Consider the following 70,837-nt stretch of genomic DNA (forward strand, 5'->3'; position numbering starts at 1 on the left):
TTCAAATACAATGAAAACAGGGGTTATAGCGTGCGGGAGGAACATATACAGAAACAAAAAAAATCATATTGCACATCATAAGTACATTAGAAACAATAACAAGAAAGAAAAAACATACTTGTGTCCCTGTCTTTGGGTTCATTTCCCTTAATATCATCTTATCTGCTCATATGCACATAGCTTTTGAATTATTCTGCTTATCCCAGACATATATTAGTTATTGAAAATAAGGGAAACCACGGGACCTATGTTTCTTTGGACTTGGCTTACTTCACTTAATAAAATTTTTCCAAGACTTTCCAATTCCTAACAAATTGGGTGATACCATTCTTTCTGATGGAGGCATAGAATTCTGTTGTGTATGTACACCCATATTTTCTTGATCCATTCATCTACTGAGGGGCATCAGGGTTGGCTCTATATCAGCTATTGTAAATAATGCTGCAGTAAACATAGCTGTGCTGGTAGTTTTAGTATGGTCTTGTTTGTGATCATTTGGGTAAATGCCCAAAAGTGGGATTGCTGGGTCATAGGAAAGCTTTATATGGAGTCTTTTGAAGAGCCTCCATACTGCTTTCCAAAGTGGTTGAACAAGTTTACATACCCACCAAGAATGCAGTAGAGTTCCCTGTGGCCACATACTCTCCAGCATCTGTTGTTGCAAAAATATGGAACATTTCACTAATTTGCATGTCAACCTTGCTCAGGGGCCATGCTAATCTTCTCTGTATTGTTCCAATTTTAGCGTATTTGCTGCCTAATTGAGCACAGAACATTTTTTATATATAAAGTGTAATTGATTTTCTTAAACTAGACAATTCAAAAAAAAAGTAAGTTCAAAAGAATTCTTGTGAAATTTTAGAACCATGTATTTCTTCTTCTTCTTCTTCTTCTTCTTCTTCTTCTTCTTCTTCTTCTTCTTCTTCTTCTTCTTCTTCTTCTTCTTCTTCTTCTTCTTCTTCTTCTTCTTCTTCTTTTTTAGCAATACAACAAACTGTTAAAACCATGTATTTCTTACATAAGCACACATTTAAGAATAAAGTCAAGATTGGCATGTCAAAAACAAAATAATTCCAGATATTTGTTGTTCAAGAGATGTATAAGAGGAGAAATTCATTTATTCTATACAAGGCACCTGTCATAATGAACACTGCAGCAAGTGTTAAGGTTTGTTAAGTTTTAAATGTATTTAATTTTGGGAATTTGCATATATATGCCAAAATTAGGACTGTTTGGCTGGTCATAAACTTTTCTATAAAGTATTTAAGGCTTATGGTAGCAGACATATGGTACTAATTATGTACCTTTCAGAGTTTATACAAACATTACCAATAAGAAATTGCAAAGTCTTTGAGTAAAGAAGCAGAGTGAAGAGTTAAGACTTTGTTAACCATATAGTTTCTTTAAATTTTTAGGGCTTCCTTACTTAACATGTTAGTGAGGAACAAATGATGATATAAGCCATATATAAATGATGAGATGAGCCATAAAAAGTAATCTTAGTGGTAATTTTAAAGACTACTCATAGCCTATAAAACTCTTTTTGAGGGGCTGGGAAGGTGGCTCAGTGGTAAAGCGCTTGCCTTGCATGCTTGAGGCCCTGGGTTCGATTCCTCAGCACCCATAAGCAAACAACAAGCCGGAAGTGGTGATGTGGCTCAAGTGGTAGAGCGCTAGCCTTGAGCTGAAGAGCTGAGGGGCAGCGCCCAGGCTCAGAGTTCAGGCCCACGACTGGACCCAAAATAAAAACCAAAACAAAATCCTCTTTTTGAACATCATAATCTTAGCCAGTTTTAAATGCACAGGAATATGAGAAAATAGTACACTGGTAATTGTTTGGTTTTTTATTTTATTAATCATTAATATTTAACTTTTGGTTTTCTTTATTTGTTGCATTGTTTCCCTTTTTGTAATATAATACAACTTTTTATAAGTCGTCATCAGGAGGTACTTTGAGAAGCTTACTGGGATGGCCAAAGATTTTTTATAGGTGCATGTGAGTTTACAAAGAAGAAAATTAAGAACAAAATATTTATTAAATAAATCATCAAGTACAGTCTGAATCAGGAGGGATGATAAATGTCCACACCCAAAATCTTAGCCCTCGTCGGAAGCGGCGGTATTACAGAGTTGAGACCACAAAAGTGAGAGACTGTTTTTGTGTTTTTTGTTTTTGTCAGTCGTGAGGCTTTAACTCTGGGCCGGAGTGCTGTCCCTGCACTCTTCAGCTCTAGGGTGGCACTCTAGACCTTGAGCCATGGCACCACTTCTGGTTTTCTAGTGGTTTATTAGAGATAAAGTCTCACGGACTTTCCTGCCCGGACTGGCTTTCAACTGTGATTCTCAGAACTCAGCCTCCTGCATAGCTAGGATTACAGTCGAGCCACCGGCACCCAGCATTGTTTTGTTGATTTTTATTTTGTTGGTCATGGGGCATGAATTCTGGGGTCTGGGTGCTGTCCCTCAGCTCAAGGCTAGCACTACCATTTGAGCCTTCATCTTTTTCTACTTCTGTAGTGCTGAGGAACCAAACCCAGGGCCTCATGCATGCAAGACAAACACTCTACCATTGAGCCACCTTCCCAGCTCCTGAAAGACTGTGTTTTAAAAAATCATCTAAACAACATTTGCTTTCTGCTTTGAGTTATATAATGAAATATATGAATATCTTTTTATATTTTTGTGAATTGTCATACTTCTAAATTTATACTAACTTCAGCCACTTTATCCTCTTCAAAATCATGAGAGATTTCTCAAAGTCTCTGAGAGATTTCTTCTGGGAAGATTGTATTTGCACTTATAATTTCTTCTGAGTCATTTTTATTTTCATTTATTTTTTATTTTTTTATTGTGAAAAAACTGTACAGAGGGGTTACAGTTACATGGGCAAGATAATGAGTACATTTCTTATCAAGCATTGTAGCCTCCTCCTTTATTTCCCCTTCCCATCCCTTCCAAGCCTCCCCCCCATCGAATCCTCCCCCCCACCCCCCCCATCAAAGTTGTAAAGTTCGTTTTCAACATGACAACTTGTACTTCTCATTGTTGCAATGGGTCCACCTGTATCCTTATTTAAATGACTTGTTTTTCCCCTTCCCCTCCACAAATTATACCAACATCAAATACAGTGAAAGCATGGGTTATACTGTGGGGGAGGGACATACAAAGCAACAAAGAAATAATCATATAAATGAGTTAGAAACAAATGTATGAAAGAAAAAAAAACATTTAAATACATATCTTAGGGTTCATTTTCCTAACATCACCTTATCTGACCTTTTCTGCTTGACTTATACATTACATATACTAACTATTGCAAATGAGGGAAACCATGGGTCCTATGTTTCTTTGGGCTTGGCTTACTTCACTTAATATAATTTTTTCCAAGTCTTTCCAGGCCCATATCAAGCATTGAAAATAGAAACAGCAATAAGAGACCTCTCATCTAAGAAAAGTCTAGGACCAGATGGTTTTACAGCAGAATTCTACAAGGCCTTCAAAGCAGAGCTCACACCAATACTCCTCCAACTGTTCAATGAAATTGAAAGAGAAAGTTCACTACCGAACACATTCTATGAAGCCATCATAACCCTCATCCTAAAACCAGGCAGGGACTCATCATTTTTATTTTTTATCAAAATCATTTTATATTTTATGTTGATTGGTTATCATACATCAAATACTTTCAAATGTACATGTAAAGTCTAAAGATAGCAGTATCAATATTCTCATACAGCACTTGTTTATCTGTTATGTACTTTCAGTATTATTGTACTTCTCTCGTTCACCCTTTCCATTCATGGTCTTTCTCTTTCATGCTCCATGTCTGCTACTTAGAATTTCTGCTGGTCTATTATCCTTCAGAATTCACTGGTTTTGTGGGAACATGATAGGGACCAACAGTTTCCCTTGCATTTTTTAAGAATTATAAGAGTGATGTGATTTTATTCTTTGCCATTCTAAATGGCAAAACAACAGATCTAGGAATTCCTTTTTACTTTTCTTCTATTATAAATTTTATCTCATAGGAATCATTGGGATAGATAAGATATTTTAACTTGTGACGTAAAAGTTCTTTTTCTTTTACAAACAACCTTTTTCTTTGATTATCAGTAAGTAACTACATGTAATGAAAACAAAGCTATCCTATGGTAAGTAGACCGAAGTTGTTCACAGGGATGAAAAACAAGGTAATGGGGCAAGTGAGAACAAAGGATACCCATCATAGAGCACAGCTCCTCAGAGCAGTTTATCATGTATACTTTGAGAGAATGACAATGTGCTGGGAACTATTGATTAAATCACTGAACACTGATTTATATATATGTACATATATTTGCATATGTATATTTATTTATATATGCATATATGTGTGTATATGCCCTTATATATGTACACATGTATGTTACTATACACACAAATTCACACATACATATACACATGTATACATGCACACATGGAGAAAGACACATATTTACAGCCAACGCAAGTTTCACTAGTTGTTGACTATGCCTTAGATGGAATGCTTGGAACAAAATATGTTGAAAATGTATTTGTCTCCATGAGTTCTTTTACCACTCCTCTTATCTCTTAAAACTGGTAGGTTTTGACAGATTCGACTTGCAAAATGCAGTACAAGTCACTTAGGAATCAGTAAGTAAAGAACATATGGTGTCTCCCAGCTCCCTACAGAATGCTTGCTCTTATAGACACTCTCAACAACCAAAGTAGCAGGAAAATACCCTTGTAAAGAATAAAGTTATATATCTCATTGTTGGAATGGGTCCACCTATATCCCAAGTTAAACGATTTGTTTTTTCCCTTCCCCTCCACAAATTATACCTACATCAATACAGTGAAAGCAGGGGTTATACCGTGGGGGAGGAACATACAAAGCAACATAGAAATCATCTTATAAAAATGTTAAAAACAATTTCATGAAAGGCAAAAAAACATTTGAATACTTATCTTGGGATTCATTCCCCTAACATCAACTTATCTGACCTTTTCTGCTTGACTCAGACATATACTAGTTATTGCAAATAAGGGAAACCATGGGACCTATGTTTCTTTGGGCCTGGCTTACTTCACTTAATATAATTTTTTTCCAAGTCTTACCATTTCCTAACAAATGGGGCGATGCCATTCTTTCTGATGGAGGCATAGAATTCCATTGTGTATATATACCATATTTTCTTGATCCATTCATCTACTGAGGGGTATCTGGGTTGGTTCCCTATCTTAGCTATGGTAAATAATGCTGCAATAAACATAGTTGTGCTGGTAGTTTTAGTATGGTCTTGTTTGTGATCATTTGGGTAAATGCTCAAAAGTGGGATTGCTGGGTCATAGGGGAGCTCTATGTGGAGTCTTTTGAGGAACCTCCATACTGCTTTCCAAAGTGTTTGAACAAGTTTACACTCCCACCAACAATGTAGAAAGATTCACTTCTGTCCACATCCCCTCCAGCATCTGTTGTTATTAGAGTTCTTTATTATAACCATTCTAACTGGGGTGAGGTGGAATCTCAATGTTGTTTTGTCGAAAAATGAACTTTACAACTTTGGTGGGTCGAGGGATGACCGGGTGTAGGAGGAAGATGGGAAGGGATGGGAAGGGGAAAGAAAGAGGAGCCAACAATGCTTGATAAGAAATGTACTCGTTATATTGCCCATGTAATTGTAACTCCTCTGTACAGTATTCTCACAATAAAAAAATAAAGTTATAAGGCTCTAAATGGCATCCTTCCTTGAGCTCTTTTCCAACAGACAGCATCAATTCCTAAGCAGATGAGTGAGTCCTCAGAAGACTGGACCTCAGATCAACATTTAACCAACCCATGTGAAAAGTCCTATGAGAGAAATGCTGACTGAGGTCTGGCTGATTTCCTGGCCAAGAAAATAAGAAAAGAAGAAAGTATTTTTAATGTATTAAAGTTTGAGAATAATTTGTAACCTGTCAATAAATGTGTAGAACACAACTATACCAACTGACAAAAAATGATGTGCTCTTGGACTTGGTGAGTGATTTTACATGTGTCTACACAAGTAGAATCAGCATAAATCAAGCCAGCATTTCTTCATTTAAGATGTGAGGAAAGGATACAGGTTGACCCATTGTAACAATGATATGTACAAGACACTCTATCAAAGAGGGGGTGGAGGGATACGTTGGGGAGGTGTGAAGAGAAGGGATGGTAGGGGGAAAACAAAGGAGAGGGTGCTCAATAAGAAATGTACTCATGCTGGGCACAGGTGGCTCAGGCCTCTAATCCTAGCTACTCAGGAGGCTGAGATCTGAGGATCGGGATTTAAAACCAGACCGGGCAGGAAATCCGAGAAATTCTGGCTTTTTTCTTTTTGCTTATGTGGTGCTGAGGAATCGAACCCAGGGCCTCATGCATGCAAGGCAAGCACTCTACCACTGAGCCACCTTCCCAGTCCCTGAGAAATTCTTATCTCCAATAAACCACCAAAAAAACAGGAAGTGGCATTGTAGCTCAAGTGGTAGAGTGCTATCCTTGAGCTGAAGAGCTGAGGACAGCGTTCTGGCCCAGAGTTCAAGCCCCATGAACGACAATAGAGGAAAAATAAAGAAATGTACTCATTACCTTACTAATGTAACTGTATCCCCTCCATACAGTATCTTTACAATAAAAATATATATTAAAAAGATACAATGAAAACTTCTATACTTATAGGAAGTTGTATTTGTCACTCAATATCAGTAGGGTATTGGTTTTAGGACCACAGGCATATTAAAATTTGGATAGTCAAATTCTCTACGTGAACACAGCATATTATTTACATTAGAATCTGCCCACAAACTAGTGCAGAGTAATTGCTATGAAAATTTTTACTACATTCTATGTTTGTAATGAAAAATAAAAGTATATGCACTATCAACAGATACAATTTTTTTCAGATAATTTTTGTCCACATTTTGTGGATGGAATAGGGAGAGCAATTTTGAAAAGCACAAATTTTATCACCAAGACCGGTCTGCAAAACAAGGAGCTCATACAGCATCATTGAATAGTATGGAACTCCAAGGAGAAGTACTTGAATTGAGACAGTATCAGAAAGTGTAAGCACACAAGGACTTTTTAGAAATGCAGCTGCTAGATTTCTCATGGAGAGCTTTCATAACACTTTGTGAAACACAAGTCAGAACCTCACTGAAGTGTAGATGGTTTTCCCTCACCTTTCTCTCATGCTCAGTCATTATCAATCAACATATAGCTAATCATGAATAATCCTCTAATAACAAAATGTTGATGGAGTATTTATATGCAGAAAACCTGGGAAGGCTAACTTTTTTCAATTAGGACAGTTTGTATTCTATGATCCAGCAGAGAGGAAACTAGGTAAGCATCCATTTACAGTCTTCTGAATAATTCTGCTTCTGACCACATCAGTTCTTTATCCATACCTGTGCCGGAGTGAGAGGCTTTTAAAAGACTTTAATGATTTTAAATTTAAATTTAAATGTGGAATGAAATTAGTTCCAATAGTGCATTACATTAAGATATTTAGAAACAACTGAGAAACGTAAAGATCTATAAGATTTTTTTGGAAGTGAAGGGATATTGGAATTTGGTTCTTTATATTTTAAGCAATTTGCAAAAAGAATTGGCAAATAAAATTTACATTTGCAGCAGACTTGACACTTATTAAATTTTGTATTGAAAAGAGCACATCCTCACCAATATGTCAATGCTATCCTCTTATTTATCTTTAAAGGTTTATGCTTCTGGTCTGTTAATATTAAAACAAAACATTTTTAATCTTCAGCTAGTAGTCCAAAAGGGTTTTGCTTCATCATGTCAGTGTTGAATAGAGTGTATGTATGTATGTATGTATGTATGTTGAATAGAGTGTATGTACACTTCAATGTACAACACATCTGGATCATTGTCAAACTTTCCACTTTTCTTCCTTCCCTTACGCCAACCCCACCTATCCCTTCAAGTTTTCTACTTTTATTCTCACATATATACTGAAGTATGCCCTGAGAGGAGACTCGAGCTGGTACAGCTTCTTTCCTGGCTTTGCCTTTGTTTTAGGGATTTTAGAGAAAAAAAACCCTCTAAACAAGGTTAACTTGACCTTGGCTCCAACTAGCCCAGTTCTTGGAATGGAAAGAATGCCTCTAGGTCCCTCTCCCCTTAACAACCTAACCCACCTTGATTGTTCAGTTAAGGACTGACCCATAAAACAGATAGGTTACAATCTGGCATCAACTGGTGACACCACATGCTTTATGGTAAACCCTGCCTTTTGCACATGCTTACAGTAAACTCGACCTATTACCCAACTGTGTGTGGTCTGGTATGACCATATAATCCTTTGTGTGTGTTACGATACCATTGGTCACCTGTGCTTGACCAGGCTTGACCTTAGGGATTTTGTCTTTAAAAACCAAAGAATGGGGGCCCCTCGGGGTCACAGTATCAGCTCCTGAGCCTGTGCTGAGGCCCTGGCTGGTCAGTGTAGGAATGTAGGAACCTCAATAAAGTTTCTTCCTTATTAACAACTTTGTTGTGGTGGAGTCTGTCACTCCGGAAGATTAGGTGGGCTTGCCTGCCCTGAGTAGTGGGTCTTCCTACTACATTTAATGGGGGCTTGTCCAGTATAGAGCTCTTAGCCACTCCAACCTGAGGGGGATTGAAGTCCTTGACTGGTAGGACAGTGTGTGAGCACTTGGATGTTGGAGAGAAGTTCCGAGAAAAGCCTCGAGGTAAATGCGGGCAACCTAGGTAGAGAAGGCGCCAGAGTGAGGCCAAAAGTAGGGTGAGGCTGGACTCAGCAGAGTCCGCTACGGCTGAGGAGGTCCAGGGACGCCTGGACCCCTCAATTCCACCAGTCCTAGCAGTCCTAGTTGGATGGGAGCTTGCTTAAAAAGTAACTTTTGGTTTGGGTATCCCTCCTCATTCTGTGTATAATCATGTCTGTCTGTGTCTCATTGTGCTTTTGCTTTTGCTTGCCATATTTGTAATTGGATTTATTTTACAGGAAAAATATGGGGCAAAGTGAGTCTACTCCTGAGACACCCCTAGACTTTGTCCTACTTCGTTTAAAACAAAAACAAAAACTGCTGGTTCTGCTTTGGTAACTTGCTTTTTTGTCAATGATGAAACTGCCACTGACCACCTGCAAGTGGCCCCAGTTAGATCTCAGCCTCAGGCCTTGGCTCAGGGGGTCTGAGCATGGGGGAGAATCTGTCAGTCTTAGGGGACCACTGCTAGGGACATTTTTCCCTTGCCCCAAGATGACTGGGAATTCTCCTCCACTTTGGAAGGCCCCTAGGTCAATGTTTGCAAGAATCTAAAAAAAATCCTCCAGAGGTGAGTGGAGGGGAGTGGGGTTCAAGTCCCCTGGTAAGTGAATGGTGGTGGGATGTCGTCTCATTCACTGAGAATTGATTTTGTCTTTGTGGCCACTTGTCTGTCTAGTTTACTTTGGTGTGTTTTCTGTTCTATGTTTTCTGAGGTTGGGAAGTTCTGGGTGAGCATGGCAGGCTCATTCAGCAGACTCTGGATTCAGCTTGCTGAATGAGAACAGCACAGAGTTCTGGTAGGGATGTACTGGGGACCCGTTAGTCCCCAACTCAGCCTTTGGTTGTTGTCTAGTTTTGTTTTAAAATTGGTACCAGTTTTAAGTGTGGATCCTTCATTTTTGTGTTTATTTGTGCTTTTGTTATTATGTGAAGAAGAATGGCCAATAGACAAATGAAGAAATGCTCAACCTCTCTAGCCATAAAAGAAATGCATATCAAAATAACATTGAGATACCACCTCACCCCAGTTGGAATGGCTATAATCAAGAACTCTAATAACAACTGATGCTGGAGGAGATGTGGCCAAAAGGGAACCCTACTGTATTGTTGGTGGGAGTATAAACTTGTTCAATCACTTTGGAAAATAGTATGGAGGTTCCTCAAAAGACTGCACATAGATCTCCCCTATGACCCAGAAATCTCAATTTTGGGCATTTACCCAAATGATCACAAACAACACCATACTAAATCTACCAGCACTACTGTTTATTACAGCATTATTTACCATGGCTAAGATATGGAACCTACCCAGATGCCCCTCAGTAAATAAATGGATCAAGAAAATGTGATACACAAACACACACAATATACATATATGTATGTATATATATGCATATATATGCATATATATATACATATATAAGGGAATTCTATACCTAAATCAGAACGAATGGCATTGCCCCATTTTTTAGGAAATGGAAAGACAGAAAAAATTATAATAAGTGAAGTATGCCAGACCCAAAGAAACATAGGTCCCACGGTTTACCTAGTTATTTGCAATAACTAGTATATGTCTGGGACATGTAGAAAAGGTCAAAAGCTATATACATATTACCAGTTAAGATGATGTTAAGCGAAATGAACCCCAAGATAGGGACACAAGTAATTTTTTTCTTTCTTTCTATTTTTTCTAATATATTTATAAGGTACCATCTGATGTTTTTTGTTGCTTTGTATGTCCCTTCCCCACTGTATAACCCCTGTTTTCACTGTGTTTAATGCTGGTATAATTTCAGAATGGGAAGGGAAAAAACAAAATGTTTAAATAGGGATACAGGTTGACCCATTGCAACAATGAGATGTAGAAGACACTGTTGAAATACGAACTTTACAATTTCAGCAGGTGTTTATGGGGTGAGGTGGAGGGGAGTCAGAGGTGGAGTGGTGAGTATAGTTGTGGAAGTGGGAGGGAAAGGATGGTAGGGGGAAAAAAGGAGGAGGCAACAATTCTTGATAAGAAATGTACTCATTAACTTGCTCATGTAACTGTAACCTCTCTGTACAGTATTTTCACAATAGAACTTATTAAAATAATAAAAAAGAACGGCTTTTGCAGAACTCTGCCAGGTCTCCCAATAAATCATCATTCCTTAGTTGACTGGGACTGATGATATACTGACTCTGGGCTCTTCTCCTTGTGATTCTATCTTCTATTCATCTTTTCTCTCTTTTCCTCTCCTGAAGTAGCACATGACATTCTATGTTTCATCTTTTGATTTCTGTCCTTATAAAATGATAAACATTGGATTCTGCTACACCCCAATGTGCAGTATAAATCCTGGCTGTAGCTCATAAATTTGTAGTGGAGACAGACACACCAGCCAATTACACTAATGCAATGTGATGTTTTTGTTTATTCTTGCCAAATTTTGATGATTCTGTTTATTAAATCTTTTTCAGCTATTTAGTCGATTCTGGAATAGGTCTATTGGATTAGAAAGATATGGACCTTGCAGTTCTGAATGGTACACAGGTAGTCACAGGCCTGTGAGGGTGTTGTTCAATGTGCCTTTACACAGGGAGCTGTGTGCTAACATTCATGGACTAGGAGAGAGTGCACTTCATGTGAGAAGCATCTTGCGGACAGAAGACTCACAGCACAAGAGTGAAAGTCACTCTGGAGAGACCATGTGCAGGTAAATTATTAGAGAACCATGGAGAAACAAGAAAACACAGCTTAGGGCTGGGAATTTGCTTTCCCAGACCCTATTCTGTGATTAATAAATGTGTCAAAGCAATTCTCACACAAGTAAGTGAAATATTTGCATAAAATTTCCAGCCAGAAGAAAACCACAAATAACATCAAACCAAATGTGCACAAAAATGTCCAGACAAATTGCAAGTCAAAAACTTCTTCAGCAGGTTGCAGGGCTCACATCTATAATCCTAGCTACTCAAGGGACTGAGATCTGAGGATCATAGTTCAAAATCAACACAAGCAGGATAGTTGGTAAGACTCTTATCTCCAATAAACTACTCAGAAAAAAAACAGAAGTGGCACTTTGGCTTAAGTGGTAGAGTGCTAATCTTGAACAAAAAGAGCTCGGGAACAGTGCCCAGACCCAGAGCTCAAGCCCCATGCCTTACAAAAAACAGAAAAGAAAAAATCCCCACAACTATTCCATTGAACTTCTCATAGAGGTGAGACACTGGAACAATGAAATACTCCGAGATTTAAACAAAGGCATGCACCTTCCAGGAGAAATGGGGATTGAACACCTACTTACCAAATGTGAGACTTGCCAGATACCATTACGAAGAATTGGGTCAAGACTTGTAAATAAATGGGCAAAAACAGAATGTAAGCAAGCAGGGGAGCACAGGGGAACATGAAGATCCTGAAGCTTGCACTAAGTGAGGAATTTATACTTGTTTGCTTCCTGTCACTCTGGTGTCAGCAAGTGACAGAGGTCAGTGCGTGCTGACAGAGTTGTGACTCCAGGCTTAGATCCTTCTCCAGAAAACTTTTCTTTTTGTCGGTTGTGGGGCTTGAACTCTGGGCCTGAGCACTGTCCTTCAGCTCTTCAGCTCAAGGCACAAAAACAAGTACAAGAGAAGAAAGTTAGGAAGTTAGGAAGTTGGAAAGAGGGAAGGAAAACTCTCGAAAGAAGATCAATCATACAGTACCTTAGAATGCTCATACAAAATATTGCAAAAATAGCAGGATACATCACCAAGAGCCGTAAAAAAGTCCTCTCAGTTAATAATTTATTATTCTGTAATTACACAGATTGTGTTTTCAAATAATCCGCTTTTCAAATATAATGCAGCCACAGAGGGCCATGACTTCATTTGTTTAAGACTAAAACGTCTGATTCATGTATAATGTCCCATTCATAAATGAGTGGAATCAAAGTCTCTAGTGCCCCTGATGATGAGGCCCTCCCTTGCCAACCACTGGGAAAAATAAATACTACAAAATTCAGTAGGAAGCCACCTTGTTTGGCCAGCTTCACTCTTCCTAGCTCTAAATTTCCCAGGATTTTCCATTTCATGAATCTCGTATTTTCTCCCATAAGCCCAGCCAGGATGGTTACAGCTTCTCAATTCTTCTTTGCCCACATCCTTATAAAAACAAGTCGTTTAAGGATACAGGTGGACCCGTTGCAACAATGAGAAGTACAAGTGGTCATGTTGAAAACGAACTTTATAACTTTGGTGGGGGGGAGGATTGGGTGGGGGGCAGAGGGAGACTGGGAAGGGATGTGAAGGGTAAACAAAGGAGGAGACTGCAATGCTTGATAAGAAATGTATTCATTATCTTGCCCATGTAATTGTAACTCCTCTGTACAGTGTGTTCACAATTTTAAAAAAAGATTTTTAGAATACGTTTCCCTGAAGTATCTACATCATAGGAAATCTCGTGTGTGTGTGTGTGTGTGTGTGTGTGTGTGTGTGTCTGTGGGTGGGTGGGTGAGAGAGAGAGAGAGAGAGAGAGAGAGAGAGAGAGAGAGAGAGAGAGAGAGAGAGAGAGAGAGAGAGAGAGAGAGAGAGAGAGAGAGAGAGAGAGAGAGAGCACCATTCCAGCATTAAAAATCAGTCATAGATGCTGGGTGCCAAAGGCTCATACCTGTACTCCTAGCTAATCAGGAGGCTGAGATGTGAGGGCCACAGTAAGAAGCCAGCCCAGGCAAGCAAGTCCATGAGGCTCTCCAATAAACTACTCAGAGAAGGCCAGAAGTGGCACTATGGATTAGGTGGTAGAATGCTAGCCTTGAACACAAAGAAACTCAGGGACAGTGCCCAGGCCCTGAGTTCAAACCCCACAACTTGCAAAATATGTCATACAAAAGTCATACAAATTCAGTAGTCATACAAATTCACTGAACACTATGTTGAAAATGAACTATACAATTTGTTGGTGAGATGGGAGAGAAAAACAGAGAAAGTAAGGGAAGGGGAGATATTGTCCAAAAAATGTATTCATTACCTGACTTATACATCTGTAGCTTTTCTGTACATCACCATTATAATGATAATTTTAAAAAGGCATAGACCTAAAGATATAGAAATTATGTCTCAGTTAAATAGAATCAATAACTTCTGGCATCAATGAGAACATATAAAATCCATATTACAGTTTCACAAACTGTTTTTTTAATGGGGGAGAGCCAGACTCCTTGTAGAAATGACTAGGTCTAGGGCTGGGACAAAACACACAAACACACACACACACACACACACACACACACACACACACACGATCTTAGCAAAATAATAGAAAACTCCAGGAAGTCAGTGGGACACAGGACCCAATACACAGACTTGCTACTGACCAATAGACAGAATTTTCTAGTGATAAATAAAAAAGACAGCAATGTCAGGTTATAACCCACAGCATTTCCAATACATAGGTATAAATACAAAGAAATAAGTAATGGAATAGCTAAGTAATGAGGGAGAAAAACCTATCTACATATAGAAGAATCCCTCCTAGCTCTGCACCTTGAGTAGTGGGATTACAGTTATGCCCCACCACGCCGACTCCCTGGGTTCATGATACAATGGATGCTGAAAATAAGTATTGCTGTGACTTTTTTACCCAACACACAAACTCAATCAGATTGTAACAAGAATATTGGATAAATTCTAATTGAGGGCAGTGCTATAAAACCCATGACAAATATGCCTCCGAACTGTCAAAGTTACCAAAAGCAAGGAAAGTCTAGGAGACTGTCAAATCAAGAAAGCACGATGCTGAACATAATGTAGTCACCTAGATGGGTGCTGGAGTGGAAAAGAATCAAGGAAAATGTGAACTATGGAACTTAGTTAATTAATAAAATAGGTTTTCAGCATTCTGGTTCTTCAGCCAAAGACACAGAAGCATTTTCTAACTAAAAACATTTCAAGATACTGTGATATAAATGACCAAGATGGCATGTGTGTGTGTTTTGTACTAATGTCGTTAGGAGAGACAGCCCAAGAGTGCACTGTTAACTTGGAGGGAGATTCAGACACTCACCCTCTCCCAGAAAGCTTCAAAAATCATTTCTCAAGTGATTTGCCTTTGCACTTCTGTGCTTTATTACCTTTTAGTGCAAAGTACCTTTCAAAGTTTGAACATTACATTTCTTAAGAGTTTCTGCACATTGAGATATTTATTTCACCCAAAGTGAGCAAGCTAATTAGTCCCTGTTCCAGCAATGCTATGACTAATGCAGAAACATTAATGCAGCCAACAATGTGCAGGAGACAGCAGGAAAGATTAACTGACAATCTTCAGTTGGAACAACAAACATGTTTGCATATACATCTATGAATATGCATAAATAATGACATGTATGTGAAAACACAGGAATATATAACCGAACCACAATCATGGTGATGCATTCACTCACATGGTATGTATGTGTGCATAATAATAATTTATACACACAAACGCATATAAATACTGACACACAACCATGTATGAACCATGAATGAGCCACACATATACAAATTCATACTCACACACAATGTATACATAGTCCTATGGGTCATGTGTGCATCACTTGTGTCATGTAGGTCTGAAACAGACAAGCCTTGAGGATACTTTGTCAATGTACTAAGCTTGAGTTACTGTATGATTTCACTCACATATGGTAACTAGCATTGAAAAATTCTTAGAAAGTGAAATGGTAACTGTCAAGGGCTGGGGAAAGGGCAGGAGGTATCATTATTTAGTGAATTTTGATTTTCTGTTTAGGGGTAGAGGAGAAGATGGGAAGGGAGGAGAGAGGGAGAAGAAGAAAAAGAAGGGAACAGTAAAGAAAGGGAGTGGAAGGAAGAGAAAGAAAAGGTCAGGGCAGCACAGGGCAGGGGAGGGAAGGGAAGCAGAAAGCCAACATCTGGGAAGTCCACTGGCGCGGATCCCTAGCCTTTCTTCATGGAACATACCAAGTTCCAGACTCCAGACTCATGGCCACATTCTTTGGACATTCAATTAAAAACATGGTGAGCTATGCTACAAGCGAATGACTACTAGGAAGACATAGTTCCCTGGAGAATTGGACAAAGCTCTCCCAAGATCCAGGATCCCAGATTATAGCCAATGCTGAGCCTGCAGTAGGCCTGCTTTGTTAGCTCTTCCTTGCTGGCAGCAGCCTTGCTAAAAGGCTCCACTGTTTCTCTGAAGCTCACTTCATACCAGAGATAGGTGTGATCTATAGATTTGGTCTGCAGAAGGGTAATGCTTGGTGTATCCTGTAGAGGTGGGACCTCGATGGACTGTTAACCATCAGTTCACCTGCACACACCTTGCCAATCACAGGTGGCATAAGTACAAAAATATCTACAAGCAAAGGTAATGTTGAAGGGGATAATGCTGTATAACCTGATGAGTATCCCTGCTGGTAATTAATCAGAAATTTATGTTATAATTAAGGCCCAAACTGACTTGAATAAGCAATCATTACATTATTACGTGAAAAATCATTACATTACACACAATGAAAAACCGCTTCCAGATGATTTGCCTAATTGAGAAATGATTTGCTCTGTGTGTCTATTCCCTATGGATGGCCAATCATCATCCAGTGTGGGGGCTGGTTACACTGAACACAATCCAGGAGTGCCAGCTTTGTGTCTCTGGTGCCTCCTTCATTCCACCTGCCTCATTCAGTCCAGCAGAGGCCTGTAGTGTTCACTGGGTTCCTAGGCAGGCAACATGGAGGGAAATGGTTTCCGTTTTGCGTAGACCAGGCCTTTCCACTTAGTGAGCAGACAGATGGAAAAAGCCTGCCACTGATTGGGCAGAGAGGAATGGCTATCCCCTAGAGGAAAAAGCATGGTTCTCTTTAGAGATAACAAATAATAAAGAAGGCCAGAAAGAATATGCCTGGGATTAGGAGTAGACAAGTAGGAGCTTTAGGCAGAGTAGCGTGAGTCCCTACAGGTCTGAGCCACTCAATTATAATAGGGGCAGAAGAGCAGAGAGAAGTTGGGGCAGGCCTCTTGCCCGTGGTGGAGCACACACTGGGAGCAGATCCCCCAAAACCCAAGGACAGAAGGACACTAGACAATTTAGGAGGTATCCCTTGCCCTATGGGGTCCCACTGGAACCAACCTCAGCTACCCATGTTCGTCTTAACCTCACCTTTAGCTTGCTCCTTTTGCTCCTTCTGTCTGCTTGGAGGCTCTAGCAGAGCTCTTCAGGGATGTGTCTAACACAACGTGGGCAGCCATTGCTCCTCCCATGCCCCTCCCTGCCTGATCCCATCCAGCTTTTCTCCAGTTCCCCCAGGTAACCTATCAGGATCAGGGAGGACAGCAACAAATCCATTTCATTGTTACGTGCATGATGCACCACGTGAACTGAGGCAATAGATTTGTATTTTACCCTAGTTAAGGAAATCAAGTGATTTTCAGCTTTTCAATTCCAGACAACTTGAGTGGGTATGTGAGGTTAGGAGATTGTGGGAGAAGTCAGCCTGTAAATACCCAGAATCCACCAAAGCCAACACCAGGAAATTTTGTACACAAACTTGCAAGAACCTGTGCTAATGTCCACTAAAAATGGCAAAGGAGGGCTTGACCTTTACACAGCATGGTTTCCTGGCAGACAGTTGGCACTGTGCTTCCCAAAGTTCTACATATATATGTATAAAGCGTATATAAAGTATATAAATAAATCTGTATAAAATGTGTATATATTATATATATATGTAAAATATATAGTAGATCTGAAACATTTTAATACATATATTTTATAATATATAACTAGTATAATAAAATATATGTTATATAATATATAAACATATTTTCTACTATTTATTTTTCTAAATTTTTTATTGTAAAAATGTACAGAAGGGTTACAGTTACATGAGTAGGGTACAGAAGGGTTACAGTTACATGAGTAGGGTAATGAGCACTTTTCATAGTAAGCATTGTTACCTCCTCCTTTATTTTCCCCCTACTATTACTTCCCTCCCCGCCTTCCCAACTCATCCAGCCCCCCCACCCTGACCTTGTAATGTTCATTTTCAGTATAGTGTCCTATACATCTCATTGTCACAATGGGTCAGCCTGCATCCCCATTTTAAGCGGTTCTGTAATATCCCTTCCCCTCCCCAAATTACAAAAATGTTTATACAAGGTGCAGAACACCAGCATAAAATCCAGTGGAAACAGAGGTTATACCATCGGGAAAGGACGTACAATAGAAACTAAAGAATCACATAGTGCATTGTAAGTACATTAATAACACTTGCAAGAAAGGAAAACAAACCTCTTGACCCCATCTTAGGGTTCATTTTGCTTAACATTATCTCATGTGGTCTTATGTATATAGCCTTCGATTTTCTCTGCTTGTCCTAGATATGTACTAGTCACTGCAAATAAGGGAAACCTTGGGATGTATATTTCTTTGGGCCTAGCTTACTTCAGTTAATACAATTTTTTTCAAGTCTTTCCATTTCCTAATGAAAGAGGCAATGTTATTCTTTCTGACGGAGACATAGAATAACATTTTATATAATTATATCTATCTATATGTATGTATGTATCTATCTATATATATCTATGTAAATATCTATGTATCTATGTATCTATCTATCTAGATAGATAGATAGATAGATAGATAGATAGAGATAGATAGATCTATATCTATAGATAGATAGATATATAGATAGAGATATATCACATTTTTATTGTGAAAATGCCATACAGAGGTGTTACAATTACTTGGACAAGATAATGAGTACATTTCTTATCAAGCATTGTTGCCTCCTCCTTTGTTTACCCTTCCCATCCCTTCCCATACCCCACCAACCCCCATACCAGATCCTGCCCCCACCCCTGACCGAAATTTTAAAATTCGTTTTTCGACATAATGACTTGTACATCTCATTGTTGCAATGGGTCTACCTGTATCCCTAGTTAAACGATTTATTTTTCCCCTTACCCTCTACAAATTAAACCAACATCAAATACAGTGAAAGCAGGGTTTATAGCGTGAGGGAGGTACATACAAAGCAACAAAGAAATCATCTTATAAATATGTTAGAAACAATCACATTTTAAAAAACATTTGAATACTTATTTTGGGGTTCATTTCCCTAATATCAACTTGTCTGACCTTTTCTTATTGACACAGACATATACTAGATATTGCAAATAAGGGAAACAATGGGACCTATGTTTCTTTGGGCCTGGCTTACTTCACTTAATATAATTTTTCCCAAGTCTTTCTATTTCCTAACAAATGGGGCAATATCATTCTTTTTTTCTTGATCAATTCATCTACTGAAGGGCATCTGTGTTGGTTCCATATCTATGGTGATTAATGCTGCAATAAACATGGCTGTGCTGGTAGCTTTGGTATGACCTTGTCTTTGATCGTTTGGGTTAATGCCCAAAAGTGGGATTACTGGGTCATAAGGGAGCTGTATGTGGAATCTTTTGAGGAACCTCCATACTACTTTCCAGAGTGGTTGAACAAGTTTACACTCCCACCATCAATGCAGTAGGGTTCCCTGTTATTACAAGACTTCTTGATTATAGTCATTCTAGCTGGGGTGGATGGAATCTTAGCGTTGTCTTGATTGGCATTTCTTGAATGGCTAGAGAGGTTGAGTATTTCTTGATGTCTATTGGCCATTCGTATTTCCTCTTCAGAGAAGTCTCTCTTTATGTCTGTAGCCCATTTGTTAATCAGACAGTTGTTTCTTTGAGGATTTGTTGTTGGGGGATTTAGTTTTTTGAGTTCTATGTATATTTCAGATATGAGATCCTTGTCCTTTGTATGGCTAGTGAAAATATTCTCCCAGTCCTTGGGCTTTCTGTTGATCTTGCTAGTTATGTCCTTTGCCTTGCAGAAGCTCTGCAGTTTCATGCTATCCCATTTGTCCAAACTTTTTTTGATTTGTTGTGCTTCTGGATCTCTATTAGGGTTCCTGTGCCAAGGAACCCTAAAGTTTCTCCTATTCCTTTCAGTAATGTTTTCAGGGAGTCTGCTTTTATTTTGAGATATTAGATCCATTTTGGAGTTGATTCTGGTGCGGGTGATATATATGGATCTAGTTTTAGTTTTCTACAAGTGTTTAACCAATTTTGCAAACACCATTTACTGAGAAGGTTATCTTTTTTCCAATATAGTTCTTTAGCTCAATTACTGAAAATTAGGTGGCTATAGGTCGGTGGGATCATTTCTGGGTCTTCAGTCCTATTCCATTGGTCCTCAGGTCGGTTCTTGTGCCAGTACAAGCTGTTTGGATTTCTATGGTAGAGTAGAATTTGAGTAGAGTAGAGTTTGAGTAGAGGAGAGTTTTCTATGGTAGTTGAGTTTGAATTTTGGTATTGATCTTCCTCCAGCACTGCTCTTTCTACTCAGGATTTTTTTTTTGCTATTCGGGGTCTTTTATTCTTTTTTTATATTTTTATTTTTTTATTGTGAAAATACTGTACAGAGGGATTACCATTACATGGGCAAGATAGTGAGTACATTTCTTATCAAGCGTTGTAGCCTCCTCCTTTTTTTACCCTTCCTATCCCTTCCCAGCCTCCCCCGCCCCCCCCCACCCAAACCTCCCCCACCACCAAAGTTGTAAAGTTCGTTTTCGACATGAGAATGTGTACTTCTCATTGTTGCAACGGGTCCACCTGTATCCTTATTTAAATGACTTGTTTTTCCCCTTCCCCTCCACAAATTATACTGACATCGGGGTCTTTTATTGTTCCATATGAATTTTTGGATTGCCTGTTCTATTTCATTGGAGAATGAGGTTGGAATATTCATAGGTATCTCATTTAATTTATACTTAGCCTTTGACAGTATTGTCATTTTCACGATGTTAATCCTCCCAATCCAGGAGCATGGGAGGTTTTTCCCTTTGCTTAGTTCTGCTTTAATTTCCTTTCTCAGGTTTTAAAGATTTTGTCATAGAGTTCCTGTGAAGGTGACTCTTTTGTTAAGTTCACTCCTAGTATTTTATTTTTTGTGGAACTATTACAAAAGGGGGTGCTTTCCTAATTTCAGCCGTGCTCTTCTCTTACTGCTGTAGCTAGGCATTCTAATACTAGTTTAAAGAGGAGTGGGGAGAGTGGACACCCTTGTCTCATTCCTGAATTTAGAGGAAATGGCTTTAACTTTTCACCATTAAGTATAATGCTGGCTGCAGGTTTGTCATATATAGCCTTTATTATATTGATGAATGTTCCATGGATTCCTAGTTTTCGAAAGCCTTCATCATAAAGGGGTGTTGGATCTTGTCAAATGTTTCTTTTTTTGCATCTATTGAGATAACTATGTTGTTCTCATCCTTGCTCTTGTTAATGTGATGAATTATATTGTTTTGCATATATTGAACCAGCTTTGCATCCCTGAAATGAATCCTGTTTGATAATGGTGTATGATTCTTTTCATGACTTGTTGAAGTCGATTGGCCAACATTTTGTTGAGAAGTTTTCTGTCAATAATCATCAAAAAATAGGTCTATAATTCTCTTTTTTGATGAGTCCCTGCCTGGTTTGGGGATGAGGGTTATGCTGGTTTCATAAAAAGAGTGTGATAGTGAATTTTTGCTCTGCATTTCATTAAAGAGATGGAGAAGTATTGGTGTGAGTTTTGCTTTGAAGGCCTTGTAGAATTGAGCTGTAAATCCATCCAGTCCTGGACTTTTCTTGGGTGGGAGGTCTCTTATTGCTGCTCTATTTCGATGCTTCATATGGGTCTGTGGTTTTCAATCATCTTGGTTAAGTTTGGGCATGTCAATATTTGCTAGAAACTAGTCCGTATCTTTTAGATTCTCAAACTTATTAGTATAAAGGTTTGAGAAGTATCCCCTTATATATTATGAATCTTGGCTGTTTCTGTAGTTATATTTCCATTGTACTCTCTTGAGTTTGTTTATGTGGGTGTGTTCTCTTTTTTCCATTCCATAGGATTTGTTAAGGGTCTGTCAATTTTATTTTTTTGAAGAGCCATCTCTTTGTTTTGTTAATTCTTTCTATAGTTTTTTTTTGGACTCTAATTCATTTAATTCGGATTTAATTTTATTTGCTTCCATCTACTGGATTGGGGTTTGGCTTGTTGTTCTTTTTTTCAAAAAGCTTTAGTTGCCTCATTAAATTGTTGGTTTCAGATCTTTCCAATTTGATAATGTGCAAACTCAGAGCTATAAACTTGCCTGTGAGTACTGCCTTTGCTGTGTCCTAGAGGAGCTGGTAATTTGTGTGAACATTTTTGTTGAATATCATGAACATTTGATTTTCCTTTCTAATATCTTCCATGACCCACTGGTGGTTCAAAATTGTGTTGTTCAGCCTCTATGTGTTACAGTATTTACTTTGGTGGCTTTTGGTATTGAATTCTAATTTTTTTCCCTTCTGGTCTGAGAGAATGCAGGGTATAATTTCAATGTTTCTGAATTTAGACAGATTTTCTTTGTGGCCTAGAATATGGTCTAATTTGGAGAATGTTCCATGTGCTACTGAGAAAAAGGTGTAATCTGATGGGGCTGGGTCAAATATTTGGTAGATGTGGGTTAAGACTAGTTGATCTATGCAAATTTTAAGATCCGAAGTTTCTCTGGTGACTTTTTGCTGGGTGGATCTATTTAGTGGGGATAGTAGTGTATTAAAGTCCCCCACAATTAATGTCTTTGGATCTATGTGAGATTTGAGAGAAAGTAGCACTTCTTCTGGTGCTCCATTATTTGGTGAGTAGATGTTTTAAATCATAATATCCACCTGAAGGAGAGTTCCCTTAATTAGAATGCAGTGACCTTCTTTGTCAGTTCTCATTGATTTTAATTTAAAGTCTATTTTATCTGACATTAGTATAGTAACTCCCATCTCTTTATGGCAGCCATTTGCTTGATATATTTTATTCCAGCCTTTCACTTTCAGAATGTTCATTTTTGTGGGTAAGTTGTGTCTTTTGAAGAAAGCAGATAGAAGGATATTGCTTTTTGATCCAACTGGACAATCTATGATGCTTAACTGGAGAGTTAAAACCATTAAAATTGTGAGTTAGAACTGAGAGGTGTTTGTCTGTCCCTGCCTTCTTATACATTTTTTGGGGGAGAAGCTGTGCCTTGGCTGTTCTTGTTGTGATTACGTACGTGTTTTGTACTATTTATAATATGTGTATATCATACATAATGTATGTAATACATACTATATCTATAAATATATAAGATATATATATATATATATATATATATATATATATATGAGGAATTTTGCTGAGTGGCTTCATTCAAATGGAAAAACCGTTAGTGCATTTCATGTGTGCAGCAGCTTGATGAGAGCTGATTTCATTTTACAAATCATTGAGAAGCCAAGGAACCTCCTCTATGCACACAGAATAATAAACAGTAGGGCCAGTTTTCAAGCCCAGAGGCTGGATCCTCAACTACTATACCACCTTGTCAACCAATGCCAATCTAAACAAAGGAGTGGAAAGAAGGGTGCAGCTGTAAGGGATGCAGCTGGTGCTTAATGCAGGTATAAATCAAGGTGTAGACTAAATATGATGCCCTTTTCCACTGTGTTTCTCCTCCTACCAACTCCTACTTTTCAGGAATTAGGTAGTGATTCTTGCATTCAAACCTGCTCTGGAACTGGAGCAAGTGTCAGGCTTGACCACATGCCCAGGAAAAGAATAAAGACTGGACTTTTTTCCCACGCCGCCATCCCCACCCCCTTGCCCTCTGGCTATTACCTTTCATACAGGTAATTTCTGTATGAAAGGTAATTCCTGTATGGATAATTCTCAGCAGCAACGCTAGAGGGTAGTCAAGTTCCTTCTGGCAAACCACCAATGGGCATGTATAGCTTTGAAGCCTCTGACTGGCAAAGAGGTTATGTTTTAGCTTCATGACAAAAATCAGCATGTTAACATTTTGAAGTGTTTGACATTGAGGAAGCACTTACTCCTGCTTAACCCGACGCTTCCCAAAATTATTTGAACACAACACACTCATTTTGTGATTCTTCCTGAATTGGACAGGATTATTCAGGACAGCCTAAGTGGAATGCCCTGAGGAACCCATACTTCCTGCTTCCTGGTGGCCATCCAATGGAATTCCTGGAGTTCTGAAGCAGAGAAGCCTCCATTGTGTAATGGACAAACCCTACAGACCCAGCCCACCTCAAGAAAGCAGGTGATCTCCTTTGGTTGACCCTATATCTAGTAACTGGCTCCAAGATGGGCCTCCCCTCCTTCCACCCCACTCTTCCTTTCTTTTTTTATATTTTAAAAGTGCCAAAATACACAGATTATCAATTCAGAACCCATCCATATCCTCCCATATCTAAAGAAGTTAAAATGCTCCATATTATATAAATGCTTCACAAGTAGTATTTTTATTGTTTAGGAAACCCTGAGAAAAAGAAATGCATGTACAGTTTCCTGACAGATCAAATCACTCTCTTAAATCATTGTGATCAAAAGTGAGTTGAATTCATGGATATAGAACGTGTACATGAAGGAGCTAAATGTTTTATCAGAATATTAACGTTCAGATTTATTTTCTATGTATTTGAAACTTATAATGGGACTGTAAGCTGAGTACATCTGACAAATTATACACACCAGGAAAATAAACAGTCTCACAAGAACTACATGACACTGCAAGAGCTGACACCTGAGATTTGCAGAATCAAAGTCTGCAACTTAAATGGCAAGAAATCTTAAAGTTAATTAATTTTCAAAGGTGAGTCTTAAGGTGAGTTTTAGAAGAGAGATTGGAAATGCTTAGCTATGTCCGAGTTCAATATTGAAAGAAGCAAATTCAAAGAGGCACCACCTCTTTCTCATGAGTCATTCAAAAGAAAAGACATATTCAGTTTACAAAATGCAAAAAAAAATCTATTAAAATGGTATAGAATTGTTTGTAATGTCCAGCACACTTGACAATATAAAGAAAATTATTTTAATTCTATAAAGACAGGAGTTCTTATATTAAGCCTAGTGATAAACTCCTGAACTATTAAAGGACTATGATAACTAAATCCAGAGACATTTAAAATGGGCATAATCATATTGCTATTGCTTTCATCAAGAGGAAAGTAAGTCATCTTGAAAACATACATGTGAATTTCTGAAAATTATTTTCCTTTCACATTTTTACACACTGCCAAATTTCCATAATGTGTGTGTGTGTGTGTGTGTGTGTGTGTGTGTGTGTGTGTGTGTGTGTGTGTGTGTGTGTGTGTGTTGTACAGAGACTCGAATGCAAAAACACAAGGCCTAAGGTTATCTATTGACTTTTTCCCTCAAGATTTGCACTCTACCCACTTGAACCACATCTCCACTTCTGGCTTTTTGCTGGTTAACTGTAGAAAAGATTATCAGATTTTCCTTTCCAGGCTGACTGAATCTAAATCCTCTGATCATAGCCTCCTTCATAGTTAAGATTAAAGACATGAGCCACTCGTGCCTTGCCATAATCTTTTTATACACAGACACTGAGACATTCGAAATTGTTGAGTAAGAAACTTTACCACAAGGCACTACTTTTCTTGTAACTTTTAAAACTGCAAATGTATCTTGCTGGATTGATTTTTGTTTGAACCTGATATTTTTTACACATTTCACATTGCTTTTGTCAGGGTGAAATAGGAAATAGGCTTGATTAGATACATAAAAAAGTCTTAAAAATCTTATGATCTTTCCTGCCCACCCTGGCTTTGAACCATGATCCTCAGTTCTCAGCCTCCTGAGTAGCTAAGATTACAGGCATGAGCCACTAGCACCCAGCTGAAAATTACTGCTTTAAAAAATGGCAAAACTATTCTTGACAAATATCATGAACAAATGTGGCCCCATTGGTAAGAAGCCCCTTTGCCTCCAACCATTGTCCCATTCGTTGTAAGTGGATCCAACTACAGTATTGAAACCCACCTATGTAGACTAGACTGAAGTGCACAATAATTGCTGTTACTCTAATCAACCATTTTGGGATGCCACAGGCACTCTGCTCTGCCCAGTGCCTTTCTGTTCCCTTCACTCTATATCCTGGGTTTAGGCCCCAGGTCCAATCTTCTCAAAAAGTCATGGACTCTTGTTAAATAAGTCATTACAAGGGATTTCATGCTTTGCTGGCTTTATACTTCATGCCTGGAAAATACACCAATGGTGTATTTGTGGGTGGTCACCTGAATCAAAATTGGAGTACTGTTTCTGTGACAGGTAATAGCAAAATCAACAGTTACCAGAACTTTTCTGCACCCCTCTTCCGGTACCTGATGGAGAACCAAGGCTTCCTCTAACCATCTGGTACTCTTTGGTCTTCAAGATGCTTAAGCAGCCCTCCAGTGCTCCTCCTCTGCTTTCCCAATAGATGTAACCACCATTCTCAGGACTGGAAATGTCTAATGATGAGTATGCCACCAGCTACCCCAAGTGGTATATCCCAAAGCTAAAGGTTTTAAGTCTTGACGTAACTTATTTTCATGTATGGAAACAGAACAATGAAAATTGCTGAATTTTTTGTAAGACAAGGGAATTGAATCTCATGGAATGAGAGTTATATGAGAGAGAGAGAGAGAGAGAGAGAGAGAGAGAGAGAGAGAGAGAGAGAGAGAGAGAGAGAGAGAGAGAGAGAGAGAGAGAGAGAGAGAGAGAGAGAGAGAGAGAGAGAGAGAGAGAGAGAGAGAGCTCGGCTAGATGAGGAAGCAAAGGCAAGAAAGGGCAAGGCTCTGATTTCAAAAACTGGTATTTGTGGGGGTGCAAAGAGCTATTTTTGGAGCTGCAAGAATTGTATGCATTGGGTATCATCTCAAATCCAATTCATAATTTAAAAGTTATATTTTATCCAGTATTATGAGCTGTTTTACCTTGTGGGATCAACTTGCAACAAGAAAGTGTGATCTATCATCTTCTATTTATTTGACTGTCTGCCTGGATGTCATCTACATATTTTGCAACCACTTAAACTAAGAACATGAACTCATGTTCTTTAGGATTTGTTTGCTTGCTCACAGCTGACACTCTTCCAACTGAATCAGGCCTCCATTCTGTACTTTGATTAGTTAACTACAGATGGAGTTTTGTGGACTTGTTTTTAGGAGTTTCTTCAAACCATGATTCTCCAGTTCTCATCCTTCTGAGGTAAGATTATAGGAATGGGACAATGGTGGAAAGCAAAGGGGCTTCTTTCTGATGAGGCCACAGTTGTTTACTTGTCAATAATATTTGCTATGTTTAAAAACCCCAGTAATTTCCAGCTGGATGCCAGTGGCTCATGTCTGTAATCCTAGCTACTCAGAAGGCTGAGAACTGAGGATCACGGTTCAAAGCCAGTCTGTGCAGGAAAGTCCGTGTGACTCTTATCTCCATTAAACCACCAGAAAACAGGTGCTGTGGCTCAAGGGACAGAATGCTAATTTTGAGCTGAAGAACTGAGGGACAATGTCAACCCAGAGTTCAAGCCCTATGACAAACAAACATTAATTTTCAAATGCAAGATTATAGTAATGGAGAACTAGTTTTGAAAAGAAAATTCAGGACAGCACCTTGGACCTCAGTTCAAACCTCAGGACATACAAACAGGGACACACAGGCATAACTTCAAAGTCATAAACACTATGCAACCCATCTCAGGACACAAGGCTCTTTTACATAGCTGCTGACTGTTCCTCTCATATACAAGCATCCAAAGAAATTATTTTCTTTTATTATACAGTCTTGGAGGTTTCTTTGAATAATCAATTCAAGGTTGGAAACCATACAACATAGAAGATAAAATAAACAGATGGATACACACCTATAATACTTTCATTCAGGTGTTGGTAGGAAGCTTGGAGGTATGACTCAACTGTGGCTGGCACAGCAAGACCTATGGCAGAACAACACTGAAACATCAAAAATGAATGAATGAATGAATGAATACATTTATTGTCATAGTCTGAAACCTTATGGCCCTCACAATTGTCCTGATCATGATAAGCATCAAAGAAAGTGTTTTTCTTATGGCACACAATGAAACAAGTATACTGATAGCAAGGAGCCTAGCATGGCTGACCTGAGGCTGAGCAATCTGAAATAAGCCAGTACTCTTACCCCTGCAGGAACATTCTGGTGACAAACCAAACCAGTCATTGTTCAAAGTAGCTTGGCCTATAGCTTCTGTAAGCACACTTACCTTGCTGGGCCATTTCCTTCACAGTCTGCAATTGCTGAGAAACTGTCACAAATCTCTAATTTTCTTAGGTTGTTCACTTCCCTGAACATGCCCTTTGCAGAATTACTTCTTCCTAGAAATTTATTCCATACCACTATCTCTCTCCCCATCTAAACTTGCTTACAAATACCATGTACAAGTCTACATTGGGTGATTAGACTTTAGAGGGGGATGCCTCTGTGTAAGAATATTTTACCTTCAATAGCTATATATACAACTAGACATCCACATGTGTCTTTCCTCATGGCTATTTCTACTTCCTGTGCAAACCACATGTTTGGGACCAGCCTAGGCAGAAATGTTTGCAGGACCTCAGCTGAGAAATGAGCACATTTGGAGGAATTACTCAAGTGGAGGAACACTAGGAGCACAAGGCCCTGAGTTCTGTCTCCAATATCACACACACAAAAAGGCAGAGGTTTGTTTGTTTTTTTTTTTTTTTAGAAAATCGAGGAAATACAGGCTTAAATGACAATATTAAAGAACTGCTATTAACTTAATAGAAAAGATGAAGAATAGTAAAGTTATAAAGAAACGTCCTTATTTCTTGGAGACTTATACTGAAGTGTTAGGAGTGAATTCTTTAATTAAATTTAATTAAATTCTTTAATAGCAACAGTAAAGTGGATAAGAAATAAAACAATAAAATTTGCACAATTTTTAAATGTGCCTGCTGATAGGTAAATATTCCTTATATAATTTTTCTCTACTTCTGCTAGGCTAAATTTTTTTTTATAATATGTATGTAAACATCTCTAAACATCCAGGAAAGCCAGAGAACACACCAAGAATATTCTTGGTGCAGAGGCACAACACCAAGAATGAGTCTCCACATCTGCAGAACTGGTGTCAAGAAGCTACCGATTGCACAGTGCCAGGGGCAGACACCTCAGCTGGAGCTGCCACCCACATCTGCCATGGTAGCCATCATTAGGAACACTGCCCACTGTCACTGCTGATATCTTTGCCAGGCAAGAGTCTAAATGATCCCTTCCTGAAAAGCCTTTACCTGACATTTCAATTGTGTAGAAAATGAAACAGGCACAGATTTGTTGATGTTAAAATTAAAGTGTATCTTTATCATCAAACACTTTCCAGAGAGCAAAATGCAAAACCATGAGTTAAAAGAATGACCATAAAACATACTTAACTGGTATTGGTATAAGCAATGAAAACATAGATCTAGAAATATAAAACAAAGAATTTAAAAATCTATGTTTGAGAGTAGATTCCTTATATAAGTGCTGAGCTTCTTTGAGAGTGTTATACAACTTGATATATAGCATTATTGGTCAAGAATTAAATTTCACTATTTGAAACAGAACATAAGGACTAACACATGGATACTATTTTATAGCTTATCAAATACTTCTTAAGGTATTAATATTGATCCTTTAATCTCTTTACACAAGTTTAAACAAGAGGTGTGAAGCTTCAACAGTTTTTTGTAAAAGATATAAGAAGGTAGCTAAGTGACTAGATATGTTAATCATTAACATTAATAAAATGGCTTTTATCTTAAATAGATACTGCTTTAAAATGTTGATCTTCTCTAAGAATAGGGGACTTGAAAAGCCAAAAAGAATGGCAAATGTAAGACATATATGTACAACAAACACAGACAATTTAGTGACATTGAGCCCTCTGTGGTCTAGTTCTTGCTACTAATAGCCAGGACACAGCCTGCTATAGAACCCACACTCCAAAATGTTACCCCAGTAGTTAAACACTGAGCTGAAGAACAAAATGGCTTCTGACATGGAGCCTCATCATTTTGACCTAGTAAACTCAGACTTCATTCAGAGAAGCTTCCTAGCAATAAGCCACTAAGGACAAGAGAGTCTTGAGCTGAACTAAATAGAAAAGAATGGAGATCAAGGGGAAAAGGGAACAAGAGTGAGATATACCTAAAATGATCATGTGTTCCTGTTCTCTGAGTCCAACCAACTTGTGCCATTGTCCCAGAATAATTATTAATAGGGTCCAATTTTCAGTATTTAAGTAATTCTGATTGGGACAATGAATACCGTGGAGAAAGCCTAGAAACAATGAGAGTCTGAAGATGTGTGCATGTGTGTGTGTGTGTGTGTGTGTGTGTGTGCGCACGTGTGTGCGTGCGTGCTTGTGTGAGTGTGTGTGTGTGAGAGAGTGTGTGTATGTAAAGGCTAACCTTAGCCAAACAGGGCCCAGAAGCCACAGGGAAGAAATTTACTTCATCCCGTGTGTATAAGGGCTCATTGACAATTCATAAGCTCAATAATCACAGGAGTAGGAAATAGTATTTTATAGCTTGTCTTTAAGCAATAAGACAGAAAATGTGAGTAGAACAGGAAAGAATTCAGGTGTCAAAAGGTGTTCTGTCACAGGACTACTAAAGGCAACAGTATCAGATGTAGAGTGAAGGATTGACTCCCACCCTATTGTCCCAGGTCCATACAGATGCCAGACAAATTCCCAGGTATGTTTGTTTGATGTGCCTGAACCCAGCTGTGAACATCCCATGTGAGCTCATTTGAAAGGCACAATTCACTAGACTAGGCCCTTTCATTCATCTCTGCCTCCTTGCTCAGATGAATAGCCAAGCTCCTAAACACAACCTCCAAACTGTAGGAAGGTCTGTGCCCCTCGGTGTTCCTCAATAAAAAGTCCTCACCTATTGACAATTGAGTCAAGCCTATCCCCTTTCAGTCCTCCTCCCTTTTCCCAATATTGAAGGTCTTAATAAGAGCCCGTAGAGGGTCCAATGAGAAGGAAGTTGTACAAACAAATGACTGGGAGTCACCTCTTTGTAAACCAAGTCTGCTGTACTCCTGATTAACTCTACTACTGAGTACTTACATGCTAAGACTTGACATTGAGAGAAGAAAGACAAAAAGCCAACATAACAAAACACTCAGAAAGTGCTCAGAATTGTATGAACATGATCCTGCCCTTAGGAAACTTACAAAATTCACTCCAAAGATTCCCTCAGTAGGTTTATAAGGCACATCTCTAATAACAAGAGGTCTCTGAAAATAGTTGTTCCTTCATAATTACGGGACTGTATCCATTTTGAAGGCTATGGATTATTTTGCTTTTGAGACCTCAATTTATATGCAACATTGATCAGTGACTGACAACAATTTGAACAGAGAAGAATGAGATCTTTAGGAAAAATGAATGTAATACTTTCAGCTTATCACCAGAAGTATGTTGTTAGATCACAGAAAGTGATTTATCGAAGACCACTCTAAAGTCCCAGTAAAATCAAAGGAAATGCATAACAGAATTACCTATTTTGTAATTTCTAATAAAGGAGAGAATTCAAAATTTTAGAAATCCTAGAAACAGGAGACCTGGATGAAATAATTAAGAGTCTGTGGGAAGCTGAAATGCTGAAGATTCTGGACTTCTAAAACCTGCCAGGAAATATGCATACCCAGATTGTCATAGATAAACATTTATTCAAAAAGAATATGGATGGTTTCTCTAAGATATAGCTCTTATTCCTTCAGTAGACATTAATATCCTTTGTTGAAAAGCAGAAACTTTTAACTCCACCCAAGGAAAAGCTAAGCAAAAAAAAAAATCAGACCAATATTAAACACCTATAGACAGGTGAAAATGAAATACTACCCGTTTGTTCATTCCCCCTTAAAAATGTCTGCTGACACCTGGACACTGATGGTTCATGCATATAATCCTAGTTACTCAGGTGGCTGAAACGTGAGGATCATGGTTCAAAGCTAGCATTGACAAAAAAAGTCCATGAGAATCTTATCTTCAATTAACCACCAATAATCCAGAAGTGGGGGTATGGCTCAAGTTGTAGAGTACTAGCCTAGAACAAAAAAGTTCAGGGACAGTACTCAGGTCCTAAGTTCTACCCCAAGGTTGCCACACACAAAAAAGTCTGCTGACATCTTACATGAACCTAACCAGAGAACAAAATGAATAACATCTCTGTTCATTAAGAAATAGGCACGGTGGGGGAAAATGCCCCCAGAAACAGACAATGACCACAAACAATGAAGAAGTTTTTCAAAGCCAAGGATGGGATGGTGCACGTCTGTCCCCCCAAATCCCAGCTACTCAGAAGGTGGAGATCAAGATGATCAAAGTTGGAGGCCATCTTGCACAAAAAATTGAAACATCATCTCAATAAACTGGGTATGATTGTGCATGTATCCCATCTCAAATCCCAGGAAGCTGTGGACAGGAGGATGTTGGTTCTGCCTAGTCAAGACAAAAAACAGGAGGTCCTATATAAAATATAACTGAAGCTAAAAAGGAGTAGAGATGTGTCTCCAGTGGCTGTGTGAGCATGTGCCCGGCAAACTAGTCTTGAGTTCAAACCTAAACAAGATAAACAAGCAAACAAATATGCAGATGGGAAACACATAAAATATTAAATGATTACCTGCTGTAGCATTTGGGAGAAAAACTATCTTCACACTCAGAAGACAAACGTGAAGTAAACACAGATTACAAGGCAAGAGTTTCTATAAGGTCAAAAACAAGAAAGAAAGGAAGGAAGGAAGAAGATAGGGAGAGAGAGAAAGAGAGAGAGGAAGGAAGCAATGAAAGAAAGAGAGGTAGGGAGGGAAGGGGAAAGAGGGAGGGAGGGAGGAAGGAAGGTAGACAAGACTGGGAGCTGGTCACCTCAGCTGCGGAATAAAAAGGTTGACTCTACCATAGCATGGGGTGTGTTTCTGAATGGTTGCTTGCAGTCCTAGGGATTGAACTCAGAGCTCTATAATTGCTGGACGGCCACTCTAACACTTGACTCGTGCCTCCCTATAATCTTAATATGCTTCCCAATTAATGGGATGACAGGCACAATACAAAATTATGAGGTGATCACTGCACACAGCTAAATGTTCTGCCAGCTTCATCATGGGGTGGCCACAAAGTCTATAACACATGGGCCTTTAGGGAACATTTCAGACTCAAACTTCAAAGATATACCACTTGGTATCACAATAGCTGAATATCACCAACATTAAACAAATTAATCATTACTTCTTTTCTATCAGAGAAGTAAAAGGACACAGGGAAAATCCTGTTCCTTTTTATGACACTGGGTATATGCCAGTTATTGGCAAACTAGCTGAGCCTCACATTTCCTGCTCAAATCCTTCAAGGGAGAGGTGAGGTGAGCCACAGACTCTCATGCCTTTAACTTGTCAAGATGAACAGGTGGTACCTGGGTCTTGGACTCCCACTAAGAATGGAGTCCTGGGCAGACTTCAAGAACACACTCATCTCCCCCTTCTGGAGTGGCTGGATGTGAGAACCTGGACACTGAGCAAGTATTCTTTTGTAGCAGGAACAAGTTGGAACTTTTTGACACTCATTATGAGAGGCAAAGAGAAAAAAAACTCTAGGTTTTCTTTTTTTTTTTTTTTTTTTTGGTCGGTCGTGGGGCTTGAACTCTGGGCCTGGGCGCTGTCCCTCAGCTTTTCAGCTCAAGGCGAGCACTCTACCACTTGAGCTACAGCGCCACTTCCGGTTTTCTGGTGGTTTTATTGGAGATAGGAGTCTCGTGGTCTCTCCTGCCCGGGCTAGCTTTGAACCGCGATCCTCAGATCTCAGCCTCCTGAGTAGCTAGGATTACAGGCGTGAGCCACCAGCACCCGGCTCTAGGTTTTCTTAAAATCAGGAGAAGACACAGTTTTTTCTGGTCCCTTGTTGTGTACTTTTACTTCCCCACACTGACAAGAAGGTCCACAGAGCCAAGCATTTCCCATGCTATTTCCCAAATACTGCATGTTCTGATGAAACTGTTTCTATAAACATCACTGGAGCCATCTGCAAGCAGTGAAAAGCATCTTCAATGACCCACAAAGTGACAAGTGACAGAGATGGAGACATAGCACAACTCAGTCCTGACTGTCCTAAAAACTTAGGGCAAGCCATAAAGGGGCCTATCCAATACCATTCCACCAAGGACTCAGAGAAACCTGGTATTTCCTAAGTGACAGAGCCATTCCATCTCCTGTCCTGGGACTACTTAGAAACCCTACTCTAAGGGCCACAGAGCTGTAACTCCTGTGATAACCTCACCCCCACAAGTTTTGTGCTCTTAATAAGGCTAAGAATATTTCTTATTGGGAAGGTGATGACAACAGATCAGCTAAGACTCTGGGAGAGTTGTCAAGTCAATGGGAAACCTGGTGAACCAGAGAGAGACCGTGGCTGTGATGAAAATAAAAAGAAAATACACTTTTAATGCCCTTCTTTTAAAGGTGTTAGTAGGTATATGCTAAAGGTAAGATAGACACACATGCTTAGAGACATTTAAAACATTGTACATTAAGGTGTTGGTAGTGTTCCATCCTTTCTGCTGAGATATGGAATTAGTTTTTCATCATGCTTTATCTCTATTACACACATTTTCTACAATGCACAAATTGTATTTATTCTGAGGAATGTACTACTGTTTTACTTATATGAATACAAAAAAGACTCATATCTATGCAAACACTCTCAAGAGTTTGTGCCCTATTTGTAAAGTCTTTGTAGCAGTTTTGATTAAACCCATCACACCCACAGCTAGCTCTGTTTTAGAGCCCCATGGGAACCATGATCCTTCAGAACTAGAGAAGACAATGAGCCATTGTTCCTCCTTTCAGGCCAATACTGTGGCTCCAAAACTGCTATTTATCCCTTTATGAGTAAGCAAAGAAAACAGGCTTCATAAATAATTTGATGTTTCAGCACTTTCTTCCAAGACAAGCATGCAGGCTTCACACAAAAGACAGATTTAGTAACTAACTCAAAGAGCTCGGCTAACTGAACAAGGAGCTTTTGATGCTGGAACTCAAATTGCACTAGTGTAATAGGATCTGATTGGGGCTAACAGGAACCATTTAGTATTAGACAGGCAATTTGGCACCAAGGAACCAAATAGAATAGTGCACAGCTTGCCAGGGCCTCAGACTCTTCCCAGAGACCACCAAAGAAGATCTCATCCCCCAATATTCAGAACCAATATTACCTTCCTGTGAAGACCTAAATATTTTTCATCTATTTTTGGTATGAACTCAAGCTAACCAATCCTTCTTCCATGTGCCCTCTTAACTCACTTATGAATCACCTACAGTAATTGAGCACTATGTCTACTACTGTGAGTACACAGAGCAGTTCTGTACTGGGCGCCATTAGGTACTCACTGAGTACTCACTCTGAAGTCCTCAATGCTCCAGGGTAACAAGGAAGCTGGACTTGTAGGCTCCAGGCACCACATCCACAAGTATGCACAAATGAGCACTAAAGGGTTGATGAGATTGTCAGGCACCCTAATGCAGCAGCTGTGTGCATGCTATGCTCAGGCTTGAGTTCCCTAGTAAATCAAATGCCCAGAGGGGTGACTGGTCTGGAGCTTCTTGGAGATAAGTTTACCCCCAAGTGAGATAGGGTTCTCAGCCATCAATCAGGAGGCCGGGTTAGTATACCAACACACAAGAGACAAGGAACATTCAAGCCGAGCCCATACTCTCTGCAGCCAAGGGTGCCATCCAGTAAAGCCAGAGGCAGGTAGCAGAGGCTCTGACACAAAGCCAGATTGGAAGCACTATCTACCACATAGACAGACCTCCTTAGGACAAGCTTAGAGAAGGATTCTGTTTCTCACACTCTCTTCTCTTCCTCCTGCCTTCCTTGCCCAGATGAGGGAATCACAGCATCACCTTCTCAGCAAGACTTCCAAGTGGATCTCATAGACACAAAGCAAGACCATCAGGAAAGAAAACCATCCCAATTTCTCAGAGGAGGAAATGCAGGCTGAGGCCTGGACATGTTTATAGGAGACACATCTGGTACCTGATGTTGGCCCTGCCTTCAATGCCAATATTCATTGCCCTGCACTGCACTGTAGAAGCTATAGGAGTCTTCTACAATTACAAGGAACATCTGGGATTCTGGCACATGACCTGAGCCACTCCTGCTTGACCTACAGCTTCATATCTCCCCTATTCTCCATCCATCCATTCAAAGCAAGACCTGGGAACTGGGAGAGGTTAGCTCTGTCTTCTATTCTGCCTAGGCTTTAAGAGCTACTGAAATATCAAATCCCCCATGAGGGCTGGGTGCTTCATAGATAAAGTCACAAGAGAGCCAGGCCTCCAGAAAGGACATATCTAGGTGGGCCAGGGGTATGCATATCAGGAGCACAATGTGTCTCAAGCAATGCAGATCTCTCCTGAGACCTTCCTAGAACTAGTTACTCACAGAAGACCAGGGACCTACACTTTGGGGTCACCCAATGCCTTTTAATGGTCCCTAAACACTTCCTTACAACTCTATACATCCACCATCTCATTTGCACTCCAAAACTCCACACGCAACCTCATTAAGAGTCAGTAATTGGTGAGAAATATTGATACTTCAAATTAATTGTGTTATTAATACTATAACCAATCATAGGGTCCTAAAATAACTCTATTTTCTCTATATAAACTATACTATTAGTGCCATTAAAAAACAATTGCAAATAGACTTGTACTATATGTGGGCAAAAAAAGCAATTAAGTGAAACTCTTGAAAACTAAATGTATAACCAACAGCATATTATCAACATTTACATAATTCACATTAAAATAATGACATCCTAAAATATATTACTTTTTTTGAGGGGGGTCCCGTCGTGGGGCCTGAACTCTGGGCCTAGGCGCTGTCCCTCAGCTCTTCAGCTCAAGGCTAGCACTCTACCACTTGAGCCACCACGCCACTTCTGGCTTTTTTCTTTTTGCTTATATGGTGCTGAGGAATCAAACCCAGGGCCTCAGGCATGCAAGGCAAGCGCTCTACCACTGAGCCATGTTCCCAGCCCCAAAATATATTCATTTTAAGGGATAGACTTATCAATAAAATATTACATACCTGGCTGGGAAGTTGGCTCAGTGGTAGAGCGCTTGCCTTGCATGCCCGAGGCTCTGGGTTAGATTTCCTCAGGATCCCATAAGCAAAAATAAAAAAGCTGGAAGTGGCGCTGTGGCTCAAGTGGTAGAGCACTAGCTTTGAGCTGAAGAGCTGAGGGACAGTGCTCAGGCCCAGGTTCAGGCCCCTCGATGGGACCCCCCCAAATATATATATATATATATTATATATTATATATTATATATATTATAAATTATATAATATATATATATATTACATTCCTTTTAATACTCTGCTACAGTATCTCAGGGAAATAAAATGTAGGTCTATTCATCAACTAAATACACAATCCTTTCCCATTAGCTTTTATTAATAAAGGAACTACAATTCAGTCATAAATAGGCAAATTATTACATGATTTGAGGATTAGGATGAAAAATTTGATACATAGCAGAGGTATATGATGCAGTAAAACCAGCTGGTTTATATTTTGGTCATGTGTGAACTGCCCATAGAGTAAAAGGAAGAACTTTTAGTGATGGAAGTTAAAATAAACTCTATTTTGGAACTTATTTTTCAAGAGGAAAAAGGGAAAGTATTTCAACAGAATTAAAGAGTACCAGACCCAATGAAAGGCTCCTTAAATCATGGAGGCTCTATGTTTGCTGTGTAGAAACCTCACCCCTACTTTCCCATAATCCCTCTTCCTAGAAATGATTCAAGAATTCATAGTACTTTTCCAACTCTCTCTTTCCCAGCTCTCCCTTTCCCAACTCTCTGTCTTTCCCAGCTCTCTCTTTCCCAGCTCTCTCTCTTTTCCAGCTCTCTTTCCCAGCGATCTTTCTCACTTCTCTTTCCCAGCTCTTTCCCAGGTCTTTCCCCGGCCTTTCCCAGCCGCGTGGAGGGCCAAGATGGCCTGGTGCCAGCCAGAACAATGACTAAACCTACCCCTTACCTGAATACCAAGTGCTTGGTGCTGTTCTTACTCAGCTACCTCTTTTTAAAAATCTAACATAAATGGTGTCGTGACTCGGATAAAGGGCTTAAAGTCAGGATAGGTGGGATTCCTCTCTGTTTTTTTTCCTCTTTTTTCTTTTTTTGCTTGTTTTTCCCTTTTTGCTCTGAGGAATACCCACAGTTCTGATGGCCTTTTGCGAATTGGTCTGTCTGCTGTGGACACATCACACCGATACCATTACTGGCCTTCACATCCACGTCCACACCACTTCTCTACTCTGGTGAGTGAAATTACTCTCTACAATTCTCAGTTGCTCAGTCTCTGTCCAGACATGGCACCATGCCAGAGAGCTCCTACAGCCTTTAGCTGAAAGGCCGCTCACCTCTGAAGCCGAGGATGCTTGGTTTTGGGACATGGCCTTTTTTCTCTAGAGGGCTCTTGGGGAAGTCAGGATTCTGCTTCTGCCTGGTGAGCTCTGGGGTGCTGTGAAACCCCTTTGAAATGCCTCCTGCACTCCCTGGAAAGCCAGAGAGCCTAATTTTTTGTCATTCTCAGATGTACACACTTTTTGCTACTTCAATGGTAAATGGTCCGAAGTCAGTTTAATTTCAGGCTCTCTTTGCTCTCTCTCTGCCATTCATGTCCACCTTCCCTATCTCTCCACTTCTCTTTTCTACAACATTTTGGCTTGTGCCCTGAAGAGTGTGATGCAGGCTGGGTCCTGGGGAACCCCTCCTCTAGGTTCCCTCTCAAAGGCTAGCCAATGTAGGCTTGATGTATTTGTTCAGGGTTTCTTTGCATTCTTTCAGAAATTCACCGTCTTTAGTTCGCCATCTTGGCCACATTGTGACCCTTAAACTTCCACCAAGCTTACTACTCCATCCATCTATTCTAAGGTGTCTTGCTAATAAGTTGCTCTTTTTCAGGCCCTGGTAAGTGAGGCCCAACCATCTGATGTGCTTTGTTACCAAAGATGTATACACACTATTGTCAATGCTTGATAGGAAATGTACTCAGTATCTTGCCCATGTAATTGTAACCCCTCTGTACAGTATTTTCACAATTAAAAAAAAATTCAGGTTTTGAGTTTTGCCTTTTTTGTTTTATGTTGAGTATTCTACTACTGACTACGTGGTTTTAAAATACTGGGCCTATCTGTGCTAAAATTTTCATCACATCTAACAAGTTTAGTCATTGCAGAATATTTGTTGGTCAATTCTTGATAAGGACCAGGTAAGCTCTATTCTCTATTCTATTTGATCTCCTTGTTGACTTATTTGAAATAATAAAGGGCCTTTGTGGCAAAGATTGCAGTTCAAAGCCAGCCTGGGCTGAAAAATCCCTAAGACTCCATCTCCCAACTAACCTGCAAAGAGACAGGTTGGAAGCATGGCTCAAGACTCTTATCTCTAACCAGCCAAACACTGGAAATGGTACTGTAACTCAACGTGATAGAGCACTAGCCTTGAGCAGAAGTGCTCAGGGATAGTGCCCAGGCCTTGAGTTCAAACCTCCTTGAATACCAACTGTGACAAGCCATCCCAGCAACGAGCACCTAGACTCAGCCAGTCTGGGGAACAAGGGACCATGGATAGGTGTAAGAGGAGATGTTGTCAAACAGCTGCTTTGTGCCTGCCCTTTCAAAATTAACCACAGTTGGGAGGTCGATAGAAGTAAGAAGCCTGCCCATCCAATGTCTATACCGGTCTACGTATTAACTGAACAGGAATTTATATTCTTGTCTTTGTCACTTGACTTATCCTCTACCTAGTCGCCAGATGTCATAAGTAGCTAGGGACATTTCGACCAACATTTTCAGCCCCAAGTCCTTCCTCTTGCCATTTATTTGCTCTCTAGTATTTTTTTCCAGCCCCTCAATGCGTCATGAGACCTCTCCAGAGTTCACCTAAGAATTCACACCACCAAGGGACAGCAGCTGCTCACTGCCTTCTCTGGGAGGGGACCAAATTTCAGACTTTTATCCCTAATGTCAATGCCCCTTGTCAGCAGGAAGTAGCCAGAGAGAATCCGTGCCCCATTTCATGATTATTAAAAGACTGGAATGTAAGGTCTGCTCCTGGATGGAGAGCAAAGTCTCCACTGAGTACCTGCATTACCTAGGCGCCTGGAACACCTGGAAGAGGTCACATTTGCATTCACTGAGGTCACATCTGAATTTGATGTGGCCACACCTTTCTCCACCCATACCCCAGATAAGGCCTAACCCAGGCCCAGATGCTCTCTTTCCCAACTCTCTCTCTTTCCCAGCTCTCTCTTTCCCAGTTCTCTTTCCCAATTCTTTCCCAACTCTTTCCCAGGCCTTTCCCAGGCCTTTCCCTGCCTTGTGGAGGGCCAAAATGGCCTGGTGCCATCTTGAGTAAACCTACCCCTTACCTGAATACCAAAAAAAAAAAAAAGAATTCATAGTAGTTCTTAATCTAAAAACATAATATGGACAGGTTTCTCAGCAGAGGAAGCAGGAAAACCCAGACAGCCCTTCCAATATTCCCATGTGGTGTTTCAAAAATCACTAATGATGAAGGAAATGGTGGCCTTGAATTTCAGGAAGGCCATTCAGTGGGCATGAGGGGTTTATTTAGATTCATTCTTTTAATTTGTGTACTTTTGGCATTATTGGCATCTGACTCAGTGTTTCATTCTTGATAATCAAATGCTCTACCACTGTAGCCCTGCCACATCCCTTTGTGTGATGCTTTATGCCAAGACCAGACATTCTGTTATCCTCCTACTTGCATGTCATGCCACACTGCGATGACAGATGCATGCCACCATCCTCAGCTTTTCAATTTTTTCCCCATGCTATCCTGAAAGGTCAATGCTCCTGATTTTAGCTCTTCCATGCAGCTGGGATGAAATTTTTATTAAAAACAAAATTAAGAGCCTAAATTTGGTTTTTAAAAAGTTCAATACATGTGTTACAATTTTCTCCCAAAACATAAAATCCTGTGCTTCTAACTTTAAAATACTTAGCCAGCTAAGGGGTATTATGCATTTTGAATGCCTAACAACCACCCCAAAGTAGGCTGGCTACACACATGCCCATCACATCTATGTTCATGATTTGCCCAATAGTGACTGCTCTGACCCTGAGCCCCTTCACTTTCTCACAGTCCATCTCTAAGCAATTCTCAATAAAATCTGCACGTCAAGTACCCCATTTCCCAAACCCTACCTGCATCATGACATATAGAACCCACCTCACCTGAGAACCTGCAATTGTTCTCACCAAATACCTGGCAGACTCACCTATGAAACCACGAGCCTGGTTTGGTCATTCACTTACATAACAACGTGACAGCTTCCTGGCTTTGTGGAGGGAACCTACACTGAATCATTGTGAAATAGCAGTCAAAACCGTGAAATCAACAACAGATACATGCTTTGTATCTGGTGAAAGACTGTGCTCAGGGAAGACTCAAAACAGTCCCTCCAAACAGACAATTCACTATGACAAGTGTAGTGACCATTGGATTCACAATCCTGTGTGCACATACTGAGTTGGAATCTCCTTCTCTACAGGCTTGATAAGCAAATAGTCACTACACCCCCTAATATGGTGACACCTTCTCTGAAACCATTTGAGGTCTGAGCGACATGGGAAGAATTGGACATGGATCAATGGAAGCCACTGCACAGCCCAAAGTTCCTCAGGGGTCTGGAAAGGGACCTCTCCTGATGGTGAAGGATATCAAGGCCTTTCTTTCAGGAGCCAAGGCAAGATAACCCTGACTTCTCTGCAGGTGCAGACACTTACTTTGAGATACTCTCGCTGAATGACACCACCACACAAGTGGAAGAGTGAGGTCTCCAGAGAATGCACTTAGGGAAGAACAGTTGCAAATCGCACCATAGGTTGGATCTGACAGGAGCCTGCTGTTCACTGGCACCGAGGTGACAGGATAGCATCCCATTTTCCAGGCTCTATGGTAGCACAGGAGGGGGGCTCTGCCTTGGAATGCTCTGTCCCCCATACTTTATTGGTTCAACAGATGTGAAATCCACGAATAGAATTCCTCAGAACCTTCTTGAAGGCCCTTGGTGTCTTTCTCATCCAATCGCTGCCTCCAACAGTGACTGGAAGTAGCCTCAGCTTCTGAAGGACCCCCCAGCTTCTGTCTGACTGGTGGCTTCCAGTCAAGCACACAGGCACTGGTCCTTTTCTTGAATTAGATGGGCCTCACTTGTCTCATCTGAGGGCAAGCCACAGAATTATGGCTTGAGTCTGAAGAAGGTCTAGTCACTGCCACCTTTGAGCTGCCATGTGTTGAGGCCACCAGAGACCATGTATACACGACAGTCTCTGAGGACTCCACACACAGAAGCCCAGTTATTCTAGCATTTCAGGTGCCCTGCCAAACACTTAAGGGAATGGCTACAGGACCAGAAGACCAACTCAACAGAACCAGCTTAGACTAACTTGTGATATTTCAAGATCATGATGTTTCCTTTGCTCTCGACACAAGATAATTATGCCAAATGCAAAAACAGAGCAACTGCTATCCTGTCACAACTAAAAGTGTGGTGTTCCCACTATCTGTTTCAGTGGTGCTGTCCTGGGACTGGTTGCTCTGCCACAAATTGGGTGTCTCATGCAGTCCCTGACATCTGCTCAGGAGGTGGGAAAATACAACCACCTACATAAAAGGGAAACAAATCACACTACTTTGGCTGAATTTGAACCATGATCCCTCACATCTCAGCTTTCTGAGCAGCTAAGAGTATAGCTACGAACCCCAGCTCACCAGAAAACACCAAGTGTTTATTCTTAATAGCAAAGTGTATGCCCTTAGAGCAAGGCATGCAGGCTGGTGGTGAGGGCCTGGCTTTGAATCCTGGCTTGTTTGATCTCATTGGTAGAATATGGTGGTAATGGGATTACCTTCCTTAGCTGGTTACTGAGGGGGAACTGTGGGAAACTTAACATATTAAAGACATTTGGGACAATGACCAATGTCAATGGTCAATAGACAATGGCCAGGGCGTGTGGGCATGATCAGTTTGAAGGGCAAACATTCTGCAAACAATTCTTATTGCAAACACATTGCCTTCAAAGCCGTTGCATGATTTATTAAAAAGGGAGTAAGGGATGCTAGTCTGGTTCTGGAAACAGACATAACCCAAATTGCTGCCAATTCCTCAGTGAGACCTGGGAACGCATGATCAATAGGCAGAAAGTGGACCACAATATGTGGGTATGGACAAAGTTTGTTGACATATCACATGCTGATTTACAGCATACAGACCTAAAAGTAGATCTTCAGACAAAGAGCAGAAAGTTAACTTTACACAATTTCATACGAACACAGACAATTAGAGGTAATTTTAAGTCAGTAAGCAGGAAGAATTAAACCTTGTCAACAAATGTGAAGTAGCTCCAGTGATCAAAGGTTGCAAAGAGTAAGCAAGGCACAGGTGAGCTTCCTTAGACACACAAAGAGAGTCTCCGGGCATTGTTCTATAGAATTACCAGGGGAGAATAATGGCACTTCCTGCAAACTTTCACCTGAGTCTGGCAGCTGGGCATCAGGCCTTTGCCCTGACATGGAGAAAGGGAAGTCCCTCTTATTTCCCCCAGAGGGAATACATGCAGGCATATGCACCCTCATGGCATGTAAGACTTCAGATGGGGTCATGAGAATCAATGCCTCCAACTAACTTGCCTACTTGGTTCCTACAGCTGTAGAGCTCCACCTTCCTCACACCAACATTTTCTCCTTGTGACTGCCCAGAGACAAGAAAGTTTCCAGACAACTGGAAAGGGTTGCCTTCCTGGAGGTCTCTGATTGGAGAAGAGGCTTGGTAATGAGGACTTCCCATTGGTGGGTTCCAGTGCTGATGTTCTGTGACCTTCCCAAAAATCTTACACCTTCCCTCCCCTACCTTTCAGAATGACAGCACAAAAGCCATTGTAAACACCTGTCTCTACTTTACCCTAACCCACTTTCTTATTTCAAAGGGTAGGGGTTGGGGGCATAAGTTTGCATCAGGAAGCTAAGCCAGCAAACAACAAAATAACTTGAGTTTAAAAAGATCTTAACCCCAGGAATACCTCCCTGAGAAGGAGGAGAAGTGCTTTTATGGACTTCTTCAGAACTATGGTATTCAAAATGGAGTGCTACAGACAAACCAATGGGGTAAAGAAGTAAGATGCAGGCTGAGCATCTCTAATCTGAGAATCTTGTGTTGTGATGCTGTCTCAAGTGAGAAGATTCCACATTGGGCTTCATGTGACTGTGGCCATCAAAACAGGAGCACACTGCTACGGGCTCATGCCTGTAATGATAGCTGAGATATAAGGAAGTCTACAGTTCAGAGCCAGTGTAGGTAGAAAAGTCTCTGAGATTCTGATCCCCAATTAACCACAAAAATGTAGACATGGAGCTGTGTCTCAAGTAGTAGAGCACGAGCCTTGAGCAAAAAGCTCAAGGTAAGTGCTCAGTTCCTTAGATCAAGCCTCAGGTACAACACAAAAGGAAATGAAAACAAAAAACATCAAGGCAGAGGGGGGTTCCGGGAAGATGGCGGAGGAGAAGCTGGAATCTGAACAAGCTCTCACATAGAAAGCAGTTTTAGAGTTCCAGTGAACAGTCCTAAGCCAGAGAATCACACCAAGTGTGCCATCACAGGACAGAGAGTTAGACAAGAGAGGGGAAGCCAAGGAAAGAAGACACATCTGAGCGCTTGCCAGCTGCTGCCTCAGCGGCAGCGGCAGGGTTGCGGCGGAGACCACAGCCGGGACCATACCTGAGCGCTCACACAGAGAGTCCGGGACGAAGGAGCCAGACGCAGCGGGCGAGTGGATTCTACTAAACACCAGCAAGAACCGACAAGGAGCGGACATCTTCATCCTGCAGTTTGCAGACCAGAGACGACCCAGGATCCAAGACTTGGCGTGAGTAGAAGCTCGACGTCCTCACTCTTTCTCAGGGAGCAGAGGAGGGAAGGCCACCCCTCCCCCCTTAGCACCAGTGATCTCCATCTTGGATACCGACAAAGTTCGGAGGATCTGCCAGCTCCAACTCAGGCCATGGAATAAAACGAGTCATTTAGCAGGTCACAAGAACTTAATGGTGAAGTAACCTGCCAGACTCAGCTCCATCCAGGGAAAAGTCAACCAGCTCAGGCGCCAGCCATTGGAGTGCCTTGCCTCACTGGGTAACCAGAGCCAGAGGCTGCCCCTCCCTCTAGCAGCCTCCACAATCAATTGAAAAACAGAAACCCTAAGAATGGCTCCAGGCTGGGCTCTGTGAGTTTTTTCACAAAATAGCCCCAGGGAAAAGCTACTGATTGTTGAAAGGCCTAAACTCTACCCAGAAACTAGCCTCACCACTGCATCCCCCTCTTTTGTGATTCTCAAAGCAGATCACCCTCCCATTAAACTAACCTGGGAGGGGGATCTCAAAATCTTGGGTAAAGCAGAGCATTTTTCTGCCTGTTGGAACAAACTGACTTAAGAAACCAATCAAGCCACAGGACCTCAAGCTGACCAGAGACTCCAACAAGAGGCTGGTTACAGACAAAAGGGAGATACAGGATTCTTCCCAACCCTGCCCCCTCCAAAAAAATCAAAGAACTTTTTTTTTTTCTTCTTCTTCTTCTTTTCTTTTTTTTTTTTTTGGTACCTTATATATATATATATATATATATATATATATATATATATATATATAAATTTTTTTCCTTTTTTAAAATTTTATTAATCTTTAATTTTTGCCTTTTTTGAAAAAATAATTGTTTTCCAGTAACTTTTTTTTCCTCTTATAATTTTTATTTTAGGAATACGTGAATGTGCATTTTCCTTTCTTTTCTTGTCTTCTTTCTCTTTTTTTTCTTTCTTAACTATCTTTTTGTTTTTTGTCTAGCTCTACTGAACTTCTGATCTTTTTTTCTCCCTTTCTTATCCCTCTCACCTTTTCCTCTCTTTTGATCTTCTTTATGTGACTTAACTCTTGTCCTGCACATCCTCAGATAAACCCGTACTTAACTAGTAGACCCTATCCCCCATTGTGTACACACTTAATCCACAAATTTATTACTCAATTCAAAACCTCTGAGACTTAAGTTCCTTAATAGCAGTACTACCTCTTTATACCGATATAATATTTTAAGCATTTTTTTGAGTTTTTCACTTCTCCTCTATGTCCCTTCCCTTCTGTTAATATACTCACATTCCTCTCTAAATAGATGGTTTTTTGATCTCCATAATAATATTAATTTTTACGTTTCTTTTTTTTTTCTGGTCTCTTTTCATTTCCCTTTCCCTTTCTTCTTTTTCTCTCTCTCTCTACTTGCATCCTACCCAACCTATATCCTGCATTGGGATTAGGACATAGTTAACTCTCCCTGTGCCTCCCCACACCAATCTATTCCAATTTTTTACCCACATCTCTCCCTAACCCTAATAATTTCTGGTTTTCCAAATTCTTCTCTGCGGTTTGAAGCCCATTAACATATGTTGAATAGATGTATCTGTTGAACTAGATTGTATCTGTAGACTATTGACTGTAAAAATGCAAACGTTGGTTGATGGTTGCCTTAAGATAGTGTTCTAGTACAAAACTGGTGCTATTTTCATCTCAAATGGGCAGAGTAAGCCGGAAAAACACAAGAAAAATGGCAAATCTGGGTAACTCAATTCCCAATCTTGATAATGAGGGCTCAGAACAGATAATGAATAATCCAGAGGAGAGTTCCCAAATAGCTCTACAAACACTGCTGGCAAACATGATAAATGAGAAGTTTGACAACTTACAAACGACTCTGTATGAGCGTGATAGGGAGAGAGAGGAGGCATCCCAAAAATTTATACAGGAATATCATAAGCGTGAGGAAGCTACTCAAAAAATGATACAGGATTTGTGTGAACAAATTGAGAATACTCAAAGAGAAATGGAGGAATGGCATGAGCAGGCTGAGAACACTCAAAGAGAACTGCAGGAATCCCATGAATGGGAGGAAAGAGAACTGAAGGAATTCCACGAACGGGAAGAAGCTAATCAAAGAGTAATACAGGAATTGAGAGACCAGGTAGAGAATACACAAAGATCACTAAAGGCATTCATGGAATCCATTAACAAAGAGCTGAAGGAAGTCAGGAAGATCACAAAGGGAATGCTGAATGGAATCCAACAGAAGGAATGGGTGTCCAAAGAAACCATAACCAATCAACTAAGTGATTTGAGAACAAACACTGAACACCAAATTAAGGAAGTAAAGAAATTCATACAAGACCTAAAACAAAGCTTCGACAAAGAACCTGAAGCCATCAAAGCTGACCAATTAGAAGGAAAAGAGATTAAAAACAAAGTAGAGAGTCTTGACAGCAGGTTAGACCATGCAGAAGATCGAATCTCAGGGATTGAAGACAGCCTAGATATTATAGAGAAAGAACATACAACCATCCAAGACAAGTCAAAGAAATATGATAGATCTATTCAACACCTGGAAGACACCATCAGAAGGCATAATCTAAATAATGGGTGTAGAGGAGCATCTAGAAACAGAAGTTAATGGTCTAGGAAATTTGTTTAACAGGATCCCAGCAGAGAACTTCCCAAACATACAAAAAGATAGGCCTATTCAGATACAAGAAGCTTTTAGAACCCCAAATAGACCAGACCAGAATAGGACATCATACCGTCACACTATAATCCACACAGGATCAACTCAGAACAAGGAAAAGATCCTTAAAGCTGTCAGGGAGAAAAGGGTAATCACCTATAAAGGGAAAGCAATTAGAATCACCTCAGATTTCTCAGCAGAGACAATCAAAGCAAGAAGAGCCTGGAATGATGTATGCCATGCCCTAAAAACAAACAACTATTAACCAAGAATACTGTACCCAGCTAAACTCTCCATCATAACTGAAGGCCAAATAAAAACCTTCCATGGCAAAGAAAAATTGAAACAATACATCTCCACCAAACCAGCCCTACAAAAGATTCTTAAAGATGTCCTACACATAGAAAACCAACAAGACCTCAATAAAGGCCAAGAAACTGCACCCTAACTGAGAATCCGAGAACCATAGGAAGAACCCAGTTTTCACAGCCCCCATGAAGGTGGATAACATGGCAGGAACTCCCAAATACCTCTCAGTCTTATCTCTTAATGTTAACGGACTGAACTCTCCAATTAAGCGACATAGACTGTCTAGTTGGATTAAAAAACAAGACCCTTCTTTCTCATGCCTGCAGGAGTCACATCTTGCCCGTAAAAAAGAACACATTTTCAATGTTAAAGGCTGGAACAAAATCTACCAAGCAAAATGCCCCCATAAACAGGCGGGAGTTGCAATCCTAATATCAGATAAAATAGACTTCAAATTAAATTTCATGAGAAGAGATAAAGAAGGTTGCTACATACTAATTAAAGGATCTCTCCTTCAGGAGGATATTACAATTCAAAATATCTATTCGCCAAACAATGGAGCACCCAAATTTATCAAAGAAACACTACTTTCCCTCAAATCCCATATAGATCCAAAGACATTAATTGTTGGGGATTTTAACACACCACTCTCCCTACTAGGTAGATCAACTTGGCAAAAACTCAACAGAGAAACCGCAGATCTAAACAGCTGCATAGATCAACAAGACTTAACAGAAATCTACCAAACATTTCCCCCAGCAGCATCAGAATACACGTTTTTCTCAGCAGCACATGGAACGTTTTCTAAAATAGACCATATTTTACGCCACAAAGCAAACTTGTCTAAATTCAGAAACATTGAAGTTATACCTTGCATCCTCTCTGACCACAATGGAATAAAATTAGAACTCTACACCAAAATCCACCAAAGAAAGTCCAGCATCACACGGAGGCTGAACAACAAACTGCTGAATCATGAGTGGGTCATGGAAGAGATTAGAAAGGAAATTCAAATGTTCATGCTATTCAACAAAAATGAACACACAAATTACCAGCTCCTCTGGGACACAGCAAAGGCAGTACTCAGAGGCAAGTTTATAGCTCTGAGCTCCTACATCAACAAATTGGAGAGATCTGAAACTAACAATTTAATGACACATCTAAACCTCCTTGAAAAAGAACAGCAAGATAAACCCCAATCCAGTAGATGGAAAGAAATAATCAAAATTAAATCAGAATTAAATGAATTAGAATCCAAAAAAACTGTAGAAAGAATCAACAAAACAAAGAGTTGGTTCTTCGAAAAACTTAACAAAATTGACAGACCCTTAGCAAATCTTATCAGAAAAAGAAGAGAACACACCCAAATTAATAAACTCAGAGATGAGAATGGAAACATCACCACGGAAACAACCAAGATTAAGAACATTATAAGGGAATACTTCTCAAAACTTTATGCTAATAAGTTTGAGAACTTGACAGAAATGGACCTTTTCCTAGCAAATATTGACATGCTAAAACTAAACCAAGATGAGTTAAACTATCTTAACAGGCCCATATCAAGCATTGAAATAGAAACAGCAATAAGAGATCTCCCAGTTAAGAAAAGTCCAGGACCAGATGGTTTTACAGCGGAATTTTACAAGGCCTTCAAAGCAGAGCTCACACCAATACTCCTCCAACTCTTCAATGAAATTGAAAGAGAAAGCTCACTACCCAACACATTCTATGAAGCCATCATAACCCTCATCCCAAAACCAGGCAGGGACTCATCAAAGAAAGAGAACTATAGACCCATTTCTTTGATGAACATTGATGCAAAACTTCTCAACAAAATTTTGGCCAATCGACTTCAACAACTCATCCAAAAAATCATACACCACGATCAAACAGGAATCATTTCAGCGATGCAAAGCTAGTTCAATATACGCAAATCAATTAATATTATTCATCACATCAACAGGAGCAAGCATAAGAACCACATGGTTATCTCAATAGATGCAGAAAAAGCATTCGACAAGATCCAACACCCCTTTATGATGAAGGTTTTGGAAAAATTAGGAATCCATGGAACATTCCTCAATACAATAAAGGCTATATATGACAAACCTACAGCCAGCATTATACTCAATGGTGAAAACTAAAGCCATTTTGTCTTAACTCAGGAACAAGACAAGGATGCCCACTCTCTCCACTTCTCTTCAATCTAGTAATAGAATGCCTAGCTACAGCAATAAGACAAGATGCAGACATAAAGGGGATCCAAATAGGGAAAGAAGAAATAAAACTCTCCCTCTTTGCAGATGACATGATCTTGTATTTAAAGAATCCCATAGACTCCACTCCCAAATTACTCAAGCTGATTCAAAACTTTGGCAATGTAGCAGGTTATAAAATTAACCCCCAAAAATCAATGGCTTTTCTGTATGTCAACAAGGAGAAACGTGTGGCTGAAATTAGGAAAGCAACTCCATTTGTAATAGCCCCACAAAAAATAAAATACCTAGGAATTAACTTAACTAAAGAAGTGAGAGACCTCTATGATGAAAACTTTAAAATCTTAAAAAAGGAAATCAACACAGAACTTAAAAAATGGCAAAACCTCCCATGCTCCTGGATTGGCAAGATTAACATCGTGAAAATGGCAATACTTCCCAAGGCTATCTACAAATTCAACGCAATACCTATCAAAATTCCAACCTCATTCTTCAAGGAAATAGCAGAGGCAATCCAAAAATTCATATAGAACAATAAAAGACCCTGAATAGCAGAAACGCTCCTCAACGGAAAGAACACTGCTGGAGGAATATCAATACCAAATTTCAAACTCTACTATAAAGCCATAGTAATCAAAACAGCTTGGTATTGGCATAAGAACAGACCTCAGGACCAATGGAATAGAATTGAAAACCCAGAAATGAACCTACAGACCTATAGCCATCTGATCTTCGATAAGGGAGCTAAAACAATAGAAGGGAAGAAAGACAGCCTCTTCAGTAAATGGTGCTGGCAAAATTGGTTAACTACATGTAGAAAACTAAAGCTAGATCCTTATATATCACCCTGCACCAGAATCAACTCCAAATGGATCAAAGACCTTGAAGTCAAAGCAGATACTCTGAAAACATTACAGGATGGAATAGGAGAAACCCTAGGTCTCCTTGGCTCAGGTCGAAATTTTTTTTTTTTTAAGAAGACAACTTAATGTTTATTAAAATTGAGTATTCACAGTACTACTAAAGGCAGCTTTTAAATTGCTCAATATATACAATGAGGTATATGGAAAATGATGTAGGTACAGAAGGCTCTCTAATTCTGCAAATTCTTTTTGCTCTCTTTGGCAAATATATGTAAGAGATGTGCCTATCTTCAGACTCTGATTTGTTAGCACTATATAAATAATCCCCTTATTACGGTATTTGATGGGAAAGACAGTAGAGATAAACAGATAAAAACAATAATTATTTACATAGCCTTATTTAATGATTATTAATATCCCTAGTGAAAACATAGGACTTCTACCAGTTAAACAGCATTCTAGCAAGAACAAATACATCATCACACAGATACTGTTAAACGAAGATCCTCTTTGTACACCCAAATTCATGAACAGGCCTGGATGGCAGTACATATTGCTCATTTATTATGGATGGATTTCCCATTTTACAAACAAAGCTCTCATTGTGGTTTGAGAATATTTTTTGTATGTATTTTCTGACCCCACAGAAGGCCGAAATTTTTTGAATAGAGACCCGGAAACACAACAAATCAAAGAAAGGTTGGACAAATGGTATTGCATAAAGTTGCAGAGCTTCTGCAGGGCAAATGACATAGCTAGCAAGATCAATAGAAAGCCCACAGATTGGGAGAAGATCTTTACTAGCTATACAACGGACAAGGGTCTCATATCTAAAATATACTTGGAACTCAAAAAATTAAATCCCCCAACAACAAATCCTCAAAGAAACAACTGCTCAATAAATAAGTGGGAGAAAGACTTAAAGAGAAACTTCTCTGAAGAAGAAGGAAGGATGGCCAAAAGACACATGAAGAAATGTTCAACATCCCTAGCCATAAAAGAAATGCAAATTCAAACAACATTCAGATATCACCTCACCCCAGTTAGAACGGCAAAAATCAAGAACTCTAACAACAACAGATGCTGTAGGGGATGTATACAGAAAGGAACCTTACTTCATTGTTGGTGGGAATGTAAACTTGTTCAACCACTTTGGAAAGCAGTATGGAGGTTCCTCAAAAGACTTCACATAGAACTCCCCTATGACCCAGCAATCCCACTTTTGGGCATTTACCCAAATGTTTACAAACAAGACCACACTAAAGCTACCAGCACAACAATATTTATTGCAGCATTATTTACCATAGCTAAGATATGGAACCAACCCAGATGCCCCTCAGTAGATGAATGGATCAAGAAAATGTGGTATATGTACACAATGGAATTCTATGCCTCCATCAGAAAGAATGACATTGCCCCATTTGTTAGGAAATGGAAAAACTTGGAAAAAATTATATTCAGTGAAGTAAGCCAGGCCCAAAGAAGCATAGGTCCCATGGTTTCCCTTATTTGCAATATCTAGTATATGTATGAGTCAAGCGGAAAAGTTCAAAAAAGTTGATGTTAGGCGAAATCAACACCTAGAGAACTAGTGAAATAATTTTTCTTTCTTGCGATTGTTTCTAACATATTTATAAGATGATTTCTTTGTTGCTTTGTATGTCCCTCCCTCTCGTTATAACCCCTCTTTTCACTATATTTTTTGTTGTTATAATTTGGGGTGTGGAAGGGAAAAAAGAAATTGTTTAAATAGGGATACAAGTGGACCCATTGCAACAATGAGATGTACAAGACCTTATGTCGAAAAATGAACTTTACAATATTGGTGGGGGGTTGGGATGGGGGGAAGGGAAATGGGAGGGCAGAGATGGTAAGGGGATACAAAGGAGGAGGTAACAATGCTTGATAAGAAATGTATTCATTACCTTGCTCATGTAATTGTAACCCCTCTGTATGGAATTTTCACAATGAAAAAACATTAATAATAACCAAAAATGAAACAATTACAGGATAAATTATTTTTGAGGCTCTGGCTTCCATTCTCAACATAAATAGAAAATGCAGGAAGTAGCACTGTGTCTCAAGTGGTACAGTTCAACTCTTGAGCTGAATTGCTCAGCGACTATGCCCAGGCCCAGAGTTCAAGTTGCATGACTAAAAAAAAAAAAAATGGAAAGAACCATTTCTTCCTTAGCCACAAACATAAGGGTGCTCTTTAAAGATTTTTGTAATTGAAAAATTCTCATTGTACAAATGAGTTAATGCAATTTCAAAAGGAAAGTCTAGAAAGTCAAGAAAAGCTCAATAATCAAATTCAAAATCTAGTTCTTACTTTTTAATGCAACAGTCTCTCTCATGTCTCTCATGGGTAGCTTCTATTGTAATTTACTTGGGAGTCCCAAGAGAATATAACTCAGTTTCAAATAACTCAAAGAACATCACTCCTGTTATATTACTAAGCTACATTACATCTGAGGCCTAGTGACCACATGAAATCACCAACTTTACTCGGGATGACTTCTGCCCTTGGGCAATAATAACTAGACTCCTTCACTGGTCTGAGACACCAAGATACTTCAAGAGACATAAGCCCCTCCTCTTATCAGACTTGCCAACCCAGAAAAACACCTGTTCTCAATATATGCTTAGCCATGAGTGGCTCACCCCTCTCATCTCTCAGCAATCTTCTCTTTTCCCTCAGAAAGATGAAAAGTAGTTCGAAAGTCTCTTCAACTCTTGTACAAAACATACCTATAGCATGAGATTCTCAGCATTGAGAAGGATGTCGTAACTACACCTGCCTTCATACTGCTGGTTCACCTTCTGAAACTTCTCAACCCTTTCTTCAATGATACTGCTGTCTGCTGTCTGTAGAACTGTTTTCCATCAGTACCAGCTATCCACACAGCTCCTTATAGTCTTCATTCAACAGGATCCATGAACTGAGTGTCTTCAATCTCCTCTTTTAGTTTTCTTTTTGTCGGTTGTGGGGCTGGAACTCTGACCCTGGGTACTGTCCTTCAATTCTTCAGTTCAAGGCTAGCGCTCTACCACTTGAGCCACAGTGCCAGTTTTTGGCTTTTTCTGTTTATGTGTCTGTGAGGAATTGAACCCTCGGACTCATGCATCTGAAGCAAGTACTATACCACTGAGCCACCTTCTGAGCCCCCTTCAATCTCCTCTTTGCTGATAGTCACCTGCATGGAAAAATGCAATTGGATATTTAAAATTGCCAACAAAAAGTGCCCTTCCCTCCAATTAATGGATTGTGAATTCAGTTTTGTTAGCATCTTGAAGGACTTACATCTTTTTCTTCCTCTTAGAAACCTAAGGTTTAGCATGATCAGATATACTTTTGCTGAAGTAACAAATTTAGGTGGCCAACAGATCCTTTACTCATTTCACATCTATTACTAGCAGGTTACATCAAACATAAACAAGAAAGGCTTAATAAATTAAGCACCACATAAAATTCTTCTGCAAATATTCTATCTGTTCCTGTGCCAACATCATGTCCTTCTCTGGAATATGTGGCTCAGGTTGGCCTTCATAGTTGGAAGTTCTTTCAAATGCAGAGTCCTGTGAACCAACGACTTCTCTAGTTCCTACATTTAAACACAAAAAAGAGGGTTTATTTTTTTTAAAACCTTCAATACAAGCTGCTGCTTTTCCCCACACCTAACCTAATCTTTGATTAAACTCAATGGGAGGGGCCCAGCCAAGGAGAGGGATCTTAGAAATGAGAAACAGCCTTAGTCTCCTGAAGACCTACCTAGGTGGTCAGCTTCAACCTGAGTTGCTCTCAAAACAACATTGATTTCTTCAACTCCCCTTATCATTGCCTCAAGTTCGTCTTTCATGTTTCTATAACTCACTGTTATTTAACATATAGCTCAACACTCCAACTTAGTGGATAGTGAAGTTAAATAATTACTTGAAATTTAATTATCTTATATTTATAAGGTTATACAAAGTGAAACCTCATTCTAAACTGAGAAATGCATTCTTGCTAAAGTAGTCATTGCATAATCATTTCTCTTCTACTGGAGTTATTGTTTGGCTTTTTATTTTTATTTTTATTTTTGTTGTCCATGAAGCTTGAACTTTGGGCCTGGCCCCTGTACCTGTGCTTCTTTGAGCTCAAGGCTAGCTCTCTATCACTTGAGCCATAGGGTCACTTCCACTTATTTTTGAGTAGCTTATTGAAGAGTCTCAAGAACCACTATCCTCAATTCTCAAGTTCCTGAGTAGTTAATATTACAGGCATGAGCCAAGCCACTAGCACCTGCCTTGGGCTAACGTTCTAAATGAAATTGTGTAAGAAAAAAATTGTCTGTTAGTAAGGATCAGTAAAAAATTCCCTCTGACTTTGGAAACATTTTTTCTTGGTTTGTGTATTTTTCTTGCTGGTGGCAATCAAATTCAGAATTTCATGCAAACTAGGCATACTATCACTAGCCATACCTGGAGTTATTTTGTGTTCTATTTATTTTAATTTTGGAGGCTGATTCTAGGACTTGAACTCGGGGTCTGGGCACTGTCCCTAAGCATTTTTGCTTAAGGTTACTACTATGCCACTAAAGCTACAGCTGTGTTTCCAACTTTTTGATTGTTAATTGGAGATAAGCCACATAGATTTTTCTCCCTTGGGTCAGCTTTGAACAAAGATTCTTAAACTTCAGCCTCTTGACTGGCTAGGATTATAGACTTGAGCCACTAGCATACACTTATGTCTTTAAAAAATATCCATTAGTAACAATAATAAATGACTTATTATTACTACAGGATCACACCTACAATGCTACCTACTTGAGAGGCTGAGATCTGTAGATCATGGTGTAAATACATCATGGTTAGACAATTCAAAGTTCATTAATTTTTGTATGTGCTGGCCCTAAGGATTGAGGGCTTCAATTCAAAGCTTGAGCACTATTTTTGAGCCATAGTACCACTTCCAGGTTTTTCATAGTAGTTTTTCAAAGTAGTTCATAGGACTACTGGACTTTTCTGCCCAGGCTGGCTTTGAACTGCCATTTGTATCCTCCTGAGTAGGATTTAACCAGAAAAGCCACACTGAAGGTGCATACATGCTCAAATGGTAAATGCTAACCTTGGCTGGAAAAAGTTAAGAGGATTCAAGCCCCAGTATTGGCACATATACACTTATATGAATGCATGTGCATACACACACACACACACACACACACACACACACACACACACACACACACACACACACAAAACAAAAAAACCAGACTCCTATACCAAGTACCCCAGGATGAAAAAAAGGTAAAAATAACAAATTATAAGATGGATGATTATTTTAAGTAGCTTCAATAGTTACTAACATGGCTATATTGTGGCTTAGGTGGTAGAATGCTTTCCTCCCATACACCAGTTCAATTCCCCATGTTGTTCAAACCAAACCAAACGAACATAAACACACCAAGAAGCATATCCTACAAAAGATATATAATACTATGTAACAAACATTAATTATTAAAAATAACTGAAAAACAGCTAAATACAGCTATGTCAAAATCATGCATGGGGGGCTGAGAAGGTGGCTCAGTGGTAGAGCGCTTGTCTTGCATGCTTGAGGCCCTGGGTTCGATTGCCCAGCACCACATAAACAAAAAGAAAAAAGCCAGAAGTAGCTCTGTGGCTCAAGTGGCAGAGCACTAGCCTTGAGCTGAAGAGCTGAGGGACAGTGCCCAGGCCCAGAGTTCAGGCCCCATGACCGGACCCAAAAAAAAATCATTCATGGGAATACTCAATATCTAAAGAATGTATTGTTTTCTATCAAATCAATCTATAAATTGAATGCAATTTTCTGAGAAGTCTTATCAGGACTTTTTATAGTTTCAGGCTGGATAGCTTAGGAAAAATGAGACCTGGAAAATGACATCTAGGAACTCTGATAGAAACAATACATTTAGAAACATACATGCACTATCTTCTTTGCTTCTAACTCAGGGTGCGTTCATCATCTTAAGGATAAGCATCTGTTCTATGGCAAAAATATATGCATTCTTTCCTGTAAGAAATACACTAAAGGGGCTGCGAAGGTGGCTCAGTGTTAGAGTGCTTGCCTTGCATGCATGAGGCCATGGGTTCGATTACTCAACACCACATAAGAAAAAAGAAAAAAGCCAGAAGTGGCGCTGGGGCTCAAGTGGTAGAACACTAGCCTTGAGCTGAAGATCTGAGGGACCGCGGCCAGGCCCAGAGTTCAGGCCCCATGACTGGACCCTCCCCCCGATAAAAAGAAATACACTAAAGACTGAATCACCAAATAACCAAGAACTCAGATGGTGTAACCCCAGAGTGATTAAGAGCAAAGATAAACACCTATATATATGGCTTTATGACAGGACTTGCTTTTATTATATAAATGCCCCTGATGTCAAAGAGCTCTTTGCGTCTACCGTTAAGAGCACTCACACTCTGAGTGTGCCTCTGTCTTTCTGTTTATCTGCTTATCTGTTTGTTTGCTTGCTAACTCAATAAAACATTGCCAAGTTTTCTTACCATGGTGACTACTCTGCAAATTTTTATTCTGTGACCAAGGACCCTAAGTCAAGAGTTCCTACTTATAGAGGGAAACTTCCCCAAACCTCACCTGGACCCAGTGACTGTTGTTCCTCAAAGTTATGAGTTGAGTTGCTGAGTGGTAGAGTGCTTGCCTTAAATGCAAGAGACTCGGTGTTTGGTCCCCACTAACAGAGGAGAGGAAGGATTTCTAAAGATCAAAAGACACAAAGAATATGAAAGAACAATTTTGGGGACACACCATAACTCAAAATGAGGATTTGTTATACTAAAGCCTAGTAATCAAGACAATCTGGTATTACAGCTGAAGAAAAAGTATTACATAGGGTAGAGAACTGAGAACAAGCCTATGTAGAATCCTGAGATTTGACATTAGACTATTCAATAAATAGCTATTTGGAATAGCTAGCTATTTATATGGAATAAGATACAAAATAGACCTTAACTTAAAGCCATAGCAAACAATTCCTAAAAACAAAGGTAGAAAGCAACACTTAAAAGCTTTAAGAATGAAATAAGAGTGCATTTTAAGAATGGAGATTTTCCCCAAGGAAATGAATACAAAGGTAGGAAAATATCAATAAGTTTACATTACAGCAACACCTTGGTTGAGTAAGTAACATCAAAAAAAATATAAACATCCTCTCTTAAGACTGAAGACATTTAAATAGTATGTATTCAACAAAGGAACATTTCAATCAAGAAGATGACAGATAGGATACATGATATTGAATAAAATATCTGAGCATGCAATTCACAAGAAAAGGCATATGTGATGTGGCAAGATTTATGAAAAATATTCTGTCAGGAACAATAAAGAGATACCACACTTGTCAGACTAGGGAAAAGTTAAAAATATACTGGACAATACCAAATGATTGGAGAAGGATTATATAAGAATATATGTGGATATGGATACAAACTTTATCATTATGCAAACTGCATATAGAGGAGTAAAAGTTATCAAACACTACTGACTAAAATTCATGAAGAAAATGTTCATACATAATATGAAGGACATCACATTTAATATGCACTGTCATAAGTATTTGTGATGATTTTTAGTACACTGGAAAATTTTTCAAGGAAGAAAAAAGGGGGTAAGAAGCCTTAATAAGGACCCTCATTTGTGAAATAACTTCAAGTACCCCACTACTTACTAGTTCGTAATGTTTTCTTTTTTGTTTTGCAATTCAGTTCCCACAGGGCAAGGGCAGGAGAGGAACAGCTTCCTTTGAATTGGGGTCATCTGCAAATGGTACCTGCATCTAGGACAACACAAATCATGAAGCTAGAGGTTTGCAAGATTAAGAAAAACAGGCTAATGGCCATGACCTCTTTGTGGAAGGGGAAGCACTGGATGGGGTGAGCAACAGTATCCCCTGCTCAGGACTCATAATCCCAGTATATAGGCTATAGTTGGGAAGGGTGGTGGACATACTCCAAGCTCCAATGTGCCATCTCTTCTGCCCTCTAGAGCCCACCCTTAGTCCAACTGGCACCACATAGGCACAATCATGTGTCCACATTCCATGAATGGGTTCCCATAGAATGGCAGGGTGGGAGCAATCTTTACATGAAAATGGATATATCTCAGATGGCACTGTCTCTGAGGCTGACAAATCATGAATAAAGAGTTCCTTTACATGATCAAGAAGAGGTCCTCACTATGAAGTCACTGTACAAGGTAAACGACTAGTTAGGGAGGTAGCAACATACCCAGATCCAAGTTAATAACCCCAGGCTACAAAGGCATTACAGGGGTATGGACACAGGGCCTGGCCCAATATGCCCACAATCAGGCCTATCTGGCATCATGTATGTGCCCTCTTATGAAAGTGTGTACTGGGGCATAGGCCTATCAGAAGGGACCAGCAAGACAGTTGTCCACATGGTGAAGAGCAAGCTACCAGGCATGACCTCTCTTTAGCAGTAGTAAGCACTATTTAGGAAGGTAGGCAGCACCCCAAGTTCCAGGCGTATAAGCCCGACTCCACAGGCCTGTGAAAGGGATGTTTTATAGTCTCCAACCCCAGCCTTTTTCTCTTGGGTCCAAAAACACCTAGGACCTATCCAATTTAAAAATAGGTTAAGTGCTTTCATGGGAAAATGTGTATACACATGCACAAAATCCCTGACCCATGATTTCATTTTCACAGGACAGAGGAGGGAATGGAATCACTTTGAATTGAAGGCCTCCCAAGGCTACACTGAAATTAACCAGCTAAGGAAAAAGGACAAGCTATGGCTTCCCTTCTTCTGGATGCAATATATTGCACAACAAGGCCACTCTGGCACCACATTTGTGCCCTCCTGTGAATGTGTATACACACATGCACAACACATATCACAACTGGATTCCCACAGTTCCAACCGGGAGTGGAACCACTTACTGAGAAGGACATAGGCACATATAGCTGCACCTGGGCTGACTCATACCAGGAAGCCAGAGGTCCCAAAGTGAAGAAAAACTGGCCGCCTTGTATGGCTTCCCTGTAACCGGATAAGCCCTGGTTAGAAAGTGCAGCACCATGCCAAACTCCAGCCCTGTAATCCCAAGCAGCACAGGCCATACTCTGCAAGGGAGACATGAAAGATCTACTCTCTAAGCCTTTCTTCCCTTGGGCTGGCATCAGCACCCAAGTGGGAAAATCTTGCCACAGGTCCTTGTGTTCCACAAACTGGTGTATACACAAGCACAATGATATACTCACTCAACCCCACACAAATATTCAGTTACCACAAAGGGAGAGTGGTCCTATTTGCATAGAAACTAGGGCATCTGGAATGGCACTGTCACCTGGGCCTTCAGAGAAGGACCTGCAAGATGTTAGTCCAAGAGGGAAAGAACAGGGATTTGGGCATGCTCTCCCTGTAGGAGGAGGAGCACTGGTTGTGGAGGGTGGACGCATGCCCACTTCGAATCCCACAACCCTGGGCTATACAGGACACAGCTAAATAGCAAAACAGGACAACTTGTAGTCAAGGAATCTCCAAGTCTTCTTTCACTTGGGTACTATAATATATAGTACACAACCAGTCAAATCTGACACTATGTACATGCCTTAGTGTGAATGTGTGTACATACATGCACAACTGCTCACCAGTGATTTGGTTCCCACAGTGTGGCAGGAGAGGTCTAACATAAAATGAAATGGGGGGCATGTGGGATGGCATCTGTTGTGGCCTGGCACAGATCAGGAATTTAGATTTCCTTAAGGTAAACAAGAGGCTCTCAATCATGTATTCACTTTAGCAGGTGAAGCACTAGTTAGGGAATATGTTGGAAGCATCCCCTGCTCCAGACCAATAATCCTAGGATACACAGGCATATGCTGGGTAGGTATGTGGGGCCACTGGAGCACCGTGTATGTACATTACTTCAAATGTCTGCAAACCCTCTCACACTTGACTCTTTTGGCATAGAGGATGAGTAGGATGAACTTACTTCAAATCACATGTATCCAGGATGGCACCCCCAACTGGGCCCACAGGACCACGAAGAGATCATGAAGCTGAAGTTGAAGGAGCCCTTGGGTATGACTGCCCTGTTAAGAGGTGAAACACTGGTTGAGAAGGGTATCAGCATCTGCAGCTCCAAGCCCATAACCTCAGCCTACACAAGTCATAGCCTGGGAGGCATGAAAAACCATGCCTCGAATGAACATTAGATGCTACATGAATGAGAAAATTTCCATCCATCATAATCACAGCCATATAATGTATATTATCTAACTATTTGAAGTAGGTGGAACATGGGTTTTTCTTGTAATTTTCAAAAATATAAAAATTAAGATCTTTTTTGTTTTTGGTTTGTTTCTTTTTTTCTTTTGTTTTATCTTGTTTTGTTTTGTTTTTGTGCCTGTCTTGGCACTTCAAATCAAGATCAAAGTGCTGTTCCAAAACCTCTTTGTGCTGAAGGTTAGCCCTGTACAAATTGAGCCACAGCAGTATTTCCAGCCTTCTCTGAGTAGTTTGTTGGAGATAAGAGTCTCATGAACTTTTCTGCCATGGCTGGCTTCAAACCACAATCCTCATTTCACAGCCTCCTCACTAATTAGAATTACAGGCCTCATGGATAGTTTTTTAAAACAGTTGTACAATGTATCAATTGGTTTTTACAATGCCTCTTAGACTTTGTCATAGTTTCCATCGACTCTTCTAATCTATAAAAACCCCACCCATCCCCTTTCTTTCCTAGTTCCATTTAGACATATGTGCATTGAATCTTATGTTGTATTTTCCAAGCCATCTACTCCCTATTCCTTTGCCTCTTTCCATGTCTCCTTTAACACCTACCCAAGGACAAGATAAGCTTCATCTTTTTACTGTTCGCATATGATATTGTTACATCAGAGAGGTTACAACATACAATTGAGTCATTATGTCGAAAATGAACTTTAAAACTTTGGTGCAGAGGGGGCTCGCAGGGGAGGATTAGGGGGGGTGGGGGAGGATGGGAAGGGATGGGAAGGGGACAAAAAGAAGGAGCCTAAAATGCTTGATAAGAAATGTACTCATTATCTTGCCCATGTAATTGTAACCCCTCTGTACAATACTTTCACAAAAAAAATTAATACAACATAAAATTTTACTGCTTTCTGTACTATATAGTCTGAACTCATATATAATTAATGGTCATGTGTTTTACTTTTTTCAAATTTCATGTTCATATTTTAGATCTAATATTACATATGAAAGGTTTTACACTCAATTTCTCTTTCTGAGTCTTTCAACATCCCTTGCACATGACCATGCATGTGTGTGTATGTGTATGTGTGTGTGTGTGTGTGTGTGTGTGCGCACACACACACACACATGCTAGTTCAGGTTGACAAATGCAGAGCCTTATTCACTTTTTGCTTTTTTCCTCAAGGCTAGTACTTTACCACTTAAACTACAAATTACTTCCTGCATTTTGATGGGTACTTAGAGATAATTTTCCTTAGTAACTGGTATTATTATGTATGAACCACCCAGTTCAACATATTATCACACTCTAAAGTCATTTTCAACTTCCCAATTTTTAAAGGAAATTATTGATAGGGCTTAAAACTCCAAATAAACCAGTAATCTACTGTAACTTTTGCATTCCCTTTTTCATGCCAATTAGATTATAGATAGCCTATTATCTTTGAATGCATAGTCTTTGATATCACAAAAATTATGTTCCTAAATACACCTTTTTCCTATCATACTTTTTCCTTTTTGGCTGTCATTTATGTGGCATTTATTATTATTTGTACCTGGAAGAAACATTGCATACTTGTACTTTTGTTTTCCAAAAGTCTAAAATATTTGTCTAAAATATTTGTAAGTCAAATACAACTGAGTTATTTCTAACTGCCTTTGGAATATAAAGAAAATTTCATTGTATGTATGTTTATATATGTATATATGGTACGTATGCAGGTATATGTGTATATATATATATATATATATCACATTTTTTGATCCATTCATCTATTGAAGGACATATGGTTTGGATCAATATCTTAGCTATATTAAATATTGCTGTTATAATCATAGTTGTGCTGGTAGCCTGAGTATGGCCTTGTTTGTGATCCTTTGGTAAATGCCCCAAAGTGGGATTTCTGGTTCATAGGGGAGCTGAAATGTACTCATTACCTTGCTCATGAACTGTAACCCCTCTATACCGCATTTTTAGAATTAAAAAAGTACAAAAAAAGACAGAAGCAAAGCCAAGAATGTGCTGAACCTGGCTGTCACTCATGAATGCTCACAGATGGCTAGGAGAAGGGCCAGGCTAGTGGTACTATGACAGGCTTGGCTTTGGCTTCTTCTTCAAAATGAGAAGTGAACAACAGGAGACTATTTTGTAACTAATCAACACTCAATTAGCTAGGGGTAGAAAACAAAACAATAACAAAAAAGAAATATAAAGAAAACTAAAATATAAAGAAATCTGTGTTTAAGAGCATAGGGAGTTTTAGGCTCATGATTTGGGTATGATGTCAACTTAGCTCATCTCAGAGAAAACAAATGTAAAAACCCAATGAATTATTTTTAACATACCTCTTAATTTTTCTATCCCCAATTTTCTTGTCTTCTGTTCTTGATTCTTGAACAGATAACCATTTGAGGGGATGTCGTGGATAGATGAGTATGGAGGAAGCATCAGCAAACATGGAAAAGCAAATCCGGCCATACCTATATAGAGTGTCCATCCAAACTGTTCGGCCATTTATGCATAGATAAATCCAACTTTTGCAGAAAAAAGAATAAGTCCTTGAAACATCTGTTCAGCTAGCTTCTTCCCCTTGTAAACCTGGTTGTAACCCGGCGTCCAGCCCATGAGGGCTGTGGAAGTGGTTGAGTCAAGGAGTATTGCATACTCCTGAATGGTTCGCTTTCAGGGTAACTGGAGGCAAGGAGCCAAGATTGGGATCTGGTAAATTGCTCTAAGCCTTGCTTTTGAGGGTTAATGGCTGCGGCTGCCCATACTGGCTGCGTCTCCATGGCGACGGCATTTTATCAGCCTCTTTTCATTCTTTTCTAACACCTGAAATGGCACCAATTTAGACATTTTAAGATATTACTTCACTCATCCCACTTTCACCTATGCAATCTTGTAGAGGTCCAGTAGTGTCCCAATCTGGGCAGATTTTAATCCTGGTGGTCTTGTAAATGCTGCCACAGTTTTACAGTTTCTCATACAAGACTGGTTAAGGATCTCGTACTTCCTAAAGAGGCAAATGAAGGGATTTTTAAATGCTATCCAACTTCCATATTGAACCACATAAATATCAAATCCCAAGGTCAAGTTATAGTTTTTTTTTTCATTTCTTCAACAGAAAAAGCCAATCCCAAAACGAATTATAGTTCTTGAAAATCAAGCTGCATAATGAGCATAGAAATTTAGGGAGTTTTTCAAAACGTAAGATTTTGATTGTTTGAATGCTTACTTCCCTGCCAATGAATATGTTAAAACATTATCTCCAATCAGGATAAATTGCAAATATTGTACTTATGTTTGTAAATAGGAATAAGTAAGGACATGAAGGGAATTTGTCATGCAAGACATAACGACTTATACATCTCAGGGGTGGGGGTAGGCGGGTGGGAGGATTGGGGGGGCAGGTGGAGGATGGGAAGGAATGGAAAGGGGAAACAAAGGAGGAGGCTACAATGCTTGATAAGAAATATACTCATTACCTTGCCCATGTAATTGTAACCCCTCTGTATGGTATTTTCACAATTAAAAAAAAAAGAAAGCAAGACAAGTTGTGAGGCCTCTCCTTACTCATCTCGTAAGCTTCTCCTGACAGAACTGATGTTGGATTTGTCTCAGATAATACAAAAAATTCGAAAATCAGCTTTGCCAATCAAACAGGTACTGTGGATGATTAGTACAATATATTGATTGCACAGTTTCAGTCTGTAGGCTAACACAAGGTGCTACAGCTGGCTCTGGCTTTAGATCTTAAACTAATGTTAGTGTTGCCACTAGAGTGGGCTCCAAAAAGAGTCAAAAACATTCTAAAAGTCTCAAAGTGCCTAACAATCACACAAAAACTTACTTTGTGAGTTGGTCCTAAGGTATGAAGTTCAAACTGGAGTTGGGAAGAATTTCATTGTGTCTAGAGCCCATGAGGACTTCACACCTACTGAACCTGTTTAGGATTTCTAGTGTTAATGACCAACTGTCCATTCCCTGGAGAGCAGCAGAGCTTGGGTTTTCCAGTGCCTGGGGGAATGCTGTTACACTGTACGTGGTTCATATCTATGCAATGTATTAGAACAACGAGCTCTTTTCCAAATAATCCTGTTTGATTAAAGTCTCACAATCTGCTATAAGCTATCCTTGCTCTGTCTATATATAGGTTAGGGAAACTCCTTTCAGATAGAATCAGGTGCCCCCTTCATAAATATTAATTCTTTTTCTCATGCAGCAAATAGTTGAAGTTGGATTAAGAGAATATTTTTTTCATTCAAAAGTAGAGGCACAAAAAAAGATTCCGAAGATACCACAGCTGTAAACAGCACACACTAAAGGGCCAGCCTAAGCCAGCATCTTCATGGCACATAAAATGTGGTGCTGAAAGTAACCAGTGAGGGTGCTTCTCTGATCTGAGCACTCCATTTTCAGGCTCTATTTCCAATGCTTTTCCTGCAGGTCAAGAGTTTCACATTATTAGAATTGGCACTCATATTTTGAACAGATAGTTCAGTGCCAGGTGGATGTTGGCAAACATCCAGTAGATGGTCGGCAGAGTTAGGCTGCATATTTTGAAGAATTCACCAACTCCAACAAGTCTAAGTGTAGGATACCTTGTAAAAGACTCATCTGTACCCAAGTCACAATGTCTATATTTACTCCATGATACCCTTATGGCATTAGGGATATGTAAAATTACTCTAGGGAGATATCTGTTATTCCTATAACAGGTAAAATCTTTCCTCCATTACTTATTGTGATCAGAAATGCATAATGATTCCTATTAGTGTATGTGGACAATTTGTAAATTGTAGCTTTATTTAATATATCATTGATTCTTTTTTTTTTTTTTTTGGTCCGGTTGTGGGGCCTGAGCTCTGGGCCTGGGCACTGTCCCTCAGCTCTTCAGCTCAAGGCTAGCGCTCTACCACTTGAGCCACAGTGCCACTTCCGGGTTTTGTCTTCTTTTTTATGTGGTGCCGAGGAATCGAACCCAGGGCCTCATGCATGCAAGGCAAGCGCTCTACCACTGAGCTACCTTCCCAACCCTATATCGTTGATTCTTAAAAACATCAAATGGATATTTGAATCATTTCACAAGATTACTTTCTGAGTACTTGAAACAACTGCTGGCTTCAGGGAGACTTCTAGTCGATGAGACAAGCAGGATCGCTCTGGCTCCAAAGGCCCCACATGTGTACACAAGGGCAGCACTTGTGGTGAGTAAATATTTCCACTCACAGAGCTTCTCTCTCTCTGACCACAATTCCAGTCATCTTCTCCTGGACACTGTCTCCAGGTATTCCAGTATGCCCTAAGTTGTGAATGGTCCTTGTTTTTCTAGCCCATAAAAATTGAAGAGCTAAAATGTAAAATAAAACACTACATTACAGACAACATAAAAGAAGAAACATCTTATTTAGACAGTAAGCTACTGATTAAAACTTCAAATAAATCAGTAAATAAGAGCAAAATTTGACAAATGGGGTTACACTGAATTAAAAATGTGGCACAACACAATAAACAGTAACTAGGGTGAATAGATGGCTTATAGATTAGCTTAACATCAGCCAAGAACTTAATTATCAGAATATGAAGGAAGGTTAGAAATCTAAACTCTTAAGTAATGTTAATGAACACATTGGCAAGCAAATTTAAAGATATTCCTGACATCTGGAAGTATATGGGGCCAATTAAAATACAAAAATAGATGCTCAACATCCTTGGCATAAAGGAAATGCAAAGCCAAAGACATTGAATTTTTCACACTTCAATGACAATGTCTATCACCAAGAACACAAATAAAAATGCTGGCAAAATGAAGTAAAGTGATCACTTATACACAATTCATAGGAATATCATTTCATACTATGGAAATATATGTAGTTTCTCACAAATTATAAATAGCTGGATGCTTGTGGCTCACGCCTGTAATCTTAGCTACTCAGGAGGCTGAGATCTGAGGAATGCGGTTCAAAGCCAGCCTGAGCAGGAAAATCTGTGAGACTCTATTTTTTTTTTTGGGGGGGGGGTCCTGTCGTGGGACCTGAACTCTGGGCCTGGGCGCTGTCCCTCAGCTCTTCAGCTCAAGGCTAGAGCTCTACCACTTGAGCCACAGCTCCACTTCTGGCTTTTTTCTTTTTGCTTATGTGGTGCTGAGGAATCGAACCCAGGGCCTCATGCATGCAAGGCAAGCCCTCTACCATTGAGCTACCTTCCCAGCCCCTGTGAGATACTTATCTCCAAAAATCCACTAGAAAATCAGAAGTGGCACTGTGGCTCAATCTGTAGAGCACTCTTCTTGAGCTGAAGAGTCCAGGGACAGCACCCAAACTCAGAGTTCAAGCCCCATAACTGACAAAAAACCCACAAAAACGATAAATAGATTGAAGATATGAATCAATACCACTACCTTATGAGATTGAGGTTCATTGCATATGTACATGTATGTGTATAAATAAACCCTCTATAGAATTAACATATGCTGCTAAGAATGAAAAAGTAAGTTTTACAATTATATAATATAAGGAGTATACAAGATTAAAGGGCCAGTGGAAACCTCATTAAAAATTTTTCCTACATCAAATACAGTGAAAATGGGTTATACTTTGGGAGAGGGACATACAAAGCAACAAAGAAATCATCTTATGAATATGTTAGAAACAATAGCATGAAAGAAAAACCATTTGAATCCTGATCTAGAGGTTCATTTCTCCTAAAATCAACTTATCTGACCATTTCTGCTTGTCTCAGACATATACTAGTTATTGCAAATTATGTAATTGTAACCCCTTTGTATGATATTTTCACAATAAATAAAAGTTTTTCCTTCTACAATCTATAGTACATTTGCTGATTTGTTTAAACAGCAATGCACATTTTCTGATACGTAGTATGTGATTATGGGCAAGTACATCATCATGTGCATGGAAGGTTTCTACATTTGCAGAGTGTGTACACATCTCTGAAGTAGCTCTGCTCTCAAGGGCCATTGAGGTCTCTGTATGGTATTTGTGTCTAATATATTATGACAAGTAGAAAACATAGAGTCGGTACCGATATTGATTTAGGCTCATGGTAGAGAAGGATGTCTTCTATTACCATATGTTCTCAAAAACATGTCCTGAAAAACAAAACTAGATTGTGAAAGCAGGTTGAGTAAAAATTACCTGTGTAAAGGTGAAAGTTCAGAATGCAAATGTGACATTCAATTTGGCATCAATCTTGATTTATTGAGACTAACTTACTGATATTTTTATGATGTACTAATCTGTGAATTTATCAGAATATATTAGATATAAATTCTAGAGCCCTTAGTAACATTTTGTTGGTTTCAGCATCATCATTGCTTCCAGGGAGAAGTAAGCAGGTACATTTTTGGAAGCCTGTGCAAATGGAAATTTTATGGAACCCTGCCTAGATCAATCAGCAATGTTCTGTGGACATTGAATTTATGAACTGACCCATTGGGTCTGATGCCCTAATAACTTTGGTTGATATCCCACTACAATACATTTTTTTTCTGTCCATTTCACCATGCACCTGACATGGGATCCTCTGATGCAATTCAATTGCATCATTCTGAATGACTTTTCGGCAAATAGACACAGATATTGGAGTAAACATATCAAAGTTAACTTCAACACTAGGGACTCACTGTCTGTGGTCTTGGAAGAAACTGTAGCACCCGAGATGAATAAGGAGAACCTGCAAGTGTGCTTTCCAACCTATGTTTTTCTTCTGGATGCAAGGCCACAGACGCAGAGCTCCAGGGAAGAATTTAATACATTCTTCCTGGGGATTCACAAGAGTTTCCCATGAAAGATGGACTATACTATACATGTTTGTGAATAAAAGGACTCATGTGCACATGTGCAAAGATATCTATATATACACACACATATGTGTGTGTGTGTGTGTGTGTGTGTATACCTAAAACTGTGGGCCTCAGTTTGAACCAGGATTTCAGCTTAGCAGATACTTCAGGGATGTACCTTTCGACTTTCACATTCCTTTTCCTCCAGGTTCCACTCTTTGTTAGTCCTTGGCTGGCATTATGTGCTTTTCTACAATGAAGTACTGAGCACACATGGATGTTGCTGGTGTTTTGGCCCTCTACACTTTAGACAAAGATCGCAGTAACAGGCGATGTTTCCAAGGCGTGAAGAGAACAAGCCCTAAGTAACTCATTAATCTATTTCCATTTGCTGTTTTGTTCTCAGGATAGGCAATGCCTGAGGGAAGTTTAGGTGCACAGATGAGTGTTCTTTTTATTCTCTACCATGACAACCCATCCTTATGCACCAGTAAAAAGCTCAGTTTCATACTTGTACTTTCATCTATGGTTCAGTACATTTCTATCTACTAGTAGGAAATGAATTTGGTTTCCTTCCATATATAGCTTCTCTTTCTAGGGCTATAAGCACTACACTTTACTCAACTATCTTCTTAATCCCAGAAGTCACTTCAGATTATGATGGGATGGCTGCTATTTCAAACAATTTGAGTCAGTGTCACCAATTCTGTACTAAAAGGCTTCAGATACTCCCTTACCTCCTATTATACACACACACACACACACACACACACACACACACACACACACACACACACACACATATATGTGTATATATATATATATATATATATATATATATATATATATATATAGTCCTTATCTTATACGCCAGTAGTATATTTTAGATATGAGGCCTTTATCTGATGCATACTTAATAAAGATCTTCCCCCAATCTGTGGGCTTTCAATTTATCTTGCTAGCTATGCCATTTGCATTGCAGAAACTCTTCATTTTGAGGCAATCCCATGCATCCAGACTTTCTTTGATTTGTTGTGATTCTGCATATTGACTTCAGACATTTTGAATTGTTTCAAGGATCTTTGGTGTTTCCCCACCTCTTCAGGGTATCAGGTCTTACACTCAGGTCTTAGTTTCTTGTGTAATTGATTTAGGTGAAGGGTGATATATAAGGCTCTATAATTTCTGTTCTAATCTCTTTGAAGTTTTCAGCACATGTTTACACAATTCTCTCTCAACAACTTGTTGAAGATACTGCCTTCCTTCTATCCTATTTTTTTTCTCTCCTGATATATTATGTGGCTATAAGTATGTGGGTTCATTTCATGGTCTTCTATTCCATTGGTCCTCACCTCTGTACTTTTTTTTGGCAGTTGTGGGGCTTGAACTCTTTGCCTGGGTGCTGTTCCAGTGCTCTTCAGCTCAAGGCGAGCACTCTACCCCTTGAGCCACAGTGCCACTTCCAGTATTCTAGTGGTTTACTGGAGATAAGAGTCTCACATACTTTCCTGACTGGGCTGGATTTGAACCGTGATCCTCAGATCTCAGCCTCCTCTGTAGCTAGGATTACAGGCATGAGCTGCTGTTGCCCTGCTTTCTGCCCTATTCTTGTACTATTATCAAACTGTTTATTACTATGACTTTATCACAGAGTTTGAAGTTGGGTATTGATATTTTTCTAGTACCAGTCTTCATGCTGAGGACTGTTTTTGTTGTTCTGGTCTTTGACTATTCTACAAGAATTTTCAGATTGCTTCTTCTATATCATTGAAGAATGTTTTTTAAGATTTTTCTTAGTATTGCATTGAATTTGTAGATAGCTTGAGGCACTACTACCATTTTCACGATGATAATCCTTCCCAATCAAGACCATGGAAGGTTATTCAATTACCTTATAGTTGCTGCAGTTTTTCATATTTTTAAATTTTTCTTTAAATATTGTGTACATCTTTTGTTAATTTAATTCCTAGGTATCTTAAATTCTTTTGTGGCTATAGTAAATCGATTTGAATTCCCGATTTCAGTCTTGAGTTTCACATTGTTCATACAGCACAAA

The 70,837-nt window shown here is 39.6% G+C and overlaps 2 long non-coding RNA genes and 1 other non-coding gene across 4 annotated transcripts; all 3 read right to left on the reverse strand.

The window, feature by feature from the left end:
• Positions 1-662: 662 nt before the first annotated feature.
• Positions 663-769, reverse strand: LOC138833463 (U6 spliceosomal RNA). Its single transcript, XR_011373928.1, has one exon. It is a non-coding gene; the product is annotated as a U6 spliceosomal RNA (small nuclear RNA).
• Positions 770-22,738: 21,969 nt separating this feature from the next.
• LOC138833462 (uncharacterized) lies at positions 22,739-53,715 on the reverse strand. Its single transcript, XR_011373927.1, has 3 exons — positions 53,486-53,715; positions 27,531-27,618; positions 22,739-22,758 (listed from the first exon to the last, which is right to left on the reverse strand). It is a non-coding gene; the product is annotated as an uncharacterized lncRNA (long non-coding RNA).
• A 138-nt stretch (positions 53,716-53,853) lies between these two features.
• On the reverse strand, positions 53,854-58,971 carry LOC138833461 (uncharacterized). 2 transcript variants are annotated; one of them, XR_011373925.1, is made up of 3 exons: positions 58,447-58,971; positions 54,039-54,339; positions 53,854-53,931 (listed from the first exon to the last, which is right to left on the reverse strand). It is a non-coding gene; the product is annotated as an uncharacterized lncRNA (long non-coding RNA). The 2 variants fall into 2 exon arrangements; XR_011373926.1 differs by lacking the exon at positions 58,447-58,971 and adding an exon at positions 57,357-57,390.
• Between the last annotated feature and the right edge of the window lie 11,866 nt (positions 58,972-70,837).

Source organism: Dipodomys merriami, unplaced genomic scaffold (assembly GCF_024711535.1).
Source record: "Dipodomys merriami isolate MVZ:Mamm:240054 unplaced genomic scaffold, mDipMer1.0.p SCAF_2081, whole genome shotgun sequence".
Classification (NCBI taxonomy): Eukaryota; Metazoa; Chordata; class Mammalia; order Rodentia; family Heteromyidae; genus Dipodomys; species Dipodomys merriami.